Here is a 72,089-nt window from a genome sequence, read left to right on the forward strand (position 1 = left end):
TTTTCGTGATTTAGAAGTTGTTTATTCTGAAAGGATTTTAATGTCTTTTTCCAAATTTCTTAAATAAATTGTTCAAACACTCTTAGGGTAGCACTACTTACATTCTTTCCCTACATAATACGTCTTGATACCAGTTTGTTCAACACATTTCTATCAGATGCTGTTTCTGAAAGACAGCTTAAAGTGTAGCATCTATTTATCATGTTTATCTATTTTGTGCATTTTCCAGTTTTATGACACATAATATCTGGCTTTGACCAAACATTCCTAGTGCAATATTTACTTACATTCCTCCTCTGAAATATTCATCAGTCTTGACACCAATCTGCTGCATTTAATACCAGATGTGACAAACACTTTACATATAAGCTGATTTAGCTGGTTTTATTGTCAAATGTTGTAATATACTGACATGCTTCGAAGCTGCATATTCAAACTGTGTATAATCGGCAAAACGGCCACAAAACTGAAATGAAGTTGCTATGGGTGTTGAGGCAAGAGATGATAGTGACAACAATGTCATCATGCAGGTCTTGAATGTATTTTGAGTCATGTTGTTACTGACCAAATCACTGCCTTTTATTCATTTTGAGTTAAAAATGATTTTGCATTTTCATTTTTTTCGAACAAACTCTTTGAATGTTCCTTCAGCCTTATTCTGTCAGGTAAAGGCATGTAAGGGGAGAGTGTGCTTGAATTTACAAAGCTTCAATAAAAACTGCATGCAGTCTTGAAAAATATGCACATCTCATTGTCACCCTAATTTCTAACTTTTTAAATATTAAGATTTTATGAATGGCATGAAAAGTATTCCACCTAGCGATTGATACTTGATGAAGTCATTGGTCTTTATTGTTCGGACCAAATCAAATCTGCACTTGGGATCTGCATGTGTATTAGAGTTACTGGTCACAGACAAGGTTACTAAAGTACTGTGGGAAATAGAAAAAAACTGTTTTTAGGTTGTTACTCTGTATCCCTAAAATTTACACAATTGCAAATAGCATATGTCGAAATAACACACATCGGCCTAACTGGGCGTTCAGTGGGATGCATAATAGGATATCCAGAAAAGCATGTTTACTTGTAAAATCGGGCAAAACTTAGAAAAAATATGAATAGCTGCTGAAAACAATTGATCAGACTATAGATGGCAATTAGGTCGCTCAGCCAGGTGTGACGACGGACCATCGACTCACCTGGCATGAAATGCACGTGCTGCCTACAGGCGCAAGGGGGCATCTAAAAAATATTTGATGCCTTTTCTTGTGTGTTGAATATGTCGCATCTATTGATTAACATCTTACGAGTATTTCTTTCATAAAGTTTATGTTCAGATATGTAAAAGAGTATGATACCCATAGAAAAGCGTAATCAGTCATCGTATTAAATGTCTCAAAATATAAGGGTGGCATGACCACCCAAAGATCGACAGGACTGGATATTATTTGTAAATTGTTATGGCATGCCGTTTACTTCCCAAGTTTAATTCCCCTGAAGGATCATCTTTTCTTAGCTGATATCTCTATACCCAGCCCGACCCCAAACCACTGTCTGCGACACCCATCCTTGTTTTGCTTTTGAGATGACCCCTCCTACCTGTTTCTGTTTATAGTGATAGTGAGACTCCATAGTAGCTACATCCTTCATAGTTTCACAATTAAAGTTATAATTTGTTTACGTCAGCTATCGTTTATAATGAAGCTAAGTCTAATTTCAACATGGGTATTTAAAAAGTGTCCTTTGTAATACAATATCATCGTCCTCTAATTTGCATAAAGTCATGGTTTGTTCCAAATAAGTCGATTTGGACTTAGAAAAAGACCGCATTGCTCATTTCTGCACTAATCTATCCTGAGTAAAGTCCATTTTTTATGTTTCCTATCTCCCTACCACTGAGACTGTAGTTAGGCCGAACTTAGTTTAACAGATATTTCACACTTTCACATATTATCTACATAAATTGTAGATGTAAATGTGAAATAACAGTTTTTTTCTATTTCCGACAGTACTTTAGCAAGTTACTTTAGTCTCTTTTTCTACAGGTCACATCTGTGTGTTCATTTGAATTATACATGTTGGCATGGATACATTAAACATTGTTTCAGATTACTCAGGCACTATGCACAGCATATGTAAAGACTTATCTTCTGTGAGAGACATGATCGTTAGGGGTACATTCATATCCTGATACAGCAGGCACACCATTTCAAGTTTTGGAAATATGGTCCATGTCGGGATTTAGGTCACAGGATATGTATATCATTATGTTAACATACTGTAACTTCTCAGCCCATGTTGTAGCAGTCTTTGCAAAGTGGAATGGTGTTGTCAAAGAGTGCTTGACTTTTGTCTCCCTTCATATATTGGATGTTTGAGTAACATGTCTCCATGATTCCCTCCTTGTATCTCTTGCCAAACAAAGGCGCATATTTTTCTGTGTGAAAGAAAGTGGGAAAACATTGTAGTAAAGGAAATGCTGGTCACAATGTAATGTCATGCCTTAGACCAAACTGGACAAAGTATGGTCGATAAATAATGGAAAGGCAGGTGCTAGAATGGTTATATAGTACAATTATGTAATGTTGTATGTGCATCAGACAAACTTCTATTTAAAGACACAGTCCTGAAAAAAACCTTTCAGACCATTTTCAGTTTTTAAATGGACTTATATTTAGTTAATACCAACTTTACTTGATTTGGGAATCAGACTAATCAAGTCACAGATTGCAGGTAACATTTTGATTTGGAAGTCATGTACCATATCTTTCACCTTTCTATATTTAACACGAAGAATTTTAAGTTAGTGCATGTGCAACATCTGATTTCTGTTAAATGCCCTGTAATAATGGGCTAAACCTTCCATGACTTGTCCTAGGTCAGTCGGTCTCCACACACATTGAAGATTTTATTCAACATTTGAACTGTCATAATGCTTATAACTCTATGTCATTTATATATATTTCTCTTTGCGATACACATTGAATGAAATAAAAGACATCAAACACATATAGAGGGTTTTCGTTTCTTATGAATATAACTTAGTAGTGTTACTGTCGAGACAGAGCCAAGATTATGTGCCAATATTTCCCTTCTATATATGAATTAGGATATACTGACACTACAGTACATGCATCAGCTACAAACCAGGGCCTAGATTTTCGAAGCTCTCTTAGCGCTAAGATAGTCCCAAGTTAATGTTAATGTATGGCACTTACGACTATCTTGGCGCTAAGAGCTTCGAAAATCTAGATCCTGGATCCATTGGCACAAAGTGATGGCAGTACTGCAATGGACATAAGCCTAAATTATGGGAGTCACAATCATAGAAGCGCTATGAATGGTTTGTACAACTGGATCCTTGAATACATGGATTAATGACATACTGACATGAAATACCTGTGAAGAATATGATGTGATGTAGGCGGCAATGACGTTAATATGGCTACCCCTGTGTCCTAAAGTCTGTGCATACAAGTTGCTCAAACATCCCCTCCTTACAACATTCATTGTTTATGACCTCAGTACAATAGAATAGATATGCCTTGTGCCTGTTTTGCAAAACCCTCTAAAGCTTTGAGCTGACCTCTGTAATCTACAAACAAGTATGCAGATTATCATGGCACTGACTTGGAAAGGATAAACAATTCAAAACATTCCAGTGCCATTAAGGAAAGGATGCCCGATATTTTGTCATGTCAGTGACCATATTGTGCTCCATAGATATGGCCCTTTTCCACAAAAATCAGCCCTAATGAGTTAGTCTATGAAAATGTATCCGTGCGGTTACAGTTACAATAGTTGCAAGGTTAGCTCACCTGAACAGTGAGCACATGGAAAATAAGAAATGTCTGCCCAAAGGATACCATGGATGTGTGCCTAGTATATTGCTTCAGGTGAGCAGGTGTGGGTGCAGCATATTGCTTTATAAGAGCAGGTGTATGCTGAGTATATTCTTCAAAGGAGCAGGTGTACCAAGTATATTCTTCAGATGAGCAGGTGTACCAAGTATATTCTTCAGATGAGCAGGTGTACCAAGTATATTCTTCCAGAGGAGCAGGTGTACCAAGTATATTCTTCAGATGAGCAGGTGTACCAAGTATATTCTTCAGATGAGCAGGTGTACCAAGTATATTCTTCAGATGAGCAGGTGTGTATATTCTTCAGATGAGCAGGTGTACCTAGTATATTCTTCAGATGAGCAGGTGTACCAAGTATATTCTTCAGATGAGCAGGTGTACCAAGTATATTCTTCAGAGGAGCAGGTGTACCAAGTATATTCTTCAGAGGAGCAGGTGTACCAAGTATATTCTTCAGAGGAGCAGGTGTACCAAGTATACCAGGTGTAAAGTATATTCTTCAGAGGAGCAGGTGTACCAAGTATATTCTTCAGATGAGCAGGTGTACCTAGTATATTCTTCAGAGGAGCAGGTGTACCTAGTATATTCTTCAGAGGAGCAGGTGTACCAAGTATTTTCTTCAGATGAGCAAGCGTACCTAGTATATTCTTCAGATGAGCAGGTATACCTAGTATATTCTTCTTGAACACAGTAAACAGTAAAGGGAGACCACAATAAGAAATATCAGTTTATTGTTCTGCTACATCCACAGAAATATGTAGATTACAGATGATACTTGACAATACGATCATCAGCTGATCAGACAGATGTGTACATCCTTCACAGTACAACACAGACAAACTCTTACCAGCTGACAATAACATACACCAAGAGCTGACCATATGCTTCACAGTAGAAATATCATCTTTGTTCCTTCTCAATGTGAACCTGTTGGACCCAGAAAATATGCAACAACATGACTCTGTTACTCAGACTGACCCACAATACACATGCCATGGTACTGGTGATAGCGTAGCCAGGGGCTTCAGCATTCATTTGCCATACTGTAGACAAAGGTACAACATATACAATGTTTGAAACAATTCTAGGTGCCCTCCATTGGAATATTGTTAACAGTGGGCTGAACCCCTATTTGCCAACTGGAATGTACTGCATGTAAACATAACATGTGACAATGTCTGGAGTGACAGTAAACACACTTCCAGTTCAGTAGAGCAACAAGTTCTCTGGGAATTCACTTGCTTTGAACAGTTTTTCACATATCACTCACATCAATAATATAATAAAGATGCAACTAACAAACATGAGTTCTGTGCTGACACAAGATGAAAATCTGGGTGAATGAATCTCATGAAGGAAGTTGATTTTCTTGGGAAGGGACACAACTCTGCACAACCAGGTCCTGTGATGAGGGCAGAGGGTGGGACAAGATGGCCCTGCACTTACTGAGGGGTGGCACAATCACTTTCGTTGACAGAGTGTGACAAGATGGCCCTGTATTTACTGAGGGGGTGGCACAATCACTTTCCTTGACAGGATGTGACAAGATAGCCCTGTATTTACTGGGGGTGTGGCACACTAAACACCTTCCCCAGCCGGATGGGAGAGTTCCTGGATGACAAGATGGAGGATCTGGTTCTGCTCCGTGTTGAGGTATGGCCACAGATCGGTCTGGAGGGCCTGAAGGCATCCCAGGTCATGTGACTGACAGGCCATCTGTAAATTAGTAATACTTATTTAGGTACATAACATTTTCAGGAAGAAATCCTGTTAGATTAGAGATTACTTGCATATGAGTCAGATAAGCTAAAACATACATCCCTGTACTGACACAAAAACTGCATGTCACCTACTTAATTTCTTAAGCAAGAGAGGTTGTTTTCATTTGACAGCCTAAAGTGAAGTTGGTTGTAGATCAGGGACTTGATGATTCCCATGAGCTCAGACTAAGGGAGACAACTCTGTACAACAATTGTGCTATTTCACCACCAAGGTTCTCCCAAATTCATAGAATCCACTGTTCCCAAAATCCCAGTGAAGCATTATCTTGCTTTTTGCAATGCAACTGACTTACCACAACCGACTGTAGAAGAAGAAACAAGTCCTCGCCCAGGTATTGCACTGAAATCATGAAAATATGTCAGTTAAACATCTATACAGAAAACAGATCCATAGCAATATTGTTGTTGAACACATAGATGGGCATTCAACTCATGACATGTCAATCTTTAACGTAAAAACTAAAGACAAAACCTATTTTACACTGTGTAGCATTTTCTGAAATTTTCCAACATTCATCCGTCCTATTCATTGCTTGCAATGGCTCAATACCTTTGGAATATGCATGGAAAGAGTATCAGTAGCAAGAAATAGGAAATTATAAATAGATACAATGCAATGATTTGATAATTCATAAGAAATTGTCAAAGTTTCACGGTACAGTATTATTTACATCACGACTGATGAGGAAAATCACGCATGAAACGATGCTTGGTAATTATCTGGATTTCTGTCTTTTTTCTCTTACTTTAGTGAAAACGATAAAACATATAACAATACACAGATAGTCAGAATCATTCTGATTACTTACATGTCATATTTATGGACAAACGATCCCTGAATCAATGGAAGGGTCCCTCAATAAAATCCTAATGTACGCCCTTGTCAGCAAAACGTCTATTTTGTAAGAAATCGGTCAGCCGTAGTGATAATCATACGTCAACATTGTTCTACATATTAGGCAATTTCTTTGAGGTGAAGGTCGGTTGAACAAGAGTAAACACAATGGCCCAATCCTTCCGATTACACTGTCAGTATTATGGTGTATATTTTTCGCGTATAGTTCAGATACTACTTTTCATGAAACTGACTTCAGTATCCACATTTAGCCTTGTTCAATATCATATCATGCGATGCGCGATAGGTTTTACTGTGTTTTATTCTTTGAAAGTTTTGATTGTTTTGAATCCTTCATATTTACATGGGAAATTGACATATTTATTGCAATACACCATTTTAAACCTTTTTACACAAGTGTTAGAAGATCAAAGCGTGAGCCATAACTGCAATTTCGCGTTAGTTCCGATGATGTACAATATTCAATGCATTTGGACTAATATTGCAGTTTCACATGAACAGGTTAATGAACGGGCGATTTAATTCAACCTTATAAGTAAAACTGATAATATTAATGAAAATGATTTATATATGGTATGAAATGTATATGCACACATATTTAAAGGAATTGTCTTGTTTTTTCGGTAATAATTTGTGTGTCAATATTAGGTTTATAGAAAACAATGATGTAAAATTGATTGGCCAGGTCGCTTTGTCGGGAAACGCTTTATGATTCACTATCATTGTTTTCGCGTAATATAATCAATTCATATTCGATTTAAAAATATTGTGATGACAGGATATCAAACTCTTAACTAGCATTTATATATCGAAAATTGTTTAAAAATATATAAACCATGTCATGTCTTAATTTGGACAAATCTTACATCCATATTCTAATATATAGTAACGTGATTTTAGTTCCATATATAAAAGCTATCTTTTGCATCTTCCATTGCATAATACTTATGAAGAGAAATAGCTACATAATCATAAACAAAGAAAATTCTTATCCTAAACAAAATATTCGGGTGTTGTGAAATGTTATTTTCATTTACGCTTTAAATTGATGCCAAACAGGTGCCTTGTGTTTCACAAAAAGATACACCCAGTCAAACTGTCTAATTGTTGATATATTCAGGACACTATTTAAATGGAAAAAATCAGTCATTTCTTTATGTTTTGTCTAAAGAGTCTTAAATTTTGACATAGAAGCCCGAGAGACCTTTCACACAATTAAAGGAAATTAGGTGAGATATGTACTAAACAGCATACCAGTGTCGCTCTTTTTCCGACGCGCGTGAAAATGCATAAAACAAGCAATGACGGTGGCAACTAAAATGGTGTATTATTTTCAGCGCAATTTCTACTACATTTGAAGATATGGCTAGTAATTTCTGGTAATAACGATGCAAATTAGTCAAAATACATCTACACAAACAGGACAATATGGGAATCTAAGAACTAACTTATATATCGATAGGGCCATCCATCGCCATGTGCGTGCTTTCACATGTATAACGTTGTCATTTTCTTGTAGAATTGTGAAACTACCAAACTGCATCCGCTCACATTGGGGAACTTTGAATTGGGATAGTTTGAAGTTAACTGCCAATTCATCAAACTGTTCCCAGTCTCTCACATTTCAGGCATTTTTCACAGTAATGTAAAGTTGCAAAATGTAAACAAACTCTCTTCCACGTTGTTTACATGAACAGGTAAGTGGTTTAGCCAAATGTTGTTTGCCTTGTTCTAGCTGTTGACATACCCAACTTGTTACCAGGTTGTCAACAAGCCTAAGTTGTGACCTACCTGTGAAATTGTCTTCTGTTGTTTCCCATGCATATTTCTCTAAAGTCTGAGCATGCTCAGGGCGGATTCTTTGGGGTGTTGGCTGAAATTAACATATACAATACATGTACAAACACATTTGCTTGGCCTAACATGCAGTCATTGCTCTGAAATGTCTCTCCCATGGTATTGAAAATTTAATATAAATTGTATATTTATATACTTATCCTATCTCACAATTTGCACTTCTCTCTCTTGTTTCGACGCTGAGTGGAACGAATGAAAACTTTTCCTGTAGGCCTCTCTTGTCCATACGCCCATGTTCCCCAGGCTGCTCTCCTTATAGGACAGGTCCCTAGTCCCCGGCTAAGCATGCAGCTCGTTCCCCTGTCTACCCACGTGACTACCTCAGAGTGATCATTCTCTTCTTGGAGCCAATGACAGTTATACGTAACCGTCGTAATCTGAGTAGAGGGGAGGCTGGGTAGGCATCCATCTCGTGAGGATAAGTATATAAATATAGAATTTATATTCAAATTTTCTAATTTTTAAACTTATCCTATCTCACGATTTGCACTTATCCCACGGTTGGACGGTGGATCACAGATTACCCTAAGTCAAAAGGAACTGACAGGATACACTGTATAGGCTAGTGACAACCGTAGATAGCAATGAACAAGGGAGGCCGGATCTGACTAGCATAGTACCTCTACTAGTGATGGGTTCTCCTGCGCTACTGACATCACATGTAAATTGATTCGGCATTGTGAAGCACATAGCTACTACTTCTGTTCAACCAGCCGAAAAAAGGGTACAAGGTGGGATAAGTAATGTGACTAAAAACATTAAGCGCCTCAAAAACCGTAAGGTAAACCGGATAAACAAATCAAATTGTCGTGCTTAGAGCTTGCCACTTCGTAATGAGGAATTCAGCGCCTCACAGATGCCCTGAAAAATAGGATCGTGTTGAAAACTAGCAGAGTTCGACAAATTTGGCCCTATCTAGATGCAAGTTCACGAACCTCGTTGAGGATGTGGAAAACCAGTGTTGACAAGTCCCGATCCTTCATGTTGAATGTAATCAATAGAACATCTGGTATCTTGCTCTAGGTAGCCGTAGGTGGTCGGCGAACCATGCGATCATGTGTGTCGAATCAACCAAAACAATTCCTGCCTCTTATAGGCGACTGGCATAGCCGAACCATGAAAACAAAGAGCGAGGTTCGATGTGGGTTAAGTGTCTTGGGAGGCATCCCAGACACATTTGGCATAGGCTCTGATAGGCTGGTAAGATGCGCCGTGTTGGAAATAACACGAGTGGTGAATCGCCCAATTCGTGAATAAACTCAATTGCTGGCAAGGTCCGAGGAACGGATTATTGACGAATGCTGACAGTTCGATGAATGCTGACAATTCAGTGATCTTGAACGGCCAGGTGAACTGGTTCGGCGATAGGAAGCGGTTCGGCCTGGTGAAACGGTACGAGTCGGGCTGGTAAATCGGTTCAGGGTGGTGAGCCGGAACGTTGATGTGATCTGAATCAGTCCGTGATCTGGATCGGCGTTGTGATCTCGATCGTGACTGTGATCTGGATAGGTTCGGTAATCTGAAACGTTTAAATAATCTCAGTTGATGGAGAGATCTAGAACGATCAGATGAACCAGTGAGGCAAGTGAAATGTTCTGGCCGAGGTTAATTGGTTCAACGATGTGAATCGTTTCGGTGAAGAGAGCCGTTACGGTGAGGCGAGCCGTTTCGGTGCTGTGAATCGAATCGATGATGTGAACCGTTTCGGCGATAAGAAACAGTCTTAATATTATGGCGAATTGAGTCGATGTCGTAATCCACATTACGCCGTGGCGAAACGGTTCGGTCTGGTGAATCCATTCGGTATGGCGAACTGATTCGGTGTGGTGAATTGGTTCGGTGATTTGTGATGTAGATCTGTGTGAGTCGTGGCAACACTGAGCAGTTTGAGAATCAGCTGGCAATAAAATCAGCCGTCCGACATGGGAATCTCGGACGACGAAGCAGTTAATACTGTGGATTGGGGTTTGTCGGGTGATCAACTGTTGAAGTGTAACGAGCTCTGTCTGCCAGCCAACGTGAGCAAGCATGTCTATATGCTCTAAAAACGTCCTTGATAAGGGAGCACATTCCTGACGTTTGCTCCAGGAACACAGGTTAATACAACCCACACATGACGAGTGGGATCTACGGAAGTAAATATTGTTACAGTGTCCAAAATTACGCTACTTAGGGTCAAGTACCCAATATATATTTCTCATGTTAATTTGTAAGGAAAGCTGAGAACTCTCACAATACGTCCACACAGTGGTGCGACAAGAAGAAGAATGATCAGTCTGAGGTAGTCACGTGGGTAGACAGGGGAACGTGCTGCACGCTTAGTCGGGGACTAGGGACAGGTTCTATAAGGAGAGCAGCCTGGGGAACACGGGCGTATGGACAAGAGAGGCCTACAGGAAAAGTTCTCATTCGTTCCACTCAGCGTCAAAGCAAGAGAGAGAAGTGCAAATCGTGAGATAGGATAAGTTTAAAAATTGTGAAATTGGATAATACTACAGGAATTTCCTTTTTGTAATTTTCTATATAATACATTTAGCCTGCTGTGAGTGAGTGAATGAGTTTGGTTTTACGCCGCTGTTAGCAATATTCCAGCAATATCACAGCGGGGGACACCAGAAATGGGCATCACACATTGTACCCATGTGGGGAATCGAACCCGGGTCTTTGGCGTGATGAGCGAATGCTTTAACCACTAGGCTACCCCACCGCCCTTAGCCTGCTGTGATAGTGTGCAATTTGACTTTAGTTTCATTATTCCCCTGGCGTCAACTGAACATGGTAGAGTCGACAGCATGAAGACATACTGGAATGCTCTGATTCCTGGAAATTGTTACTATGCTGTTATGACAGTGTGTAGATATCCCACAGCCGGCAGACCCACAACGAGCCTGGAAACCAGATCTGAAAACTTCATAACTTGCAGGGTGCGTTCATGCGTCTGTATCAATATCTTCCTGTTACACAAGAGATACAAGGTGCTTGCAAGAGAACACATTAGAATACAAGAGTCTCTGAAAGCAAGTACCTGAAGCAGCATGAGAAGCAGAACCCGAGTCACTTCACACCTGGACAGGATGTCACAATACGCTCCAATTGGCTTCCCTGTAGCAGAGGACCCTGAAACAACAGAACAGTGTACAACAGGGCATCTACTGTCAGCTCAAGTATGTCTCCGAGATGAAAAATAAAGTACATCAAAATGTATATTAAAGTAATCTCCATTAACTCAGTATAAGACCAAGCTTGTGTTGACCTGTACTTGTACATCGGCACTGTATGTGTCGGGAGCTACAGTCAGCTCCATGTACTGTATGTGTGGGGAGCTACAGTCAGCTCCATGTACTGTATGTGTGGGGAGCTACAGTCAGCTTCATGTACTGTATGTGTGGGGAGCTACAGTCAGCTCCATGTACTGTATGTGTGGGGAGCTACAGTCAGCTCCATGTACTGTATGTGTGGGGAGCTACAGTCAGCTTCATGTACTGTATGTGTGGGGAGCTACAGTCATGTACAGCTTCATGTACTGTATGTGTGTGTGTGGGAGCTACAGTCAGCTCCATGTACTGTATGTGTACAGGAGGAGCTACAGTCAGCTTCATGTACTGTATGTGGGAGCTACAGTCAGTCAGCTACAGTCACTCTGTATGTACTGTGTACTGTATGTGGGGAGCTACAGTCAGCTCCATGTACTGCTTCATGTGGGGAGCTACAGTCAGCTCCATGTACTGCATGTGTAGGGGAGCTACAGTCAGCTCATGTACATGTGGGAGCTACACTGTACTGTATGTGTGGGGAGCTACAGTCAGCTTCATGTACTGTATGTGTGGGGAGCTACAGTCAGCTCCATGTACTGTATGTGTACAGGGAGCTACAGTCAGCTCAGCTCATGTACATGTGTAGCTACAGTCCAGCTCCATGTACTGCTTCATATGTATGTGGGGGAGCTACAGTCAGTATGTCCATGTGTGGGGAGCTACAGTCAGCTTCATGTACTGTATGTGTGGGGAGCTACAGTCAGCTACATGTCAGTGTGGGAGCTACAGAGCTACTCTGTATGTGTGGGGAGCTACAGTCAGCTCCATGTACTGTATGTGTGGGGAGCTACAGTCAGCTTCCATGTACTGTATGTGTGGGGAGCTACAGTCAGCTCCATGTACTGTATGTGTGGGGAGCTACAGTCAGCTCCATGTACTGTATGTGTGGGGAGCTACAGTCAGCTTCATGCTACAGTCAGCTCCATGTACTGCATGTGTGGGGAGCTACAGTCAGCTCCATGTACTGTATGTGTGGGGAGCTACAGTCAGCTCCATGTACTGTATGTGTGGGGAGCTACAGTCAGCTCCATGTACTGTATGTGTGGGGAGCTACAGTCAGCTCCATGTACTGTATGTGTGGGGAGCTACAGTCAGCTCCATGTACTGTATGTGTGGGGAGCTACAGTCAGCTCCATGTACTGTATGTGTTGTGGGACTTTAACCTAATGATGTTTCACTGTAGTGGCATCTTGTCATGGACAGTGAGATTTGACATTGGGGTTTCACATAATCAGAGTAGGTTAGTCAAAACTTGAGCAATCAAACTTGGCAATCATTAACTGATCAATGGTAATTTGAGGATGTGGCATATTGGGGAGTGAAGTACTTAACCAAACCTTGCTGATTTTCCAGTCTCTTCCATTTCTCACTAGGGTAGTTTGGTAGTTCAACATCGCACAGTATTACAGGTATATGACGACAATCTGTCAATAATCAAGTCTGCTGCTGACAATCCAGTGATTGACATGGGCATCTATCTACGTAACTGGGATACAGTGACATGCATCAACCAAGACAGCGAGCCTGACCAGCACAGGTCATTGAAGACCAGTTGACATACAGTATAGTTTAGAACATGTAACCTACCTCCCCTCTCTTGAGCCAAGTACGCCATCTCAGTGAGTACAGCAAGGGATCCTTCATAGTCCTCTGTGGAGAACCAAGGCTTTTGTTGTACAACTATATATGTCTGAGGAACATCTAGATTTAGGCAAATACAATAGTCCCTCTCAAGACTAAGATAAAGACTCATTCTAGTAAATTATAAAATAATAATGAACATTTTTATAAAGACAGATTAGTTTATGTTACTTGTGTCAATCTTGGCAATGGCTACCATCTCCAAGGCATCCAGACAGTCCAAGGGACTCTGTAAACAATTGTAAACATCTGTAGTTGTAAAATAACATCCACTTTTGCCATTTGACTAAATACTTGGATGAGACAAAAATGTGTCTATTAATATTTTTCCAAATCATACTGTTAAAATGAATTATTTTATGTTTGGAACATTGGCTCTTACAACAACAATATTAAGGATGAATTCTGCTCAGGCTCCCTCTTGTGGTGAGTTACTGCCTGTAAGTGTAATGTACAAGTGAAGTAATGTTCAAGTAGTGACCTGTGATTGCAGCTCAGCTGCTCGTTGGAAGTGGCCCATGGCTTCTACCTGCTTGTTCAATCTCTGCAGTAAACAATTCATAGTATCAGCAAAATACATGATAAGGAGACATATCAGTCAATGTTCAGCAAACTAAATACATGTTCACAGTAGGATTATCACACCCAAATGATATGTTGAATTATGTTCTTAAGGTTTACAGACAATAGACTATGAAAATTGTAGCAAAAAACATTTTTTGTTACTGTCAATGTAATGACAAGTAAGTTCAGTTGCTAAAAAACTTTTAAAAAATTACCATAAGCACATTTCCTAGCTCCAGACACAGAGATGCTGCCAGTGCCACCTGCTTGTTTTCAATGTGCACCTGCAAACAGTTAGTGGGGCAACATGAGAGTAAAAAGTACAGATATATATTCCCAAGTAAGAAAAGGCAGCAGTATGTCATTCTCCAGGAAGAAATGACACCTAACATATACAGTTACAAAAGAGTATAGTTATCCTACTTTTATCATGCAGGTGTAAAATGTTCTTACATATATCCAAAGATGTTTGTTTATCTTCTTACCCGGATGGCGTGCCCATAGCAGTTAATAGCAGCTGTGAGATGCTCCTCAAACCCAGGATACTTGAGTGATCTGTTAAAGAGTTCGGCTTCCAGGAAGGACCGTGCTGCTTGTGTGAGAGCCTGGGCCTCTCCAGGGGCATTAGCCAATGTGTGTTCACATCTAGGTAACCATGGTAACAATATTTACAACAAAGTGAAAACATACTACATTTTCCTTTGTTGCCCTCCAAACATGATGCATACATGTAGCAAATGCTGCATAAACGTATAAGGAATAGGATACTAACATTTTTGTCATATTCTCTCTGAAACCAAATGTAACCCCCCTCATTTTTAATATATTGTACTCAAACAAAGTCAAAGAACACCCATGGTCATGACAGATTAGCAATAGTTATATGAAAAATGGGGTGTTCTTGAACACCTTTTGGGTAGTATATAATACTAATAATTTAACAGTCCAGTACCAATAACATGACTCCTCTTACCTGGCCTGAGCTAAACAACAGAAGCCTGCATACTGAGGACATTCTTGCTGCTGCAAGGACTTGGCTAGACTGGCTGCAATGTAAACATCCAATATGATTATATCAATATGAGTACGAGCTACTGGTAAGACACTGTCAACATGAGGTCCTTGACACCCTAAGAAATATAGCAAGTTTTGATATTAGTTAATATCTCTGATCAGAATACTTGTACAAGTTAACCAGGAGGAGAACAAGATTAATTTGTCATTCAAATTGCACTTTGTTGGGCTAACATATTAAACACTACATAGGTTTTACATTCAGAAATGTCCATATGTATAGACCAATATTACATCTTATAATGCCCATCACATATTGTACTAAACACTACCAAGCTGACTCATATGGTTTTTACCATTTTGACAAAACCACTGTGCAGGGACTGAACTAAAAATAGCTATCTAAAAGCCTTGCCCCAAAATCATCTGCTGTAGCTTAGCAAACATCAAATAGTCATAACCTGACTGATTACCAAAATGTCAAAATATCACTTTCTTCACTGAAGTTCAACTTCAACTTGATGCCAATCAAATTTAAACACAGAAACATTTGAATACATACAAATGCATTAACATCAACCTTTCTGTACATAGTCAATGAAAATCCTCTTTGTAGCACAAGCATTTCTGATTTTCGTGAAACACCTTGTTGCTTATCAAACTTATAACCAGAGACCATATGGTCTCTGTTATAACGTAAAAAACGTAAAAAAATCCTAATTATTGGGAACATCTTATTAGTCATTAGATAATCTGAATACAGAATTTCGGAAGCCGTCTACTCTGCCGACAGTGATTGGAAAGTTTGTGTTAGCTGATAATCGGATTCCAGTATGTTTAGATAATGAATGAGTCTGACTGATAATCGGCTTGTAGAATGTAAAAAGAAAGTGATTTATTCATTAATAAACTATGCAACTGTTGCAATAGACAAAGCTGCGAAACAAAATCCGAATATTCTACATTTACCATGTTTATCCTCTAAAGTACTGAGCAAACATCAAGCTCTGCTAGTGCTATCAATGATTTGACTTTAGAAAAAGACAAAACAACAAATATGATGTAGACTGGAAGAAAAATACATGCTTACCAAACTGCTCACTGCCCTCGGAAACGTTTGGTTTCTTGAGAAACCGCCTGCAAGAAAGTATTTCATAGATGATACATGTATGCTAAGGACCTCTATAGTGATATGTCACGAACATACAAGCTCTTCTTCAAAATCGATTCCCGATCATAAATGTATCAATGTTTACTGCCGCGTACAGCCAAAATCTTAACCATAGACCCCTGATTCAAAACGCAATCGCTGACTAAAACTGTCCTCTGTTTGTCAAACATACTTTCTCAACTTGTTGGTGACAGCGCGATATTTACTGAGAACATCGTTATCCTTGTCCATGTTGACATAAACCGGAAGCAGAACAAGGGAAGCAACTCCAAAGGACGTGACACAAAAGCCACGCCCACTTCGCGAACCATCTCATGATACTTGCAGCGATTGAGAGAGTAGTGGCGAAAGTTCATCTAAACAATCCATACTCCATGCGGGAAAGTTATTTATTGGTTGTGCATGATAATCATTAAATTTATAGACTTTGGAATTTCAGAAACAATAATCGACATTAACATTTTCGAGATCGCCAAAAATGATTTACGTATTTGCAAAACACTATTTTGTTGATCAACTCTGATTATATGTGAGTTATCAACTCGTGACAACATGACTATATATCTGAAAAATGTAACTATTGGCTGCTGGGAAAGACATCCGCCCGTATCCCCTTAAATTTCATTCTAGTCAAATCATATCACCTGAATGTATATATTCCTCATCTGATAAGGATGAGTTGTAACATGTTTCTTTAACTGTAACTGAATATACTGAAAGACATATCCAACTTCTGAAAATGCCTCTCAAAGGAATTTTTCCTCATCGTTAAAATTTAGGGGGATACGGGCGGAAGTCTTACCGGCTGCTGTAAATATGTCTCCATTCACTCCCTCAACAATGTGTACTGTAGTCTACATGGACTGCATGAAATCCGCGTTGATGTGCATTTTTGACCATGTGTACTGAAACTTGCCTTAAAAACCCCAGATACAACTATCTTATCATCTCCAAATGTGGGAAGCTGCATTACAAAACAAAGTAAAAATGACTGAGTAAATACACATTTATTCAGAAGAATCACACATTCATGAACATTCGCATCTAGATGATAACGCTGCAGTGAAATGACATAAATAGAAATCAATTCTAAATAAACAATATTCAATATTCTTCATCTGATGAACATTACTTCAAAACAGATAATCATTTAATGAAATTCATATAAATACAATTCACACACAACATTTAGATCCTCTACAGCATAAATAACATTATGCAGCAAGAAATATTGAAAAAATACATACACAAATGGCATCTCTTCTCAAAATGTTAGGTTTCAGGCTTTATTTACTATCAACAATTTAAAAGAAGCTTAATCAAAGCAAAAATGTAATAAAATAAAGCTTTTCATAAACTATACTAAAAATATATGCGACATATCTTGTAAAGTATTCATTGCAAGTTGAACATATGTGCCATGAATTTAGTGGCTAATTAATTCTTGGCAAACAGACACACAGTATTGTAACTCCCAACATTCAAACAGAAACATGTATGCATAGGCCCTTCACTGATTCTAAGCTTGAGAAAGATTGTTGTTTTTTAGAGTTAGCTGTCATAAAGATGACAAACACTTAGAAATAAACAGGTTAATTTTCAAAATTGTGTACATCTCCGTAAATGAGTTTTCAAACCTATAATTCTGAATTATACCTTACAGGTAATTATATGCCACAATAAGAGACAAATTGTTATCCATTTATCCATACAGAAGAATTATTTCGTCCATCAGTATTAGAAGTGTGTTCAGACAAAATGTTCTTAATAATAACTGATCTTTAGTCTTGCAAATTAAATCTTTGTATAAGTTTTAAGGCTGCAGACCCACACTGAAACAATGTTTACTCCAAGTCCAATTTCACAACATAAAAAGGGTTTGGCAGAATCTGCACTCTGTTCTAAACGTAAATGACTCAAACCATGGATAAACTGGATTACATCCTTTTAACTTGATTGCTTTTATTTTAAACTGTAAACATAACAAGTGAAATCCTCTTGTTTTGAACTATGAGTGTGGGGTACATATATGGCCGAAATGAGGATAAAGCACTTGGAAGTTTTTATACTTTGAAGAATATTTTTGTGAATACAGGTATATAAATGTTCCCAGAGTGACATAAATCATATTATTATCCTCAGTGTGAACCAATAGACTACGAATTATGTTTGAGTAAAAACAGACCACAACAGTCTGCAGATCACCTTCATTATGAACAAAAAAAATAATGTTTAACATTGGATCAGAATTCTGTGAAGTTAAGATTAGAGACACGATATCTGGCATCATAGGCCTAGTAGAGATGCTAAAATACCAGAACACTAGAAATATGAGGGTATGTGAAGGTAAGAAAAAAATCATATTACATGTTATACTGCATATTATGCACTTCTTCCCTATCAGATTTCATAATGATACATGTAGAAATGGCTGAGCAAAACTGACATTTTCAATATGGTCATCATGGCATCAATGTTCCGTGCACAGTTGGGGCAGAGCCATACAGCATTAGGTGGTCTGACCCTGTATTCTGTATGATCATAAGGCCAGACCAATTTTATTTCTTGTTTCACAGATCTGCTGCTCATACTTTTCAAGAATAATAAAAATAAATAAATTAATTTTCCTCGCTCAAAAAATAAAATCCTAATGTTTATTGGCCAAAAATGTAAACTTCCAAAAACAAAATTGGGTTAGATTGTTGTTGTTTTTGCCTTATACACACTTCATAAATTGGCAAAAGTAAAATACTTTTAGTATTTAAAAGGAATATTACTTTGGTGATTTTTTTGTCACATTCTGCCTTAAGGTTTTCTGAAGACAAAAATCCATAAAACAAGAAATACAATTGGTCTGGCCTAACATTAATTTTGCAAGAGGGAAATTGCTGTGATGTTGATGGAGAGCTGTCTGGTTCCTCTGTATTTAATACACGTTCAAGCCCAGAACAGCAACTTTATACATTATTAAACTCTTAATTGGTATTGTTGATTAAAGAGAATTACACTTTCATGTTTAATTAGTCAATCACTCAATCAAACTCTCTCAATATTGGCATAAATCATCTCATATAATACACTCGGTGTTCATATATATATATATATACATCTGTAAATAAATATATAACAATGATAAAATATAGGCACGATTGTATTCACAGTGGTCCGCAATGGATGGATGTTGGCAATATAGCATCATAAGAGGAAAATACATCTGTTAGAATGTCTCTAGGCTTCCAAATAGCAATCATATCAACACGGACACGCTGTAGTTTCACTGTGATAGTGAAGCAAACATTACTTGGATGTAATGCTGCTTTAAACATACTAGATGATATTTCAATAGCTTACAAGAAGTTAAAGAACAGCCAATTGTTTCATATCATTATAATTAATCTGTAATTCGATAAGAGACTAACATTTATGATATGAAAGAATGGTATTTTGTAACTTTTATAAGTACATCAATAGTGGACAATCGATAGTGGGCAATCAATAGTGGACATCAAGGCGTGTCAGAACCTAACTATTGGTGTAGATGTTTGTCAACAAGAACCAAGGTGGGTGATTGTCGTAACTCCCTCCTACCACAGAATGATCATGTTTGCAGGTCAATGACTGCATGTTGGTGTCTCAGTGTCAGCTGTACTACAGTCCTGCATACACCGGTACTTCATGTAGTTTCACATGAGAATAGAAATATGAAAACAGGTGATCATGGGTATCTCGAATCCACAACAGCTTGTGTACCAAGATATCTCATACTGTTGTACAGTTCATGTATTCAACAGCAAATAAAGCAAATTGAAAAAACCCCAGAAATATGAAAACAGTACTTTTCTTTCAAGTAACAAGTGAAATAAGTTCAGCACAGTTCAACTCTGGAAGGGTGGAAACCCTTTAATTTGCCATGAAAACCAAACCCTTTTTCTATTCTATCATTACTTGAACCAACTTACAATTTGTTTATGGGATTACTTGAAAAAATATTGTCTTTATCATATTTCTATCACTGGCCCTGGTTCAGGGAAGAGTGAGTGAGTATGATGTTATTCTGCTTTTAGCAATATTCTAGCAATATCACGGTAGGGAACAACAGAGTTGGGTTTCACTCATTGTACCCATGTTGGGAGTCGAACCCAGGTCATCGACATGGTGAGCAAACACTTTACCTGCTATACTATCCCTTACTCCCTTTAGGGAAGGAAAATTCTTCCTAAAAACATCACTGAATCAGACTTCAATTACATTCACTTTGTGAATGCAGCAAAACAAACCATCTGTAGCTTTCAAGAACTATTATCAGTCAGAGTGGAAAACCCCTTCAAAGTTGAGGGGTACATTAATAAAACATGACAACTAGTTTGACCTTTTGCTACTTTCAGAACAAAATTAATACTTGTCATTTGTTGATGTAATGTACACAGTGTGGTATGCAGTTTACCACTGTGGGCAGGGAACATTCAATGTGACATGTCCAGACATAATAAACACTCAATGATTGATACATGTATATACTAAACAGCAGTACAGTCAAACCAATATAGACCCTGTTAAGGCATGTGAAATGATGAAAACAGAAGGCAATATCACTCACGCCTGTAACAGTCACAAATAACCATGGGCATATAATCATGAAGATCTACAAATTGTCTACGTATATAATGAATAAAATACAAAAACATGCATCTACTCTGCCTAATACCATCGTGTTCCTACCCACTGCACTACACAGTAACCACTGAACACATTGTTAGCCCTCAGGCTCAGTAGCTCACCTGAATGTCTAAATCTTTACAAAAGTTAACTTATTCAGATTAAATATTAAAGAATAAAATACTATGTTTCTACACATCAATAGTTTTAACCTGTTCCCCTAAAACAAACTATCAGACTACACACTGATACTTGAACAAGTGGTAGAGCTATGTACAAAAAGTATGTGTTCAAATGTGTTAAACCCCAAACAGAATACCAAGCAGTTATCTGTAATCACGACAATATGAATTTCTTTCAGCCATCTTTAATAAACTTCTTCTGAGATCATACAACTTCACAAACTAAGATGAAATGTGGAAGTGAAGTCCAGTTCTGAGGCAGTTCTGGATTTCATAGCATAGATACGCCTCACACTTATGGTCTCAAATGGTCAATACCAAAATGACAGCTTCAGTCTGGCTGACTAAAACCAAATTAGATTCTGTGACAATATCCATGAAAGTGTATATGTGGTTTCTGTGGAGAAGTAAAACAACTGGAAGTGAACAATGGATGGACAATGGATGACACCATGACATACACAAACAGGAATCAATGTGTCATGTGAGCTACAAACAAGTCATGTTTTACAATACACAATGGTTATATTGTAAAACCCTGTACCAACTCAACTTAACTCTCGTAAATTCTGTGCCTCTGCATGGAGAAAAGCAATTGACAAATGTACTTTTACTCTTAAAATTATTATAATACATTTCTTCAAAACAACAAAAGAAATATTGAATCAAAATAATTTATATATTTGTACACACAGTTATTTGCTGATCAGGTTCGATATACAAACAAATGCAGAGAAATTGGTGAAAAAAAACCAAATTCACATTAGATACACAGCTCTTGCATCTCATGGGAAATAGAACAGATCAACCAATAAAAATGTTTAAAATATTATGAAAATAAACAACAAAACTAATTCTACAAGAAACTGATGGTGTAATAAACATTTCTGAAAACATTCAACATTTGACATTAATTCATAACCCATTTCATCAGCATAGCAAACTTTGGCTCTTTATTGATTGGTCAACAGTATCCTATAGAAGTACAAAACACTTATATTATGCCTCAAAGCCGTTTACACCACATTCATTACACACAGACAGGCTGGATGCTGCTGACAAATCTCCCATAGTTTCAAATAATGTCATGAATACTTTGATTGTTATGTCATGTACTTAACATGCCTGAATATGTATATTAATCATACTCACAGCTATTATGATGAAAACTCTCTGGGCACTTGCTACAACTCTTAGATTTTAATGATCACTGACTTAAATATAGGATAACATTCAGAAATAATCAAATCACAATGACAAGGCTTTTGAAATAGCATTATAAATGATAATAATCCTATGGATCTTCATATGACTAAAACAAACATAAAACCATCATGTACAATACATGTTATTGTTCACCTGCCCCTCCTTGACATACCAACCATATGCATTGGATATCGTGACATCACTTGGTAGAAACCTATAATGGTGATTGGGTCCCTGGTATTTATCGTAACAGAATGGAAACTTAATACACCGAATAATCAAAGATTGAGGTAGCTTCTACAAACTGTGCAATAATTTAAGACAAGAAGCCATCTTGTTTCAGTGGAACCATTGGATACGGTTTTTTAATAAATATGCTGGCTCCTATTCTGATTGAAATGTTTAAACTGAAACTAACACCAACCTTTTTGATGACAACACAGAAATATAATTTAATTTATCTCTCACTAACTATTGACCCCAATAAACTGATATGTGTTTCTAACTGAACAGAGAATGATCCATAAGAGCATTAGGACAATCAGCCAGTACTAAACACAATCATTAATGGAGAGATGGATCCTGAAAATATTAAAATGACCAGAATAATTTAAAACGGAAATAAATCTCCAAAAATCAAATTGGAATATTACAATGTGTATTTGTCTCCCTTGTTTCAGGTGTTTCACAACAGTGTCATGTCTCATTGGTCAGCTAAGACAGCACATGTGATATCTTTGTTCATCATATCCAAGGTTCTTTAAAAACAATCCATCTATTTAGACAACCATGTGCAGTCAACCTATGAAACCATGTACAGTCAGTCAACCTATGAAACCATGTGCAGTCAACCTATGAAACCATGTACAGTCTCTCAACCTATGAACCCATGTGCAGTCAGTCAACCGATGAAACCATGTGCAGTCTGTCAACCGATGAAACCATGTGCAGTCAGTCAACCTATGAAACCATGTGCAGTCAGTCAACCTATGAAACCATGTACAGTCTGTCAACCTATGAAACCATGTAGTCAGTCAACCTATGAAACCATGCACAGTCTGTCAACCGATGAAACCATGTAGTCTGTCAACCGATGAAACCATGTAGTCAATCAACCTATGAAACCATGTACAGTCTGTCAACCGATGAAACCATGTGCAGTCTGTCAACCGATGAAACCATGTACAGTCTGTCAACCGATGAAACCATGTAGTCAGTCAACCTATGAAACCATATACAGTCTGTCAACCGATGAAACCATGTACAGTCTGTCAATCGATGAAACCATGTAGTCTGTCAACCGATGAAACCATGTACAGTCTGTCAACCGATGAAACCATGTACAGTTAGTCAACCTATGAAACCATGTGCAGTCTGTCAACCTATGAAACCATGTACAGTCAGTCAACCTATGAAACCATGCAGTCTGTCAACCTATGAAACCATGTACAGTCAGTCAACCTATGAAACCATGTACAGTTAGTCAACCTATGAAACCATGTAGTCAGTCAACCTGTGAAACCATGTACAGTTTGTCAACCTATGAAACCATGTGCAGTCAGTCAACCTATGAAACCATGTACAGTTAGTCAACCTATGAAACCATGTACAGTCAGTCAACCTATGAAACCATGTACAGTCTGTCAACCTATGAAACCATGTCCAGTCAGTCAACCTATGAAACCATGTACAGTTAGTCAACCTATGAAACCATGTACAGTCAGTCAACCCCCATGCTTCTATGTGCTCATTGCTATAACTACTGCCTTCCCTTGTTCAGTCCTCACCCCCATGCTTCTATGTGCTCATTGCTATAACTACTGCCTTCCCTTGTTCAGTCCTCACCTCCATGCTTCTATGTGCTCATTGCTATAACTACTGCCTTCCCTTGTTCAGTCCTCACCCCCATGCTTCTATGTGCTCATTGCTATAACTACTGCCCTCCCTTGTTCAGTCCTCACCATTGTCAACTATTCACTGTTGTTTCACGTGTACTTTTCTGCTTCCTTGTTTTCTTCACCTGATAAAGGTGTAAGAATATATCCAGAAGCATTTTGTCCCTCTTATTAGACAAATTGACATTTATATAATTTCATCTTTTAATCAACCTATTATTGGCTCATCCTTTGAATAAAACATCTTGTTTTTACACGGGCACCTAGTTGTGGATCAGGTAATCAATCGATGGATTATACATTAATCCTTTAAATGTGAATGTATTATATAACATGTAATACATTCACGAGATCAAACCCTTTTATAATCAAACTTAGAATGAATACATGTATATACGCCGGAGATTCAGTATGCAAACTGCAACCCACTGATTGCTACATATCCTGGACACCCTGAGAGGGGGGTGCACCTGTCTAGTTGTGTTGCATAGTCAATGTAATCTGAGTGCTGCCACCACGAAGTAATACTCATTAACTGAGCATCAAGTGAATGACAACGAACATACAAGTGTAGGGCATATACAACTAAATTCAATTAAACATATTCCTAAAATTCTCAATAATTTCTGGTCATACTGTACATGAAGTTTCAAAGGGAAAGGTTTTGGTGAGCCAAATCTGATCAACTATATGTGGGTTAAATAAGATGGCACCAGCTAGGCGAGGGAGGGTTGGAGTTTTGTTTCCCTTTAAATACAAGGAAATAGAATAATAACATACTGTGTGAAAGGTGAAGCTGCTTTAGGTGTTGAGGGGCATATCATGGCCCCAATCTAGGACACAAGTAGTCAAATGGTTTGCAGCATAATGAACCTGCAAGGGAACAACACACAACAGACACACTTCTGTACTTGAATCTTGCATACATCTCAACTAAAACTACCGTATGGAGGCCAGTCATTCCTCAGTCACTCAAGGTTAGCTGCATTCTCATTGGTGCCATACTAACCAACAGCTGTGTATTATATAACATACTCCATCTAACAAACTATATATCTTATAAACACAACAAAAGTATTAACTAATGGCTGTGTTATTGTGGGTTTCCAGCTGAGGAATGTTTACATTTGAAATTTTATCACCAATACATCAACCAAACGCTACGACCATAAACTGATGCATTGATTAATGATACCATGGACAGTGTTTGAAAGTATACAATACATTTTAGGAACGAATTGTTTAAATTGTCAATTATTATTCACAAGATAAGCTGTCATCCTTGTTTATCACATTTCCTGGTTTTATCTGACTTTACATATCAGGGTGATGTTTAGTTCATTTGTTTCAAGGTGAAATCACAATAATATTTCTCTTAATGGTATTGTCATTCAATATTTCATACTCAGTGACAGCCTTATGAATCAGTCATATTCAACAATAAAGTAATGCGGTTCTGAGACGACAAAACATCAGAGGTAAAACCTAGAAGATTCCTTCTTGTGGCAATACACTTGCATCTATATATTCTATGTTATTTGGCTTACAGCATAGGGGAAACCAGATATCTCCAATACGGTTGTGCTTTAAGGCATTCTGATTCCAGTGTTTACATCTACTTGCTAACACCAGTTCTTGTTCATACTGCTTTCTTGTCATTCATATTATTGTCTATGAGTTCCTTTGCACCTCGTCGTGGAAACCATCCTCGAACTCTCTTGGAGGCTGCAAAAGAAACAGAACATACATGTCAACATCTCACTGAATGGCATCACAAGATCCAATGATTAGTACAAGGTCAGAATCGCTTGTTTTAGACAGCCCCGTAGTTGCTGAGTGTACCAGTCCAACAATGAAACACATGTAAATGCAGTTGACAACTACAAAGGTACACATTGTGAAACAACTACCTATCTTCATGTAAAGCATTAAATGCATCTGAAATGAATCAAAGAGTAAACTGGCTCTTAATCTTGTATCTGAAATGCCTGACTAATCTACTCTTTGGGCTGATGGCCGTCTTTTGTCAGTGATTACTATAGAAGTTCAATAGACGACATCTATGTGATATGACATTCACTAAGATCATGTTATACAGGACGTGTTGCAACATAACTTGATCATGTTGATATTCCAAGGATAAAAGCAACTTACCCACTTTATTCTTGCCCCCATTTTCCAGCACCTTTGTCCCGTACAGCCAGTGCCTGCGAATGATAACGGTGTTGTGACCAGAAAGAAATATATTCTGTACAAAATATTTAGGGTCTACCAATTGCAAAACTCACGTTGTGAAACCATAACAATACTCATCATCAAAACAACTCTAAATTCTGACCAGGAAATTGTGAAGAGGTTGTTTATTTAGACGATGTTGAACCAGTTATCATAAAGAGGTTAATGCCAATGTAATATACAACAAGTGTCTGCCACTGATATGGCAATGTCCCCCACCGCTAAAGAATGGAATATCTATATTTACTACTTTTTAATTTTTGGTCACATAAAAGATGCCTGAAATGACTGGTGTCTGCATAATCACCCAATGTAGGCTGTCAACATAATTAAAAACATTGGGTGCAATGTTTTATGAGATATCGCGTTTAAATAAGTTTGAAAAGCGGTCAAAGTGTCGTGGTGACCTTGAAGGTAAGGTCAAGGTCACCCAAATCAACTGGTGTCTGTGTAATCCCCAAATGTAGGCTATCACCAAATTTGAAGACATGGGTACTACAGTCCATGAGATATCGCGTTAACAAGAGTTTGAAAAGTGGTCAAAGTGTCGTGGTGACCTTGAAAATAAGGTCAAGGTCACCCAAATCGACTGGTGTCTGCATAATCCCCCAATGTAGGCTGTCACCAAATTTGAAGACATTGGGTACAACAGTCCATGAGATATCACATTAACAAGAGTTGAAAAGTGGTCAAAATGTCATGGTGACCTCAAAAATAAGGTCAAGGTCACCCAAATCGACTGGTGTCTGTGTAATCCCCCAATGTAGGCTGTCACCAAATTTGAAGACATTGGATACAACAGTTCATGAGATATCACATTAACAAGAGTTTGAAAAGTGGTCAAAGTGTCGTGGTGACCTCGAAAATAAGGTCATGGTCACCCAAATCGACTGGTGTCTGGGTAATCCCCTAATGTAGGCTGTCACCAAATTTGAAGACATTGGGTACAGCAGTTCATGATATAGCGCGTTAACAAGAGTTTGAAAAGTGGTCAAAGTGTTGTGGTGACCTTGAAAATAAGGTCAAGGTCACCCAAATCAACTGGTGTCTGCGTAATCCCCCAATGTAGGCTGTCACCAAATTTGAAGACATTGGGTACAACAGTTCATGAGATATCGCGTTGACAAGAATCAGGACGTACGGACGGACAACTACAGGTCATATGTGTAAATACAAAAATATGATAAAAACTATTACAAGGAAGACTTTATTTTTTTAAATCTATTCAATCAATATGTCATTTCAAACTGCCTAATGTTCATATCACGTCAGAATCCTTAATTTCAAACCACAGGTTCAATGACACACAGTCAGACTTTGCTCAAACAGAATGATGTCTATTTCGTTGAGCTCCTTGACAATCATAAGTACATGTACTTAGGGCCTACCTACTCTCACTTGAGGCACCCTCAGGCTTCTACAGTATCCATGATAACAGGATATGAAACATTCCATATTTACAACTGATGACTTACTTTTTCCACCGTGTGACCATCACTCGGTCGTTTTCCAGGACGGAGATTCGAGGTTCATCAGTACACGGCACGAAGCAGAGAACACGACATCCTTTAGTGATAGGAAACATGGCCCCAGAGTAGGGCTCTGTTATCACATACAGCAGAGTGCGCTCTCGCTTCTGAGCTTTTTGTTTAATTTGCTCAACCTGCAAGATGAAATACAGTTATATAGCAGCTGACATTGACAAGATCATGCTAAATAGCCATTCTTTCATTCATGACAAAAAGGATATTTTAGTTCATCACTTCTCACTCTATCAACAACCTTAGCTGCAGCTCCTGTTAAGCAGAGCCAACATGTGTACAGAGCACTTACAATGAAAGTATTTGAACACTTGAACAGTGTATAAGCACCTACACTAATATTGACTCTCACTCAGTGAAAGTGCAATGAGCACTTACAGTAAGAGTGTACTGAGCACTTACAGTGAGTGTACAGTGTACTTACAGTGAGAGTGTACAGTGTACTTACAGTGAAAGTGTACTGAGCACTTACAGTGAGAGTGTACAGTGTACTTACAGTGAGAGTGTACTGAGCACTTACAGTGAGAGTGTACAGTGTACTTACAGTGAGAGTGTACAGTGTACTTACAGTGAGAGTGTACTGAGCACTTACAGTGAGAGTGTACAGTGTACTTACAGTGAGAGTGTACTGAGCACTTACAGTGAGTGTACAGTACTTACAGTGAGAGTGTACAGTGTACTTACAGTGAGAGTGTACTGAGCACTTACAGTGAGAGTGTACAGTGTACTTACAGTGAGAGTGTACTGAGCACTTACAGTGAGAGTGTACAGTGTACTTACAGTGAGAGTGTACAGTGTACTTACAGTGAGAGTGTACTGAGCACTTACAGTGAGAGTGTACAGTGTACTTACAGTGAGAGTGTACAGTGTACTTACAGTGAGAGTGTACAGTGTACTTACAGAGTGTGTGTACAGTGTACTTACAGGAAGAGTTACTGAGCACTTACAGTGATAGTATATAGTGTACTTACAGATAGAGTGTACAGTGTACTTACAGTGAGAGTGTGCACTTACATGAGTGAGAGTGTACAGTGTACTTACAGTGAGAGTGTACAGTGTACTTACAGTGAGAGTGTACAGCACACTTACAGTGAGAGTGTACTGAGCACTTATAGGAAGAGTGTACAGTGTACTTACAGTGAAGAGTGTACAGCATACTTACAGTGAGAGTGTACTGAGCACTTACAGTGAGAGTGTACAGTGTACTTACAGGAGAGTGTACAGTGTACTTACAGTGAGAGTGTACAGTGTACTTACAGTGAGAGTGTACTGAGCACTTACAGTAGAGAGTGTACAGTGTACTTACAGTGAGAGTGTACAGTGTACTTACAGAGAGAGTGTACAGTGTACTTACAGAAAAGAGAGTGTACAGCATACTTACTTACAGTGAGAGTGTACAGTACTTACAGTGAGAGTGTACAGTGTACTTACAGTGAGAGTGTACAGAGTACTTACAGTGAGAGTGTACAGTGTACTTACAGGGAGAGTGTACAGCATACTTACAGTGAGAGTGTACTGAGCACTTACAGTGAGAGTGTACAGTGTACTTACAGTGAGAGTGTACTGAGTACTTACAGTGAGAGTGTACTGAGCACTTACAGAGAGAGTGTACTGAGCACTTACAGTGAGAGTGTACAGTGTACTTACAGTGAGAGTGTACTGAGCACTTACAGTGAGAGTGTACAGTGTACTTACAGTGAGAGTGTACTGAGCACTTACAGTGAGAGTGTACAGAGTACTTACAGTGAGAGTGTACAGTGTACTTACAGAGTGTGTGTACAGTGTACTTACAGGAAGAGTTACTGAGCACTTACAGTGATAGTATATAGTGTACTTACAGATAGAGTGTACTGAGCACTTACAGGAAGAGTGTACAGTGTACTTACAGGGAGAGTGTACAGCGTACTTACAGTGAGAGTGTGTACTTACAGAGAGTGTACTTACAGGAGAGTGTACTGTGTACTTACAGTGAGAGTGTGTAGCTACTTACAGTGAGTGTAGAGTGCACTTACAGTGAGAGTGTACAGTGCACTTACAGGAAGAGTGTACAGTGTACTTACAGTGAGAGTGTACAGTGTACTGAGCACTTACAGTGAGAGTGTACAGTGAGAGTGTACAGTGTACTTACAGTGAGAGAGAGTACAGTGTACTTACAGTGAGAGTGTACTGACAGTGAGAGTGTACAGTATACTTACAGAGAGAGTGTACACATACTTACAGTGAGAGTGTACTGAGTACTTACAGTGAGAGTGTACTACAGTGAGAGTGAGCACTTACAGTGAGAGTGTACTGAGCACTTACAGTGAGAGTGAGGTGTACAGTGTACTTACAGTGAGAGTGTACAGAGCACTTACAGTGAGAGTGTACAGTGTACAGTGTACTTACAGAGAGTGTAATGAGCACTTACAGTGAGACTTACAGTGCACTTTACAGTGAGAGTGTACTGAGCACTTACTGAGTAAAGTGTACTTACAGTGAGTGTACAGTGTACTTACAGAGAGTGTGTAAAGTGTACTTACAGTGAGAGTGTACAGTGTACTTACAGAGTGTGTGTACTTACAGGAGAGTGTACAGTGTACTTACAGGTGAATCAGAGGTTACAGGAACAGTGTGACAGAGAGAGAGCACTGTAGCACTTACAGTATACAGTGTACTTACAGAGAGAGTGTACTTACTGAGAGTGCACTTACAGGAAGAGTGTACACATACTTACAGTGAAAGTGTACTGAGCACTTACAGGAAGAGTGTACAGTGTACTTACAGGGAGAGTGTACAGTGTACTTACAGTGAGACCGTACTGAGCACTTACAATGAGAGTGTACAGTGTACTTACAGGGTGAGGTGGTGAGTTGAAATTGGGTTTTACGTCGTGCTTGAGAATATTTCGCTCATATGATGATGTGCACGCGTATGTATGTGTATGTGCGGCTGCTTGTACTAGCCCAGACTTAAGCTGGTTTTTATAGTGCTAGCCCACTGAGATACCATGCCGCAGTGAAGCATGAATACCCCACTGAGACACAGTATACTGACTCCGAGCTGACCAGTCCTTGTTGTACCCATTAATGCCGAGCGCCAGGCAGGGACCAACAAGTACCATATTTTAGCGTCTTTTGGTATGGCGCGGTCGGGGATCTAACCCGCAACCTTCCGCTCTCCGGGCGGACGCTCTAACCACTACACCACTGAGGCAGTCGTACTTACAGGGTGAGTGTACAGTGTACTTACAGTGAGGGTGTACTGAGCACTTACAGTGAGAGGGTACAGTGTACTTACAGGGAGAGTGTACAGTGTACTTACAGTAATAATGTATTTAGAAGTTAAATGACAGTGTCCTGAGCACTTACAGTGAGAGTGTACTGGTCACATCCCTCCACCACATCCCACGTTATTCCATCAGAGACTGGCTTGCCAGTGAATGTGAACACCTGTTTGAGGTTTCCCCTACCCCCAAGATCATACGGATATATGAAGTCCTCGCCCTCATCCTCATCACGCTCTCGATCTTCAGCCTGACATGGGAAACATGCAAGTATGTCAGAAACACTACGTACATAGCATTTTTCATAATAAGAAACCATGTGCCTTACATCTGTTGTTGTATTTCAACCATACTTAATAACATGAATTAGTGAAACCATCTTTCATTCTTGAAAAGTGGCAAAGTACTATTTTATCACATCAAATGAAAACAGATGTGTTGATTTAGGAGAAATGATCACAAGAAGACATTAAAGAAGGAGACAACAAGACAGGGATAACTATCATGGAGGTTACAGAATCGTCTTTCCATAACATCACAGAAATCTGGAAAGTACTTTAAATAATATTTTATTCCTACTCACAGATCCAAGATTACATACTGGCCTCATCTTGAGAATATAAGAAAAACATGCATTTTAAAACAGTCAGTACCTTATCTATAATCCAGGATTCAATACCAGTCTCATTTCTCCATATGCTTTTCATCTGAAAAACAAGTAGACAAAAGCTGTTCATGTTTGTAGAATTAGAAGTGTTTGATTCAAAGTCAGACAGTGTTCAAACATACTGAATGTTGAGCATGCTTAACATGTATAAAAACACTGAACTTATACAAAAACAAATGCTTTCCCTTTCTGGTGTTTTCTCACCTGTACATAAAACAGCATTCCTACTGCAATGACGACACCTATAGCTAGTCCAACTCCAAACATTGTGAGAATAAAAGCCACAACAGACAGATGTATCAAAGGTTCATCTTTCCCATAGTAGTAATAGTAACTCTGAAAAACACAAGCAACACGATACATTTGCAGCATTTGCTGACATTGGTCTAAAAATTATGATTAATGAGAAATTACTTATAGCTCTAAACAAAGTGAACATGTAATTGTACTTTCTGATCTTGTACACCTGTTACAATATATCTCCCCACAAGTACATCACAGACAATATTTATGTGAATTAATGAGTAGTCTTGCAAATCTTCAACATGTTGGACATTCCTCTGCCATGGAAATATGAGGACAAATGAAACCTTATTCCACTTAGTCCTCAGAGGTTGTACCTAGTCCTACTTGAACAAGACAAAAAGGTACACTATTTTAACATTTTTGTCTGTTATATTCATATCCAATTTGAAGCATAATTGAACACTGATTACTACTTGTCCTTAGCACAATTTAGTAGTCAAGGGCCAGGTGATTAGTGTGGATTTCAAAGGCTGCCCTAACCTTGTTAACTTACATAATTTAAAGCTCTGTATATAGATGGTATAAGTATAATGACTGCATGGACACATCCACACGGTGCAAAGAACAGAAACCACACAAAGTTGCAGTGGTTAAAATGACCACAGCAAGTATTGATCCATGGACAGTGGTGATCCATCTTCATCACACATCTGAAACAAATAGTGGTAAAACGATTTGTGCAAGTTCGAACATGGGGGGACAGGACAAGGTGACTCCCCCCAAACATAGTGCCATGGTGTGTATACTGAAAATCAGACTTCAAACTCTTGGATTATGGATAAACAGATTAACTTTAGTAACATCAAAGAATTGAGTGGACATTAACTTATTTTGTGTTGGCTAAATTACCTGGTAGCATTGATACCTTGAATTTCATTTTCATGTGATCTTAAAATCTGATGACAAACAGTGTTACCTATTGCACTTCCTGCAGTGATGAGATCGAGGGGCCTTGAAACCCTCACAGAAATCACAATACTGTAAGAAGTTGGCATCATTCTTGTTCTCCTGAAAATACCAAAGAAAATTATAACTGCACTTGTTGTTAATAGAATTTCATTTGGGATCATTTGGAACTGCTCCCTTGTGGCATAGGCACATTGGAAATAACAGGGGTCTTTATGGTGTGTATTATTACTTAATCGCAAATAGAATAACAGTTAACATCCGGGCTTTCATAAAAAATAATTATATTTATGTTGATATAACCTTATTTAGCAAAACAGTGCAGTGGTAAAAGACAAATTGCTAATCTATGAAGACCCATGACAATGGCTCAAACAGACTTTGTCTGAGGGAGTAAAAGATTATAAAATATATAAGCATTGATAAGGCAATCTCCATTTCTTCAGAGTTGATGATAGTTCAAACCTTGCATACTGCATGTTACAATGAAACATTAGCTTTAGGTTTGGGGATTGATTACATATTCCTGGTACCAGTTTGGCTTACCGGAGACCAGCTAAGAGGCACAAATCCAGGTCCCTTCCAGGCTGCATTGAGGTAGTTGTAAAGTGTTAGAAACACCCAAATCAAGAACACAACGACATTGATAGCACCTCCAACCGTCGTTATTGGCCACCACATCAACGTACAGTTCAGTGCAACTCCAGCAATAGTGAATATAACTGACAGTGCCAAAATGGGACCCCAGTGGAACAACTGTAGCCAGGTGCCGGTTCTGTTGAAAGCCATTTGTCCTCCTTCGCACCACAGTTGATTACGTGTCAATGATTAACCAATTACAGTCTTAGTTGTCTCCCTCAGATTACGGACCTTAATCCAGGACACGTTGGACAAATATTACTTTGTACTTATTTAACTTCTAATATTGACTATCAGCATCAATCATTCATTCAGCTCTCTCGTACCAATAATTTCGTGCAAAAGATTACTTCATGACACAATTACGCATTTGGCCAAAGTATGAATATAAGTGTCCACTGCCATGTAATTGTGGTATACCTCGTGGCAAGCACGACACCATCCGTACGTTTATGGTTGCATTAAAACAGGAACTGTATTGACTGGACGTAAAGACTTAGCTGTGATTCCGGATTTTGACCTTCCCCTTCGATAGATTACCTCCCCATGGCCTATTTTCTTAGCGACATATAATAGCTAAACACGCACGTTCTGTTCCGGTTCTGTCCATCGATTTTTACCGGAGGGTGCTTAAAGCGTGATAATTTCCTATATAATCCAGATGTTGGTTAATCGTACGATAGTTCCGATTTAAAGGGCCAGTGGGCATCAAGGGTTTGTCACTGTTCGATCACAGTTCCAAATGAATATCTATCGACTGAGAATACCTTTTCAGTCAAAAACACTTTAAACACTTATAACTCAATATAATGACAAGTACTATCAGTTCAAGGATGTTCTTTGCATGTATTATGGTTGTCTTTGGTGGGTTACAGCAGGGATAATCTACAACAGGGATAGGTCACTCGCTTGCTTTATTTACCATTTGTACTAAATTAGCGTGTGCCTCGTCATGCTCCAACGCACACAGTGACTTGGTTCGTTCCCAGCGCAACTTAGGCTGCGTTTAACAGTACCTCAGCCAGTTTATTGTATCAGTCGGTATTTTACAATGAATGAATGAATAAATGAATTATAGCAAGAATTAAGAGCAAGAATTATATGTGAATGAAGGAAATAAAGAAAAGAAAAAGAAATACATATGTAGTGAATGAAAGAATGAATGAAAGAATAAATGATACACCATGGCCATCCCTCCCCAAACATATTAAAGAACGCAAAACTATCGCTAGAACACTTGTGCTAACATCAGCTGTCCTTTTAAGAACGCAAAAAAAATCAATTTTGAGACATTTTTACATTAGTAATTAATTCAGATATCTTATTGCATGTGTGGAATGGCATGGACATTGACAAAATGTTAACTGACACTGTCACACACCCTCAAAAAAAGAAAGTTTAAAACTATCACAAACGTTGTAAACACTTTTCCAGTTTTGTCAAATACTAAAATCAACAAGAAAGAAAGAAGTTTTAGAACTATAACGCTCAAACATTACAAGCGTCAATGGCGGATCAGAACAGGTCAGCGATATGTCATATTTTTCACACACAACAAATACACCCTAAATTTTTTTCTTAAATTAATAACCTATCACTATTACTCGCAAACACCTTTCACCTGATGGTATATTCCCCTTATAAAAATTAAAGGTGTATGTGAAAGAAGCTTTTAAAACAATAACTAAAAATACTCAAACATCGCTGTGTAGTATTTCAATGGCGGATCATATCAGATCGGCGATATGTCATATTTTTCACACACATCAATTACACCCTTACAATTTTTAAGAAATTATAAAACTATCACTATTACTTGCAAACACCTTTCACTTGATGGTATGTTCCCCTCGTAAAAATTAAAGGTGTATGTGAAAGAAGTTCTTAGAACAATAACTAGAAACACTCAAACATTGCCCTGTAGTATTTCAATGACGGATCAGAACAGATCGGCGATATGTCACATTTTTTCACACACCTCAAATACACCCTAACAATTTTTATAAAGTTATAAAACCATCACTATTACTTGCAAATACCTTTCAACTAAAGGTATATTTTTCCCTTCTAAAAATAAACGAATATGTGAAAGAGGTTTTTAGCGATAGAATTTAGTCTTTCTTCGCTGTGTACCGGTTAAAATGGAAACAAGATCGACTCAACCGTAAATGGTCCAATATTGTAAGTAACATACTACTTTCAGCAATCAACCTGTATAAGAAATTCCTTATAAAACTGATAAAGAAAACGAAAAAAACCCAAAGCAGTTGGTCCTTGTTGAGCTACCGTACAAGGAAGGTTAATCATTCAACCATTTGACTAAATGTGCTTGGGTGGATTGGTTAGAGTCGTTCGTATCAACCTGAGTTCTGTTATCTGTGACGACCTTTGTGAGACCTCGGGTGTTCTTGTAACTGTGGGGACCCGTGAAGATCCGGGGTAGAATAGGTCTTCAGCAACCCATGTGCTTGCCATAAAAAGGCGACTATCTTGTCGTAAGAGGCGACTAACGGGATCGGGTGGTCAGTTTCGCTGACTTGGTTGACACATGTCATCGGTTCCCAATTGCGCAGATCGATGCTCATGCTGTTGATCACTGGATTGTCTGGTCCAGACTCGATTATTTACAGACCGCCGCCATATAGCTGGAATATTGCTGAGTGCGGCATAAAACTAAACTCACTCATTCACTTACTTGTAACTGTGGGACATTTTGCCCCAAGGGCGGATTAATGAATCGCTGCAGTGAAAATTTCAGACATTTTACCCACTGACTGTAAGCCTGACACAAGATGTGCCAGTTGATGAGAAATGTACAGATGAATTCATTACTTTGCGCTCCTAAACAAGTGACTTCGTTATCGTTCAATACATTCCCCTAACAACTCCATGACCATGAACACGAAGCAGTATTTCATCTTTGTAGAAGACATGCGATCTTACACAATCAGATGTTGACCGTTGGCGCACAGATTGTTAAATAGTCGTGATTTATGTGATATCATCAGGGTACGCACGGGAACATATACAATAACAAGGGCACTCAAGCAGTCCTGAGAAATTGTCAGAGATCGGTGACCCTTTAAAGACGATAACACAGTAAGTACACTCCTATATTATAGGGCTAACTATTTACCTTTCATATACGAGGGGCGATCCAAAAGTAGGTAGCCTCACCAAGAAAATGACACAATGCAGCTGTTTTTATGTTATATATTTCTGCATAGTATCTGTCAACCTGAAGCAAATTGGTTTTGCTATGTTCCAGCCTCACGATCCCCATTTTGTTTGACTTTCTATCTTGGTACCCCCAAAAACGCAAAATCTGCAATAAATGCAATTAGTGCATAAAAAAGCAATTTGAAACTACAATCGCTTGTTAAAGTTTTGGAGACACTACTCACCCTCTTTCTGAAGAACATAACTTATTTTAATGTTTTCGCTTATCCATACATGATGCCAAGGGTTCAGTATTAATGCTGAATTATCATACGAAATCACACCCCATACCCCCACCCCCACCCCACACACGCAGCGCATCTTTGCACGCACGCACGCACACACACACACACACACTAAATCCAGCAATCGAAATCTTTGATTGACTGTTTATTAAGACGGGAAGTCATCCACTACTATACTGAACATATGAACATATAGTTTATTTGATATTATCTGAGAACATACCGTTATCCATGAGGTATCAAATGAGATATCGTTTTTCATTTTCTGCATTTTTTAAGAAATATTTTAAACCTCAATGTGTTGTGATGACTTATATCTCGTTAACTACATTACCCATATATGTGAAATTTTGGATATGGCTTTGCTAATGGATCCTTCAAAATAAAATGGAAGCTTTTCAAATATTGGACATCGAGAATATAGTTAGGCTACCTACTTTTTTATCTCCCCTCATAGTGTGTACCTCTTGGATATTATGAATAAACTGTCAGTTTACAATTATACTGATATTACCACGGATTCCGACTTAAAACTGCCATGAAACTGTATTCTCTTGAAGTTAAATTACGAAAATATAGTAGAAAATATATATAGAAAAATAATCCACAACACAGAGATTCTACACAATGGAAGCGGTCGTTATTTCAGGAAAACAGTCTAACACCTCTTGTCAAAGGGTATGTTAAACAGGAAGGAAGAATTTTACGATGTTGTGTTGATGTGTTTGAGACATGGTTTAATGTGCATGGTGTGAATTGATGTGTGTCTATTGAATAAACGGCATATAATGTATACATTATGAATAAAATTATTGCATATGTAGCCTATACTTAAGCTGGTTCCCGGCTCCCTTTGCGAGACGGGGCCCAGCTTAGTCTATACTATCCTCTCGGTTCCAACATGAAGTTACTGGAAAGGCTTAAACGCTTTTGTTGCATGGTGTTTAGCATGTTGTGTTAATGTTATTTAGAATGGGTATACTCTCCTGAGGTTGAACTGTACGCGAGCTTAGACTGGGACCCACGAACCGTCTCCACAATAATGAGTATGGTACTAGTTGTAGCGAAAATAGTATGGTCGATAGGCAGCACGGGTTACGTCCCTTAGTATTTTTTAGTGTAGACGTTTTGCGAAGATTTCGTGTGGACAGTCATAATATTGCTACCTTTTCTTGGTCATAGCGATATTATGTCCAAAATGTTTGATGACGAGGTTCGAAAGGCACTATTTCAATCGCCTGGAGTGCCCGAAAATGCTAGGAATAACTCAAACGGTCAGTTTTACAGATTGATGTTTTAAAACAATTTGGTACATCTTGACAGTTTAACACTTATTAAACCCACAAATTGTTAGGTTTTAGGATCCATCTTATATCTCTACGCTTCATTCTGAGGAATTAATTAAGGCATATATCTTCTTTCAATAATCTTAAGCTGCAGTCAAAGTGGTAAAAATGATTGTTCGGTAGTTATATGTCCAATAGTGCTATTGATAAAGTTGTCTACTTTCATCAATATCATTTTGTTGTTGCAGATTTCAAGGTACTTCTGAATAAGCTCCAGATAGACCATGACATAGAGACGATGCACACCAATCTACAAAAAGGTACAAAAGTCGTGACATTTATTTCTACATATATGACAAAGTGCCAGTATATTTAGGACAACAATAGGGATAAAGGATAAAATATTCAATATGGAGGATTATCCAGGCAACATAGTGTGTGAGTATTGTTCTACACCACTTTCTGATTATTACAGTAAGGCTCGCTAGAAGATGGTTTCACACATTGTTGCCATGAAGGGAGTTAAAGCTGAGCCTTGAGCATGACAAGCAAATGCTTTAATCACTCTCTAACACTTTCTGCCAGCTGTATCTCTTGCTTCACTGGTCCCGCTGCTTCTTTCCAAAAGTTGATGCGGGGAATCAGTTAATGATGGTTATGTCAATATAAAGTTGTTTTATTTTGTTATATTATCATATTGTACTCTGGATAATCAAAGAATGTCCCATTACTTTATCTCCCATAGATTGATTAAATGGTATGGAGTGTGGTTTGATGGCTGGCCATAGTGCAAGGTCATAGTCATGTCCAGTATTTTAATTCATTTACTATTTTAATAAATGATACCTTGTTTATGGTTAAAAGTGAGAGTATGTATAATATTGGGTCAAACGCTGTATCCCACTATCACGTGATTAGTCAAGGATATACGTTTTTGCTTGCTCTTTTTTCAGACCTCCATGAACAGAGAATGAAGCAGTTACGACAGTTACTGAAGAGCCTCAGTGATGATGACTGGAAGTACCCTCCCATTGATAAGATGATAGGTCTCCAATGATCAGTGGTTTATGCCATCAGACAGTTAGAGCATGTGGAATCTCCAGACACTATTCAGTGACATATTTTTCAGTTTCAGAGAGAGTTTGGATGTTGTCATTACGTTGATCACTATACTCATATGAAAGCATGGGTGAAGATTTTGTCAAGTGAATCTTGCTTTCCCCTAGTGTTCTTACAGAGATGAATGATGTCACTATTGACTAAATTTATCAAAGTACTTTCACAAATTTGTTTGGATCTAAATAGATTACTCAAGCTTTAGTTTTGATTTGAAACGGATCCATATGTATTATGGAATGAAATATTGCTAATGATTTTCCAGATATTTTAAAGCTATTTTACTGAGCATGTACCTTTCATTTCCTAAGGTAATTTTATGAGTGCAAAGTTTAAGGCCTGAAAGCTGTGAATATGCAGGATCTACCAGCTGTATGTTCGAATCCCAGGTTTGTCCTGCTGGTTATGGTCCTTAGGTTGTCAGCATCTATGCTCCAGGTTTTTACCAAAGTTTTAGGTCAGTAAGTGTGTGCATCTGGCTTTCATCATGCTGATATACCCTTATATAACTGAAACACAGTGCAAAGCTGCCGAGAGTGGGGTAACCAAACCCGCTCCTTATGAATATTAGGGATTGTGTCAATTGATAAACTGTTGATATCTGGCACATTCTTGAGGAGGTGTTTGTGAGGTTAAGTACTGCTGCCAAAACATCTCTGGACTTGTTCTCATTATAACATTGTTTAAGGTGCACTTTGTGATATTTTGTAATAAAATGTGCAATTTTTTCAGTTCTGTTACACTTCATTGTTTTGAGCAAGCCACATTGTGTTGCATTTGGTCCATGATATAACCCATCTGCTAAAGCTTGTTTCATCTTGTCAGTGACGGGTAGTGTATTGTGAATGTTTGGACATTGAGGGGAAATAACTCTTGATGGACTACTATCATAGAACATTAGAGAGGTGCCACGGGTGTGCAGAAATAGTTCTGATGACACCGTCCAGGATTATCTCCCTTACACTTTTGCCCGGAAGATATTTAAGCCATACCTTTGTTACTATCAATTGTACTTGATGAATATTCCAGTTCTAACATTCATTGTGTAGAGAGCTGAATCTGTGATTGCAGGGTGTATTACAATTGTCCACAGTGCATGTGGCTTTGAATCAGTAATCACCGTAGTTAAATCTGTTTGAAGATATTAAAATCGATTTCCCCAGATAAGCAGTTAATGGATTGTCCATGACAATTGTAAATATATAGCCAAAGTTTGCATACAAATCTGGACTGTGGAACTCGCCATAGATTTCATACCCCGTATAAGTGTTAGTGGGGTGCATAAGCATTTTTGCAATGCTCAAACATCACGATTCAAGAAAGTCACTCACTTAAACAACTTTCAATCACGACAATAACTTTATAGATACCAGACAAATGCCCACAGAAATAACTTGTGGATGTCGTTTAATTCACCAATGTACCATTTATCACAATCCTGCCCTCCACATGACGAATCTGAAGCATACAGGCCAGTGATTGATGGTATAAGCAACCTTCGATCAACCAGATCGTGCACAATTTGTATCAACTGTCCCGCAGCGGAAACATCAACATGCACTGTGATTTGCCTTATCCTATGTTTCTATTGAAATTGCTGATGATAGTAGCTGCGGATCATCACACAGTAACGATGTTGAATTTTATTCATCGCCAATATGCCCCAAACGAAGTATACAGTACGCCCGTCCTTTATGTTATGTTCTGAGCATTGACTTGTTGATGGTTCCACATGAAACGTGGCCCACACTTCAGGTTTGCTGTCTTTCGTTATACAGCAAGTTTCTAGTTTGTATGTGTCTCCGGGGGCAGGAAGGTAATCTTAGGTACAGAAGAGTGTCGGGTTTGTTTCCGGAACTGAAGCCATTAACTGTGTGTGGGTATGGTATCCATGTTGAACTGAGGCATCAGATCTCAGTAGGTTAATGCGCTCCAATGGCCCAATACTTCGTCTTCAGGGAGCGGACAGGCTAAATGGCTATAATGTGTTAGGTATATGTTTGGATGGTGACCTCTCAAGCAGACCAGTTATGCCTATGGCAAGTCGAAGTTATTAGTGATTGGAGGTGCGATCGGTTTGGCACCAAAATAGCATTGTGGAACTTGACCTAGACTAACTGTATTGACAAGCGGCCCTACCTCCCCCAGCTGATACGAGTATTGCCCAGTTGACACAGACCCTCGCCGATTTGTCTGGTCCTGGTTCGAGCTTGTCCTCTTGAGCTTTGGTCATCGAATCCCAGTTAGATTGATGTTGATGACTCTGATCACTTGATTGTCTGATCCAAACAGGATTATTCACAGACCGCCGCCATATAGCTGGAATACTGCTGAATGCGGCGTTAAACAACAAACAAACAAACCAGTATCTTGAGCTTTATGTGTGATTGTTTCATTGATAAGGGTGGAATTACAAACTTGGCATTAATGACTGTTTGATTGGCATTTTAGAAGTTGGTGAGTTAAAAATGAAACATACAATCTTATGGATCACAACGTCTGGTTTATTGCATAGAGCGACGTTTCGATGTTGTAAGAATCTACTTCGAAATTTTAGCTTGATAATGGTGTAAGAATCTACATAGAATCTACATTTCATGCCAATAATGACGACATCCATGACACTATACCACGAGAGCATAGTCCAAGTCGCATTGTAATATAACGGAATGACAGTCCGGTTACAGTGGGCATCTTTGTATTGGAATAGTTTGGTTCACCGTGAACAAAGCATCACGACAATATAGTGTCCGTATCCACAGCAAATACTGTCCAAGGGATCGGGGTTACGATGACCTAGTGTTACGCATAGTGGAGTTATGCCCCTTTACGTGCAGGACCTCTCCGACGTCATAGAGGAAAATCATTTTTTTAAGTTGAGTGTCTGACATTATATATAAGCACAGAAACCCATTTCATCCATACTTATTGTCATTCAAATATCAGGCTGTATTTTCTTTTCTCACACTTTCCCTAAAGATGCCAAGTTAACACACACAAAAAAACACGTCGCACAGTGCTTTTATCGGTGCACGATAAAAAGCGGAGAAATGCACTGGTTTTAATGCATAACAAAATTTCGGACAACATTTAACAGTGTCAATTTTTCAAACCACCGAAGTACTTGCACTTGGGTTTACTCCATCGTGTAGGGTATTTAATATTCTACATTTCTGTCATCCTCGATGATCTCCAGGGTATACGTTCGAATCCCAGGTTTGTGGTCCTTAGGTTCATATATTTCTTTCAAGTTTCAGATCTGTCAATTTGTCAGTATGATTACCCCCAAAATCTGAGTGGCGCTGCGAACAAACCTTCGCGACTGCGACCGCTATCTTTGTTGACACTGGCAAGCTCGGATGTAACAGCGGCTTAGCTGATTGGCTACTGTGAGAATGCGGAGCCAGCAAAGGGAAGTAATATAATTATCGGGCCAAGCCGTGGATGCATCCAGGGTATAGTGGAGAGTCTGGTGGAGGACCTGGTGGTGTTTTATGAATAAACGGTACTTTACAAGGTGAAGATGTTGTGTAAGGACATTGTGAGTATTACTATCCCGGGTTTATTTATTTAATATTGAAATTATTTTGCATTTTATTTTTATTCATTTTGCCAGTGATAACACATCAACAATAGAGTTTTGATCACATGAATGCAAACCGGGTAAAATTCTGCAGTCAAGTGACCACGCCTTGTAGTGTACACACATCACCGCACAAACAACTAATTTCGTTAGTTAATCTTCACGACATTTCTTGATTCTGTTTCAAGTGTCGAGGACCACAGCTCGTGTTTGTCTTGCATTAAATATTATGTTGAGAAAAGTAATAGAAAACATCACTTAAAAATATGAAAATATTTTTTGTATTCATATAGATCATCGTTCATTTCGTAAGGAAATAGTGACTGTACCTGAGCTTTTCAACATATTTAGCTATGTCTGAAATGTGTACCTGTAATCATTTCGGTCTGCCATTCCCAGCTCAAAGTTTAAAACACGTCAATTTTGTTGCAAGATATGCTTGCGAAACAATGCCTCGAGACGTCAGCCTACCATCAGGATTGCCCGGGCTTATCGAAGATCGAAGATGCAAAAGTTCCTTCCGGCGAACTGTCCTCGATGCTAAGAGTTTTCAATATTTGTTTCGACATCACATTTTCTCATAGATCGAGACAATTTATCTCGAATGAATGTGAAGATAACTGCGCCGGAGTGTGTTGGGCTTACACAACAGGAAGTGCCCTTTTCTTAAATGACGTCACAAAGTGTTGACGTAACAATAGTGTGGCGTCATAGAAGAGCGCCCACTTTCACGTGGGTAATTCCGTGTGTTGCACTTGCAACACACTTGCAGTTTAATATGACATTTTGCTGTTTTCGACAAGAGCCTTGGGTTTCAGGTAAATACGACGGAATGCTACTGGAAGATTCCATTTGACTGTTTTGACTGTATCGCTTTATCCATTTCTTTGTTCAGTTCAGTTTATTTCCGTAATTAAGCTGCTGTGGTAAGTGATTTTCACAAATATATCTAGGTAATATTTAAGGTCTTAAACTATCATAAAAAGAACATTCAAACATGAAGTGATACTCGTTTTCCTGTCTTGGTACAAATACATACACGACACAACCTTTTCAATGCTGAAATATTTTGTTTTCAACCTTCTCCAATCTTTAACCCATGATTGCTACATCTGAACCGACAAAATTCAATTCTATACACTTTTACCTTTATAAGTGAGAAAATACAGCTCGGATGACATAGATAGTTTGACATTCTGATAAAATCTTACCTTAATATTTGTGTAAATTCTCTATCCACATTTGACTAATAATGCCAACACATCTTGTCACTGGTTTATCGCTGCACCAATTGTCTGTTACTGGAATATACACGTCATTTGCCCCGATTGTCTGTTACTGGAATATACACCTCACTTGCCCCGATTGTCTGTTACTGGAATATACACCTCACTTGCCCCGATTGTCTGTTACTGGAATATACACCTCACTTGCCCCGATTGTCTGTTACTGGAATATACACCTCACTTGCTCCGATTGTCTGTTACTGGAATATACACGTCACTTGCCCCGATTGTCTGTTACTGGAATATACACGTCACTTGCCCCGATTGTCTGTTACTGGAATATACACGTCACTTGCCCCGATTGTCTGTTACTGGAATATACACGTCACTTGCCCCGATTGTCTGTTACTGGAATATACACCTCTCTTGCCCCGATTGTCTGTTACTGGAATATACACGTCACTTGCCCCGATTGTCTGTTACTGGAATATACACGTCACTTGCCCCGATTGTCTGTTACTGGAATATACACGTCACTTGCCCCGATTGTCTGTTACTGGAATATACACCTCTCTTGCCCCGATTGTCTGTTACTGGAATATACACGTCACTTGCCCCGATTGTCTGTTACAGGAATATACACGTCACTTGCCCCGATTGTCTGTTACTGGAATATACACTTCACTTGCCTCGATTGTCTGTTACTGGAATATACACGTCACTTGCCCCGATTGTCTGTTACTGGAATATACACGTCTCACTTGCCCCGATTGTCTGTTATTGGAATATACACGTCACTTGCCCCGATTGTCTGTTACTTGAATATACACGTCACTTGCCCCGATTGTCTGTTACTGAAATATACACGTCACTTGCCCCGATTGTCTGTTACTGGAATATACACCTCTCTTGCCCCGATTGTCTGTTACTGGAATATACACCTCTCTTGCCCCGATTGTCTGTTACTGGAATATACACCTCTCTTGCCCCGATTGTCTGTCACTGGAATATACACGTCACTTGCCCCGATTGTCTGTTACTGGAATATACACGTCACTTGCCCCGATTGTCTGTTACTGGAATATACACCTCACGATTGTCTGTTACTGCCCTTTGCCCCGATTGTCTGTTACTGGAATATACACCTCACTTGCCCCGATTGTCTGTTACTGGAATATACACCTCACTTGCCCCGATTGTCTGTTATTGAAATATACACGTCACTTGCCCCGATTGGCTGTTACTGGAATATACACGTCACTTGCCCCGATCAATTTTGTACACATGTTTATAGGGGAGATCAGCAATTTTGTACATATTGTTATTTAAAAATTATGCTTAAAAATGTTGCAAGAGAGAGGGGGGTCATTGATTTTGTACATCACATGCAGGGGTGGGGTGGGGTGTCACTTACTTTGTACATAAATTTTAGGGGGGTCATTCACATTGTACATGCTTCTCTATCAAAATCATCATCATCACACACACTCGCATCTGAGACAGGAACGTAGCTAAAGTTCCAATCTTTCATATTGTTTGTGCGCGGACAAAATTTGAACACAATTAAACTAAAAAATCATCCACAGTGTTCGTTTGCGGACATTGTTTAAAAACATGAAGTATGTGGTGTGAACCTGTTAAAAACATGAAGTATCTGGTGTGAACCTGTTAAAAACATGAAGTATCTGGTGTTAAAAACATGAAGTATCTGGTGTGAACCTGTTAAAAACATGAAGTATCTGGTGTGAACCTGTTAAGAACAAGAAGTATCTGGTGTGAACCTGTAAGTTACACGTCTGTTCCCACCAGTCCCGGGTTCTACACACGTATTGTGTTGCAGTTGCAGAACTGCCATGGTCGGTAGAGCTTCGCGAGGAGTTCAGAGCTATCAGACAGTGGCTTCATGTTATCAGAGAGGTTTGCATGGAACAGAACAGGGTAAGCATTACCGATTGTAAGTCTGGGTCCCTACTAACGACAATAATCATATGGGAAATCATGACTATATCAACGAGAACATTGACGGGTCATGTGAAGGGACATCTAGGTTAACATGTCATGCTGGAATATTGCTGAGTGTGGTGTTTAGCAACAAGAAAAGCAAGCAAAAACAATCCCGTGGTGGTACAAGAAGTCAAATTGGTAAAGAAAACGACCCCTCTTTCAGGTAGAAATGTAAGATGTAGCCTAATGATGACGTAACTCCGGGTGGTTAGACTTGGTACCCAGCAACCCATGCTTGACCCTCGAGACGACGTATTGGATTAGGTCGTCAGACTCAGTGACATTGTTGGTTGAGTCGTTCATAATATCAACCACTGGAGTTATGCTCCAGACTCCAAGTTTCCAGTCTGTAGTTTATTTTGCCATGCATAAATAACTTGTCGATAACATGTGCTTGACACAAGAGGCGAATTATTGGACCGAGTGGTAGGGCTCGCTAACGGCGTGCACGCAGCTCAGAATATCGATCATTGGATTGTCTGGGGTAGACTCGATTATAGCTGCCTGAAGTCAAGAGCAAACAAAGAACACACACACACACACACACACACACACAGAGAGAGAGAGAGAGTATCTGTATGTGTGTGTGTGCGTGCGTGTGTGTATTCTATTAAGAGCCAACTATCCATATGTATGGAACACGGTCCTGAAGTATGATAAGTTGTGTCTACTGAGTAAGTGAGTGTTGTTTATATTCCACTGCCAGCGTGTAAATGGTAGGGTCTGGACCTGTCAAACCATTGGTTGATAGCGTGAACAATGAAACAGAGATGCATTGATGCTCAACCAGCCAAATCGCTCACTGATATAACCGATTCTCTATATGGTCCACTCCAATATCATAAACACGATACAGTGACTGCCTTTTCTTCCACAGAGCCCCTACATGTTTTAATTGGTGACTGAAATCGTTTACGGTGGCTGACAGTAATCTACCTTCTTCCAGTTGATGTTCAAGAACGGTGGTCTGAGAATAGTCAGCAGACGAGTCTGGCAGGTACACAGCGCAGTCAACGAAGGAGGAGCTGAAGTCACCAGGCAGTTCCTCTGCTGTGACCCTAATGATCCCAACGTCCACCAAGCCCTCGTCAACGTCCAAAACAACGTCATCGCGACTGCAAATCGCTACAAACTCCCCGGAATTCTTCCGCCTCCAGTCTTTGCCAACGGGGTGATGGTTCGTCCCCGAATCACCTCGGAGCCAGGACGCTTCCAGAAGTTCATCAGTGATGTCCGCAGTCGATTCACATTTGTCACGCCCAAACCTAATGACCAAACAGCCTGTAAGAGAGAAGGCTCTCCGTCCTCACACAGCAAAGTGAAGTCGAATGAAGACAAAACGTCATCGTTGAGGCGATTTCTGCAGAGAGTGAGAAACTTTCGTCGTACGGGATCTACTTCCATTCGGTAGATTCCCCAAACACATGTGAACCGTTAAATGTCCATAAACAGTATGGTACAGCCATTTTTGTATGTTAAACCGATTTGTATGCACAGTTTTAATTTTGTTTCATTGTTTGTCGATCCACCTCATCTAGTTTTCGATTATATGCACCTCTGACAAAGCCCGATTTGCGGTTGTATTTTGATGTTTTGCTTTGCCAAAGCTGAACGTGAATGTCGAGCCTCTAGATGCGGCCTGACAAGAAAACAATTACCATTGTAACCTTCTTCGAATTAAGTCTGAAATAAAGACCTACCGTGGGAAATGCTATTGTGTTGTGTTATTTATTATTTTGTACATATATAGTTCAAAAGTTTGACGTTGATAGTCGCAGAGACAGAGAGTCAGAACGTCGCCGCATCACATATGTGTGTGTATGTCTCCTTTGTTTAACATGTCGTAGACGTTTACCATGTGGCTGCGGTGGTGAGATAAGGCAGTCGGGGAAGTATGGGGATCAGCGTCCAGGAATGAGTGAGTTTCGTTTAACTTCACTTTTTCCGGGAAACCTCAAGTGATGAATACCTTTACGTTTATGAAGACGCGAGCACAGAAGTAGCATGGTTTCGGATCAAGAAACATGATCAGGACGAATCCGGGATTCGAACCCACGATTGCCTTTCGGGTTTCTGGCATATCCAAGGGTCGCAACTCGTTAATGCATCGCCTTAGACGAAGGACCTGTGTCCCCAGTTGTATGAGGAAGGCTTGAACCAAGTCTTGAACGCGTACGACATCGGCGAAACTCCTGACCACATGATCACAGTCTAGGCGAATATTCGACTACCTACGGCCATTTGATTCTAGTTCGACAGGGGAACGCAGCTCTTTGCAATGTATTGCCGCGCACTGGATGACTAGTGGCTAAAGTGTGGGAGCCTTATTTACTAAATGACCATTAGCCCATGACCACTCGTGGAATACAACTCCCATGGACGTTAACCTTGATGGACTGTAACTATACTAAGCAGCAAAAAAACGTCAGTTTGGAATTTTCCTTCGCAGAAACGGATAGCTGTGAACTCATTTAATGTTTTGATTGTATATTTTGACAACATCTCCAACTTTACCTGAGCAAAGACATTCCTTCCCAAACTCAGAATGGAACCCAGGAAATGGTCTCAAAAGCGCAACCTGACCTCGGAGATGGTACGGTGTTCTCCATGTTTTTCATGCAACTCATATTGCACGTGCTGTTCACAAGGACCAGCCCTATAAAATGCAACCCCAAACCTGGTTAAAACATTCACATTACAACGTCAGCAGGATGCCGCGACTCACGACATCTCAGAGGAACCAGGCGCTAGGAAGATTTGAAGCTGGCCACACTGTACAAGCCGTTGCCAATCACTTCCAGGTCAACGTTCAAAGCATCTACAGGCTGCAGCAACGTTTCCGGGCCAGCAACACCACAAATGATCGCCCCCGTACTGGCAGACCAAGGCTGACCACAAGACGACAAGACCACCATGTTGTGCGACAGCATGTACAGAATCCCTTCATGCAGGCATCCGAAACAGCACGTCAGACAGTGGGAACACACGGAAGACCAATCAGTACTGATACGCTACGCCGACGTCTTAACAGCGGGAACCTCCATTGCCGTAGACCTTACCGTGGACCTATCCCCACCCCTCGTCATCGGCGTGAACGTCTACAGTTTGCCCTACAACACCAAAACTGGCGATACAGGCAATGGAGTACTGTTCTGTTCACAGATGAGAGTCGGTACTGCGTATCAACTGCAGATGGCAGAACAAGAATATGGCGACGACGTGGCCAACATTACTCAGACCAATGTGTTATGGAAAGAGACTCATGGGTAGGTGCAAGCATCATGTTATGGGGTGGAATAGGCCTGAACCAGAGAGTGGGTTCTGTAGTTTTCCAGAACCTTGGTCCAGGGACAGGAGGTGGCATCACAGCGATGCGCTACATCGACCAAGCTCTCAGACCCCACTACGTCATACCACATTTCGCACGTCACCGGAACAACATTTTCCAGCATGAGAACGCCCGGGCCCATACTGCCAGGGCTACACGGGACTTCCAACAGCAGAACGGTGTCAACATTATGCAGTGGCCAGCCCTTAGTCCTGATTTAAACCCAGTTGAACATCTTTGGGATGAAATTCAGAGGAGACTGAATAATGTCATACCAAGGCCGAAAACAGCCGATTTATTGCACCAGGCCTTTCTCAGAGTGTGGTTCCAGGTGCCAATGGCCTTCATCAATCGATTGGTGTACTCCATGCATAGACGCTGTGCTGCAGTTATTGCCGCTCGTGGTGGTCACACTAGATACTGAAGTCAAGAGTCTGAATGGACTGCAAACGTTCACGTAACGTCTTGAAATTATGCTGAGTTATTCATTGATGTGTCAAGATATTGTATACAAAAAATGTTTTTGATCCGCTTAATATGTCCATTTCTGTAATGATTTGATTACAGTGCCTATCTGATTTTGAATTCGTACTGACGTTTTTTTGCTGCTGAGTGTATATTTGCCCAGGAGGAGAGACGGGTGAGGATAGGCGGCCATGAATAAAAATTGGGGAGGAAGGGGAATGAAATAATGTTACTTAAATGGGTTCAGAAAAATATGTTACTGTTTTAAATAAGACCAATCTTATCCCAATTACTCCCAGTCCTTATATTAACTGACCGGTCGCTTAAATCGGTGTTTTTTCAGTGCAGTTAACTGTTTTATGTTTCGATGTCTAATGCCAGAGACCAAATACCGGTATATGGCCTGTGCTAATAGTGATAGGTGCGACTGGTGACCACCAAGTTGATGCCACACACATTCATCTACCCCTATAAGCCGTTACGATTGGTTATCTACAGTGTATACAGGTGTAATGTAATAAATCGACTCGGCCTTCACCTTGGTATGAAGGAGGAGGATGTTGCTTGACGTCATATTGGGCTTGCAGAGACGCGAGCGTTCCAAACATGCTGGGAATTCTCTCACTTGTAGATGAACAAAACTGTTTACACAGGCTATGCCTGGATGGAATGATTTACTGCCAAAAGCAAATAAACGTAATTCCTAAAAGTCTAAAACATGTACACGGGCGTTATTGAGAAGAGTACTGATTTGTTTAAGTGAACCAAATATTAGGTGTGTACATGTAAGTTGAGTTACATAACCTTATTGATAAGATCAGAAGTAGAACAGTTGCTCTGTGTTTCTGAGAACAGTGCAGTGCACCCACTGAGGGGGACATTATGTATTGTTCTTAGGGTGAGGGGAGTAAAATGTAAAATGTAATAAAAACCGGGGAAAATGTTTTTTGTTCCATAATTGCCAAATAATAGACGTGAAATTGATTGTTGTCCAAACATTCATTGTCTGGGGCGAAAAAAATCGAAACATGTACATATATATGATGTTGGAAAAAGGGTATAGGTTTGAAACGGCCTGTTCCACAGCTTCACCAATAAGGTATAGTCTGTCTCACAGTCCCTGAACCACATTATTGTCCCTACTGCCTTGCCCTCCTTGCAATGCTAAAGCCCTCAATGAAGCAAGTCTAGATATTCCTCAGGTTCTGAATTTCCCATCTCACTGGGGCTCCTTTTCAATTTAAATGGGTTTGTTACTATCGAAATTATATATATTTAGAGACTAAGCGTTAGTCTACAATGAGGTACTGTGGACATGGCTATATATGATGTGTCTGTTAGTCAATGGCGCAGGAGGCATAGTCTCAATGTATTGCATGGGCAGAGCAGCTTCATCGCCGGAGATTTCTCTTACATTCAGCTGACAATGCAATTTATCTGCCATAATATTTCAAAGTGGTCTAAACACCCCATTCACAGAAACACATGCAGGGAGAAATGTCACACATCCATGCTCACACTCAAGATCAGGGCCTGTGTTGTAATGAAAGGTTTCGCTTCTCAGACTGGCTGGATTGACGCACTCACATATAGATAACGCTTAGTGGCAGGACTGGACCCTCGGACGGCAGCTTGGCAGGTTGGGTCTGATAGATTAACGCCTAGTCTGTGAATATGTGTCATTTTGATGGAAACAAATAATTCCTGTCAAACTGAACAGGAGCCCAAGTGAGATGAGAGAACCTGAGGATATCTAGATTTACTTTAACACTGCTTTAACATTGCAGACAGGACTGTTGCGGAAGGGAAAATAATGCGGTTCAGGGACTGAGAGACAGACTAACCCACACACCACACACTACTGCCTCATGTTCAGAGGATGCGCCAAGTACAATGATACTCACGGAGGGCATGCATCGAAATATCTCCTCTTGGCGCATGGTGGTGAAACTTACACTGATACCACTTGTAACAAGTGTGTGTGCGCGTCTCTCTCTCTCTCTCTCAGGGAGTGACTGCATCATGCCGGGGTTTTATCACATCGTTGCCTCGTTTCTTACTGTAACATATGTTATATTTGGGATTACAGTCAGTAAAGTACAGATTCTAGTACTTTTATTGGGTTGAGTCCCATCCGGGATTCGAACCCACACCCTCAGAGTCAGGCACCTAATCGTCAACACACAAAGTCAGCCGCCTAGCCCGCTCAGCCACCGCGACTTGGAGGTGACAAATGTTACATTTGACCACTTTCTAAATGACCCGTGAAGATCCGGGTTAGAACTGACCTTCAGTAACCCATGCTTATCGTAAAAGGCGACTAACAAGATCGGATGGTCAGGCTCGCTGACTTGGTTGACACATGTCATCGTATCCAAATTGCGCAGATCGATGCTAATGCTGTTGATCACTGGATTATCTGGTCCAGACTCGATTATTTAGAGACCGCCGCCATACAACTGAGTGCGGAGTAAAACTAAACTCACTCACTCTCTCGGTGTGTGTAGGACGGCGATGACAGAAGACCAATCCTGTGAGCATTCTAATTTTGAGAGTGTAACCTAAATAACCTCTAACCTTGTCCATACGGGCATTCCACTGTTTGCGGACATCAGTAAGGGACATCGGGTGTACAGTTTGCATGAAAACTTCATAATAATGATTACGTACTATTTTATGGAATATGATCTTTAAAAATCGAAATACGATTCACTTGTGGGAACATGTAGCAACATTCAAAGCTATCTGAAATGTGTGACTTCATTGAGGACTCGGTTGTTGGGTTTATTTGTTACAATTTAAAACGTTGTGAGCAGTGAGCCTTTGGTAGGCTTTGTCCACGTGCAGGTTCCCGAGATCACCTAATGTGGTTCAGGGCGCTGTAATTCTACATATATGAACTAAAATCGAGATGGCTTCGATTTCAATTTGTTTAATATTATGGACATTTTCTGTCTGAATGAAGAGAAATTGAGGGAAACAACTGAGATTAATCGTCAGTGTCAACTAGCTGACACTGGATGCTCTTAAATGTTTGAATATAGGAGCGGCAGTGTTAGAGAATGGCTGTTCGGGACTGGCACCAAGAGTTCCTTGCTAAAGGTAAAGTTAATAATAGATTTAGGTACAGTATTCGCAAATGGCATAGGTGAAAAGGCCAAACCCAGTAAAATGTCTTGCAGCTAATACACTTTACACAAACGTCGAGGCGATATGATAGCTCAGTGGAGGGGCGCTGTCTATCGCCGGGTTCTGCTACCCAACTTGGTACAGATTCTGAAGCATGTTCTTCCTGCCCTCTGCCAGGATACTTCCATACCTCGTTAGATCCCATTAAACAGTACATAAGTTACAAGTACACCTCTTGTCAACATCTGATCGCGAAACAATAGCAACAGATATTGGAGTACAAGTCCTAACGCTGTATTTTCAAGCAGCTGCTTATGATGAAGACATTCTATAATGCGATAAGTATGTACGAGGGTAGCCTCCTTGTTGAGGGCAGTTGGCGCACGGAGGTATGATTCATCACAAGTACCCTGTCAGGAGCTCGCACAACCCAGCGGGACTTGTAGGCAGCTGCGATAAGAGGAATATTTGGAGCTTAATGATGGAGTTCTAGGGTTTTAGATGAAGGATAATTACATAACCCACCTGAGTAAGAGAGTACAGCTGAGTGGGGATTTGGCGTCGGTGGTGCAAACTGGGTGAGGCTACATTTCACGCGGAAGACGAAGGATGGATTAGCAGCCAGAGACAGAGTGCATCACATTCGATCATCCACATAATATGCCATTCCTTACGTATCTTAACAGAATACTAGTACATATGTGCGACACTGTACACTGGGCAATCGAAGGTGGTTGGAAAGATCATGACATCTGTCCACACCATTTGAGATGTTACGGCTCGACCAGTCACGGTGCCACAGCCTCACCACTAGACTAAGGCTTAGTCTCTGAATATATATAATTTTGATAGTAACAAACAAGCCCATTTATATTGAAAAGGGAGCCCTAGGTGGACCAGAGATTCAGAACCTGAGGAAATCTAGACTTGCTTTATTGAGGGCTTTAGCACTGCAGATAGGGCTTGGCAGTAGGGAAATTAATGTGGTTCAGGGACTGTGAGACAGACTATCTCACCAACCGCTGTCCTTTCGGACCTTGTCTCACAGGCTAAGGCTTGTTACTCTTACAGCCAAGTCTTGCATCCATAAGGGAAGAACCCGGCAGCAGTGCCTACAATAACTATATTCTATATATACACATAAAACACTTTCTGTTCCTCAGAAACTACAAATATTAACAATATTGCTTAAAGGTAGAATACCACATGAGCGGATCCAGGAATTTCGAAGGGGTGGGGGGGGGGGGTGGGGTTTCCATTGGCTCCCGCCGACGCAAAAAAAAATCTTCTAAAAATGTGGTCTTAAGTCATTTTTAAAGGGGGGTCGAACCCTCTGGACACCACCACCCACCCACCAATGCTACTTGCGATTACTTGTATGATAGTCGCTTTGTGGACTGTCCTTATTGCAAGGTAACCAAAAGGGGCGTATCATGATCATGTCAACAGTTGTTAAAACATCATTTGACAATCTATCATTGTCCCTGAATATAGTTGTATTTATCACTAAATGTATTAAAGACCTCGTATAAATATAAAAATTCAGTCGTGTATACTTTTCATCCTACTATATTTGATAAATCTACCATTTATACGGCAGTTCTGGATTATGAGGAACAGGTGGCGTGAACGCGCGCCGTGCAGCTGTGCAGGAACGTGTCTGCCATCTGGTCACATGACTACCACCGCCACACGGGAAAACTGCACGCGACCAGCGAGGTTCTTGTCAAGTCGTGCCACGTGGTTCTGTTTATTGGTACGTTCTGCACCCGGTGACCCTCCCAGGACGTCTCGTGTGTCAATGGCATACCAGGATTCCAGAACAAAACAAGCGAGTAATAACTTGATGGTTGAGGCTGTCACTATGATGCCTGTTTCACACACTTGTAAATCAAGTGTAGCATACCAATGTTGTTTTCTTGTTGTGTTGTGACTAAGCGTCTGATAACGGAAAAACACCTCTAAGCGCGTGGCAGTCTGTCAAAGGATAATGTTTGTTGTTGCTTGTCTGGGAAAACAGAATCTATGTTCAGAGTGAGGTTAACAAGAAAACGTATAAGCACAGAAGATTACAGTGAGGTGATGTGAAAAGGGTTTAACACCGCGTTTGAGATTCACTCGTTCAGAGAAGTGCATGGATGTTAGACCAACTCTTAGTCTCTGGAAATATTTGCCTGAGACATAGAAATAACTCCGTTTTAACTGAAAATAAGCCCAAGTGAGTTTCAAGGTTCCAGCATGAGAAAATCTTGACTGCTTCATTTAGCCCGTTTGCTTTACAGACTGTGTTGGGCCGAAGGTAAAGTGAGGTGAGGTGAAATTGGGTTTAACGTCGTGCTTGAGAATATTCGAGTATGTGCGGCTGCTTGTACTAGCCCAGACTTAAGCTGGTTTTATAGTGCTAGCCCACTGAGATACCATGCCGCAGTGAAGCATAAATACCCCACTCAGACACATTATTCTGACTCCGAGCCGACCAGTCCTTGTTGTACCCATTAATGCCGAGCGCCAGGCAGGGACCAACAAGTACCATATTTTAACGTCTTTTGGTATGACGCGGTCGGGGATCGAACCCGCGACCTTCCGCTCTCCGGGCGGACGCTCTAACCACTACACCACGGAGGCGGTCCCGAAGGTAAAAAGTAGTATGGTGTATACTGTGAGACAGACAACACACATGTGGGTGCTCGTGATTGTATTATGTTGCTTTCCTAAGGCTAGCATATTGAGATACCACGCAGCAGTTTAACATGAATATAGACTCTGAAGTAGAAAATCCGGTGAGCAACGTCATGAGCATTAATCCGCGGAATTGGGATGCTTGTTTTGCATTAACCACGTCAGAAAGCTCAATACCCGATCTCGCGATGAGTTACTGAAGACCAGTTCTACCCTGATCTGCCTTGTTTTGTCGTTGATCAAGAAAACAAGAAATGTGTTACCGTGTTGCAACAGGTTTACACTTGGTGTACACTAAACATTATAAACATGTTCATACGTGAAACTCCAAGGATCCGTAATCTTCACACTAGATCTTGCGGCGTCGGCGATGTCGTAGCGTCCTCCTAGATACAACGTCAAATCTGATTGTGTGTCTTTGTAAACGTGGTCAGTCTTACCCGCACTCGCCATCTAGTATATGCCTCATTTTGAGATGGTGTGGAATACAAAGGATAATATACTAAGCAGCAAAAGAAACGTCAGTTTGAAATTTTCCTTCGCAGAAACGGATAACCCTAAACTCATTTAATGTTTTGATTGTATATTTTTGACAACATTTTCAACTTTACCTGAGCAAAGACATTCCTTCCCAAACTCAGAATGGAACCCAAGAAAAGGTCTTAAAAGCGCAACCTGATCTCGGAGATGGTATGGTGTTCTCCACGTTTTTCATGCAACTCATGCTGCACATGCTGTTCACAAGGACCAGCCCTATAAACTGCACCCCCAAACCTGGTTGAAACATTCACATTACAACGTCAGCAGGATGCCCCTTCTCGCGACAGCTCAGATGAACCAGGCGCTAGGAAGACTTGAAGCTGGCCACACTGCAAACGCCGTTGTCAACGTTCGGACCATCTACAGGCTGCAGCAACGTTCCCGGGCCAGTAACACCACAAATGATCGCCCCCGTACTGGCAGACCAAGGCTGACCACAAGACGACAAGATCGCCATGTGCGACAGCATGTACAGAATCCCCTTTATGCAGGCATCCGAAACAGCACGCCAGACAGTGGGGAACACACAGAAGACCCATTAGTACTGATACAGTACGCCGACGTCTTAACAGCGGGAACCTCCATTGCCGTAGACCTTACCGTGGACCTATCCTGATCACCCCTCGTCATCGGCGTGAACGTCTACAGTTTGCCCTACAACACCAAAACTGACGATACAGGCAATGGAGAACTGTTCTGTTAACAGATGAGAGTCGGTACTGCATATCAACTGCAGATGGCAGAACAAGAATATGGCGACGACGTGGCCAGCGTTACTCAGACCAATGTGTTATGGAAAGAGACTCATGGGGAGGTGCAAGCATCATGTTATGGGGTAGAATAGGCCTGAACCAGAGAGTGGGTCTTGTGGTGTTCCAGAGCCTTGTTCCAGGGAGAGGCGGCAGCATCACAGCGGTGCGCTACATCGACCAAGCTCTCAGACCCCACGTCATACCACATTTCGCACGTCACCGGAACAACATTTTCCAGCATGACAACGCCCGGGCCCATACTGCCAGAGCTACACGGGACTTCCTACAGGAGAACGGTGTCAACATTATGCAGTGGCCAGCCCTTAGTCCTGATTTAAACCCACATCTTTGGGATGAAATCCAGAGGAGACTGATTAATGTCTTACCAAGGCCGAACACAGCCGATTTATTGCACCAGGCCTTTCTCAGAGTGTGGTTCCAGGTGCCAATGGCCTTCATCAATCGTTTGGTGCAGTCCATGCATAGACGCCGTTCTGCAGTTATTGCCGCTCGTGGTGGTCACACTAGATACTGAAGTCAAGAGTCTGAATGGACTGCAAACGTTCACGTAATGTCTTGGAATTGTGCTGAGTTATTCTTTGATGTGTCAAAATATTGTACACAAAAAATGTTTTTGATCCGCTTATTATGTCCATTTCTGTAATGATTTGATTACAGTGCCTATCTGATTTTGAATTCGTACTGACGTTTGTTTTGCTGCTGAATATAGTTTTGAAAAAGGGTTGGGGTTGTCAAGTCATCATTCATTGCTGTAGTTGAAATGTCGTTTGATGTATGCATTGCATATATGTTTCTTGCTTTCATCAAATCATATAATTACATTCTATAAGAAAACAACCTAACGCATAAGTGCAACAGTTATGAAAGGACTCTTTACATCGTGGAGTGGCAGCCTAGTCACAATGGAACATCCGGGTTCGATCCCCCACTCAATAGCAAGTCTATTCGTATTGTCCTCCAATGATGTTGGAGTCAACATAATCTACGTGTACAAGCTACAGGCACAAATACCATGTTAAAAAGCCGTATAAGTGAGTGAGTGAGTTAAGTTTTACGCCGCTTTTAGCAATATTCCAGCTATATCACGGCGGGGGACACCAGAAACGGGCTTCACACATATTTTTGATGAAATATGTACCGAACCCCTTATATATAATGTAACTATAGCACTAAAATCTGTTAATGACAACCCCAATTCTTTCATATTTTATCAGTCAAGGCAGATAACATGGTTGTGAACATTTAATAATAATATATGATGATTATGATAGAAGTATAGTGAGTGCTGGTGAAACACGGCGTTAAGTAGGCTGCCAAGTCAGAACTGACTATAACAATGATCCCCCATTTTTGACAAGATCAATTGACGAGGTTCTTTGCGTCTTCCGCGTTCCTGACAATATCTGTAACAGAAGGCATTCTTGCAACTAATAGCCCCCTGATCTGTTGATGAAGCACGCGACATGTTTTGTCTATTGGCTGTACGTGTTTGTGATAAGTAATTGCATCTATAGCTGCAATGTGTGTTTAATTATGACAAAATGATATATAAACTACTGCATTCTGCAGCTGGTGCAGTCGTTCTGAGGGGATGCAGCTTGATTAGTCTGCCATCTGTACAGTAACATTCCCTGTAGTGCCAGACCAACCTTTGATGTGCGACTGGTGGGAGATACAACACCCAGTGCTCACGACTTGCTACTGTTTGCCGAAGAAACTGAAATTATGTTGTGAAAGCTGTTTGAAACAGAACGCTCAGCATACTGGTCAATGCTAGAATCGTTATCTTATTGTGACATATGAGTCTGGCAGAGTAGTTCCCCAGGTAAAATAATGATCTGGGCCCCGTTTCACAAAGCTATCGTATCGCTACGACTGTCATACCTCCTATACTGTAACATAGGCTTACGGCAGTCGTAGCGATACGATAGTTTTGAGAAACGGAGCCCAGGTCACTACTCTGAGTGACTGTGTCGATGGGGATTGTACTATTGCTCATACCATCAACCACCGGTTTTCCTGGACCACATTCTACAATTGTCATATATAATAGAGGACTAAAACAGTGCTCGTTTATTAAGCAGGAATGGACCCCTCTGTCATTGGTGTATAACTGTGGCGAAAAACTGACTCATATATCTCCCAATGTCGCCGTGCTATAATATTGATAACACCGTACCCACTGACGCATGTACCCTAACGTCGCTGTGATATATAGTTGTGGCGCAAAACAATATACACTCAAGCATCTCTTTGTCGGCTTGGTATAGCAGTGACGCAAAACCATATTCACTCACTCGAGCTTCTCTTTGTCGGCTTGGTACAGTCGTGACGCAAAACAATATTCACTCAGCATCTCTTTGTCGGCTTGGTATATCTGTGACGCAAAACAATAAGGGTTAACGTCAGCTAATATTTACACCTGTACTCACAGTGAGATAACATGAGTGCTTCTCAAGACTGACCAAGGTCGATATGTCTTTATGCCTTTACATAATCACGTAACCAGCTCTCTGTTCAAACCGAGTCAGTCATATGTTACATGCTTAAAAGTTGGTTTCGTTGGCTTCATACACTCGGGGGTTGGTAGACTAACGCTTAGTCTCTGAATAAATATCATTTTGATAGTAACAAACAAGCCAATTTAGATTGAATAGGAGTCCAAGGGAGACCAGAGATTCAGAACCTGACGAAATCTAGACTTGCTTTATTTAGTGTTTTAGCACTGCAGATAGGGCTTGGCAGTAGGGAAAATAATGTGGTTCAGGGACTGTGAGACAGACTAGGGGGATGGCTGAGACCTTTATAGCGCCAACAAAGGCTAATCTCCAAGCGAGTCGGGCCTGCTCGACCTATTCGGGTTATCTAACCATATCAATTTCGCCCTGGTCCCATCTCTATTCCCGGCCCCATCTCACAACCTTCCTGTACGTCACTTGGCAGGGGGGATAACTCGGGAAATGTCAGTCCTTCGGTATGGCGTCAAATATCCCTAGGTGTTGCTCATGTCTAGGTTATTTGTGCTACAATGACCTTAGATTACTGCGATACTGTTACAGTGCCGAGGAGCTTGCTTAAACGTGATCACAGTACTGAAGAAAGGGAAAGAAAGCCGAGGCCTCGAGTCGGAGTAAAGCACTACTGATTTCTTATAGTATCCAATAGGTATACCTCTGCGTCCCCAAACTATGGCCTTAACACTACACTGTAAATACAAGTCTGGGCCAGATGAACCAATAGTTGACACCACGAGCATCGACCCACAGACACTGGCCCACACGGAATCAACCACATGCATAATATCTGACTCTCGTGGTGATCGGCTAATAAAAACGACAGACCCGAGTGATATGTTCTTACATCGAATTCCAACGGTATTTGAAAATATATTTGGCAAATTCAACATCCAGACAGTACATCCCGATGTAGCCTTCATTGTTTTGTTGCTCGGTTGTATTTTTATACACAACTGCCTTCATATACAATGTCAGGTATTGCTTCCCCTACACACCTACACGCCAACGTCAGTGTTGTTTGCTGGAACTTGATAAGGGACATCTTGCTAATATTATGATGAAATTCCTCCGCTATCAGAGTTTGGCATGATTATCTCCCCTTCCCGCTGCGCGGCCGATAACGGAGTTCCACTAGCCCACGTCGTAACATCCTATTATATGTCAAATTAAACTATCATGTACACAATTGGAGCAAAATTCCACCCAAAGTGTAATTATCTTGAGCGTAATTTGAAATCAGTTGTGGTATTATCGTCTGCCTCTAGAAATAACTTAGTATTGCTTAAAGTATCATCCACTATCTTCTACAGGGATGACGTAGAAAAGGTTGGCTGTGAATCCGGGGTTGTCTGAAGAGCCGACGTCGGCAGCGAGGAACATCAGCAGCATTAGTGTCGGCACATCCTGGTATCTGAACTGCAGCGACCCTGAATTGCGAACCTGAATAATACTTGTTTACAGTTTGCACTCTCTATGTACGAACATCATAAATGATTTCAGAAAATTATGCGTTATACAATGCGTTATGGTTTATGATCAGTTGTTCAAATGTGGGACATTGTCTGTCTTCAAGTAGAACAAGATAGTGTGAACTGGGTAAGATTTAGTCAATAAAATAGTGATAAACATATATCCTGCAGAACTAACATACTGGACGCTCGGAAGTTTTGAAGATTACCTTCCCCACCACCGGGCTCAGACCAAGTAAGTCTATGGGACTTATAACGGTCAGTTGCGACGATCTTGTATAAATGAGTCTGGTTATTTTCCCTATTGACTGTACACAACATCCGGCCACTTAACAAGGTCCTCTCACTATACATACACTTGGACCCTTTGTTTCTTCTAAGCCAGTACTGACGGAGGTAAGGTAACATATTCTCATATATTTTCTAGGTATATTTCCTAATTGTCATTTACCTCGAAGACAGTCTTTCTTTGATCTCCAACGATCCCCCAAGTAGTCTTAAGGAGCCTCTTCTGGTGGGCAGTGTTCGCTAATGGGGCCAAGATTTGTGTTGGTAAGAAACTAATTGAAACAAATCCTTGCGAATGCTTCCTGTTTGGCTCATTGCCAGAGAAACCGATTTAATAATCGCCCTGTTGATCAGTCCCTTTACACATGCGAGTCAGAATGTAATCTCCGGCAAAATCGAAAGATGAGAATTTGGTCAAGAAGTTTAACTTCATCTTCAGGTATGTTGACGATCTGATTTCGTTCAATATTGGTCAAATAGATTCCCTTCTATTAAATCACCAACCTGGACCAGAACGACAAGCAACCAGTAACACTATCCCATCTGTTACATACACCTATGCATTGAGATTCAGGGTGACGAAGGACCAGCCACATGACTGTATGGCTAGAGGGGCGACTTCAACTTTACCGTTATGGAATCAATATGCAACATTCCAACACCTCCTCCACCCTTTGTATGGTATCTAGATTTCACAACTTTTGAGGTGCAATGAAATATGCTCTCTCTCAATGATTTCAGCTTTCGTCCTTACTGAAGAGTTGTTGAAGGTTACAAAGTTCAAAGCCTTTGCAACGATTTTACATTCCTTATTTGAAGGTGTCATTTCCAAATTCGAAGCATTAGTGAACAAAATAATGTTCGATGTAATTCCACTATTTTCATCTGTACCACATAACAACCTTTACCTTTGTATGCGTTTGTCAGGTTCCACCGGTAGGCCAGGAAACGCTCACCTGTTCGCGAACACCTGGTATTGCTATTTGATAGTGATTCCTAAACACATGCTTATGATAAAGTGGTTTCTTGTGGGCAGGGTTATGTCGCTTTTCATGATAACCTCTGTTGCTTGTATGTGGTACTAGTACTGGTATCCGGTAGCAGGAATGGTATATGATGCATATCAATAGTGACGGAAATAGGATTTAGACTTCCTATTGTTGACAATGGCATTGGATTTAGACGTGTAATGAATATTGATGATTTGTTAATTTCAAAAGTTTGCAAGTAAGCATCGGCGCAATTATCTTTTGTTTACCTGTGCAATAAAGAAGTATATAGGATCTATGTTGTGCTCCTGTGTAAAACTCAATGTGTACCACATATACAATAAATCCGAACGTGGCAGAATTTTAAAGTACAAGGTATGTCTTGAAGTGATCCAGTGTATGTGCTGCCAATGTCACCCTTATCTCACCCCCTGCCGTGTGATGGCAGTGGTAGCGATGGGCCCTGGTAGGCTGGCTAGACATATCTATACCTATATCCCCTTATCACACCCTGCTGGTATCTCCATGTTGCAACGTTAGGCCTGTTGCTCTGTTACACGTCGGCTAATGTTACGGATGTTTGTACAAGACAATGACATTTGTCTTGCTCGTGGTGATTTAAATGCATATTCCGAAGAAATAGAGAATCATGAGAATGTTGTTGCCCAAACGTGTGATATCTGATATGTCAGGGACTCTGCTGCAGTGTGTACAGGGTTGGCTCCTGACGTCGAAACACTAGCTTGATTGACTACTTTTGTAGAGTTTGATCCTTTCCTGCGTCCATTATGTGTAGAAACTGAATTTCTGAATGCAGACAGTGCAGACGTCTGGGTCTGAATGTGTCCGAAACATGGAACGAAATGTCATACGACCCATGCTAGTAAAATGGCCAGACAAACGCTTAGACATGGCAAGAACATGTGATGATCATACTTGGTGTGATCGTACTGTTTGTGATTTAATGATGAAATGGACGCATTGTGTGAACATACCCATAATGTGAAATTTCTTCAAAAAGACAATAACGAAGACACCTTATTAGCTTGTAATTAATAATAATAATATGACGTTAAGCCCGTTTAATGCACATATGCTATGTCCAATCAAAGCCTAGAGAATGACTAGTTGTTTGCAAGGCCTCAGTAATAGCGGGTCAGGAAATAGTTGCCAACAATAAACATAAGTTGGAAAGATGTCCCGTAATGTCTAAACGTAGCTTTGCAATTCAGTTCCTGTTATCTACATTTGAAACGTTTGACATGTTTTGAAATAGTATACCTGAATAATCCTCATCTCAAATAAAACAAACCAAACCAAGAAAAGGCCCCAAATATCCAAAATAATCTCACAGGTAAGTTATATCTTGTTTTGTCTGAGATTGGCATCAAGTATGAAAAGGGGACATAATTTGAAAACATCTGCTTGACTGTAAACATTTCTCCCCAGCAACACGGTACATGGCTGGCACATCAACGGGCTCTTTAACCGGAAGCAGTCAGGGAACAGTTGTGATGTAACGCATATGAGTAAATATGAATGATGGTTCAAGATGATTTATTTTATATTATTTCACCAAGCTTGTTTGTTTGTGTTGACGTGAAATGATCTCTTCTTGTTTGATTGATCCAATATTCTTCTGTACCAGGCTGATGTCAATATTCCATGTTTTAACACACAAGACTCCCTATTTTATTTAATGAGCTGTACCTTGATGCCAAACGTATTTGCCAAAGGAAATGAGAAAATAGTTTATTTATATTTTACTTCAAACAATTTGTTTATTGAAAAGTTTCAAGAACAGCTATAAACATTAACGACTCTGCTTCACCTGGTGGTACCTGACACGAGATTTCCAGTATTTCATCAATAGCATGTTAAACTGTACTGGAAACTGCAGTCGAGCGATTTTTATAATTGAAAATAATTTTTTAAAGTTCTATTTCATTATTCCTTTCCCGTAACTCCCCATAGGTCAAAGTAAAGGGAATCGTTATCATTCAACTTGTCTTCACTGCCATAAGTAGCAATGTGGGTCAAGTAATCTAACACCATTAACCCTCCTACACAAACATTCCATATCATTAACATAATAATTCTGTTATCTAAGTTTAAATATCGTTTAATAAACCGTTAACCGTTCCTGACCTATCTGTTTAACAAATTTACCACCTCATACCTTCAAGATTACCGCTCGACCTTGAATAATGCCTAGTCAGCAATCCTCGTGTGTTGCGGTCTAATTTGATGCCCTTCCCCTACCCCGCCAGCACCCACTGTCGGCACAGACACATTCCGCTGATAGACAGTTATAACCGGCACTCAGGTGATCCAGCAGCTCCATGTGTTACAGTCAGACCCCGTTTATACGGATGGTAGTGTTCCACGTGCAGTCGTCCGGATTAACAAGGTCATAGCTGATCAACAATGTTCGGGTCCAGACTTCCCTGTATCCCACCAATAAACCACGCCATCTTATATGGGATATTTGAATCATTGTAAAACATAAAGACGAAATGTAAAATTACAGATAAAGAAGATGTTTAATTTAGTTATGCAACACAGGTCCTCTATATACCTCTGTTATGTAATATCGTACTACTAGTTCTACAATGCTAAAGATGAAAATTTAAATGCATTCAAATTCGTATGTACCAATCTAATGACTTAATGGTTTACCTTGGGTCAACCATAATGGTTAGTATAAGCTAGGGCATAACATTCGCGTTGGTGACCCGATTTTTATCGCGCTGAAAGACCGGAAATACCTTAATTTTGATGTACCAGATGCACACTTCGCCAAAATCCAAGGTAGTTCCTACCGATTCCATACCGTGAAGGAGGCCTATTACAGTGTCAATGGCCAGGAGAATGGATACGGCATCAAGTATTACTAGCTATTGTTAGAATAAGGACATTGACCAGAGTAGGTAGCTTTATTAAGTGCTGATTCAGGGCCACTGCAGATATATCGGCAGCAAAATGAGTCATGTCTGAGACCCGCCATGTACACAACTCCTTCACAGGTGAAAGCACTGCTCCAGAGGCCGCAGATTCCAGATAGACTGGTCTCCTGTCCACCACTTTATCAATAAATGCCAGTGTGTGCATCGTCCTGGCGGCCGCGCAGTCCGACAGGAAGACCAGCCCAGTCCTCCGCCGAACAAACCCCACTAACAGATGTCCCAAGGAGGAACGAGATGGTTATCTTACTGTACCTGACACCGGCTCTTTGAGCTGGGGCTATCGCTTGAAGGCTGCCACTTCGTTCGCTTGGCGGAATTGCATAACAAGTTTGAAGCAATTTGGTCTAAGATTAAAAGGAAACAGTGTGCGGGTTATGTGCTGGTGTAGATAATACAATCAACATTATCAGGATGCTGAATATCTCTGACGTCCAGTCTCAGACATTAAAGAAAGACCATTATATTTTCTCTTTGATAGTATTTGTCGGTATTCTTAACCCATAAGTTAGTAGATTAAGCAGAGACCATATAATAGATTAGTATATGGTCTCTGGATTAAGTTAGTAGAACAATGAACCTATTCATGCTGGTATGTCTAAAAGATAAATAAGAACCGCGTTAAGAAGATGCTCTGTATTCTTTAGACCCGTGAAGATCAGGGTTAGAATTGCTCTTCAGTAACCCATGCTTGTCGTAAGAGTCGACTAACGGGATCGGGAGGTCACGCTCGCTGGGTTGACACATGTCATTTGTATCCCGATTACGTAGATCGATGCTCATGCTGTTGATCACTGGATTGTCTGGTCCAGACTGGAATATTTACAGACCGCCGCCATATAGCTTGAATATTGCTGAGTGCGGCGTTAAACAACAAACCAACCAACTGTATTCTTTGTCTATGTATGGCACGTTAGCTGCCAGTGACAGCACCACTGTCACACCTTGCTATACGGGAAAGGTAGTCATATATATTGTATCGTAAATCACAATACGTGTACTTCTTTCATGACAAAGAGGATCTTGTACACTAATTTCATTCATTTTAGCTTTTCTTTTTGATCCCTTTTACACTTTTAAAGAATTCATGAGCGACTTCAAATGCACATGGGTGCTATATGATCGCCGTCTGTACGGGTAATCGAGTCTGGGCCAGTAATTCCAGCATAGAGCATTGATCTAAGCATATGGGATGCGGATTACATACATCAACCAAGACAGCGTGCCTGACCACCCGATCCCGCTTTGCGCATCTTAAGAAAAGCATGGGGCGCTGAGGACCAATCCTAACTCTGATCTGTACGGGTGTATTTGCGGTCTTAATCTGTTTTGTGGTTTTATCTATATTTATACTGAAGAATGATGTATAAAGTTTCCATCCTGGACCTGTAGTCAAAACCAGTGCTAGAGGTCGAAGAATACCCAAGAATACAATTGTCAGATAGATGTATTGGCATCTGTTACCAGGACGGACACACCGCGGGTGCTTGTTTCCCGCACTCCTCGCTATATGGCGTATGCTCCACAAAGGGCAGACTGATGTATGCCTATCGTATATCTGGTAGGTGTGTATATGTGCAACATGTAGAAAATACCTTCCCCATCAAGACGACGGCTCCCAGCTGCTGGCTGTGACCTTTACTGACCTTCTTCGTTTCAGTTGTAGTAGCTCTTGGAGAAATGTTCAAACCTGTTTACTTCAAATTATCTTTCTTCTTATGTACAGAAAAAAACAACATTGTCCAGAATAGCAATTCACCTCTAGACGAAGCGATACATGTGTTATAACACAGCAAGGTTTTGGCAAATCATTACCGACAGGTGCTTGACAGGCATTTAAAGATGTGTGATTAGGAAATGTAAACTCTTTTGAATGAATTACATGTACTGTACAACCAGTTTGTCTCAAAGTGTGAGCATGGTATCGACGCGGTACCAAAGTCGTCAACGAGATAGCGTGAACATGGTAGTCACGTGGACTAACGCTTAGTCTCTGAGTATACAATGTATATAATTTTGATTGTAACAAATAAACCCATTTAAATTGAAAAGGAGACCCAGGGTGAACAGAGATTTAGAACCCGAGCCTGGAGAAATCTAGACTTGCTTCATTTAGGGCTTTAGCATTGCAGGGAGGGCTAGGCTGTAGGGAAGATCATATGGTTCAGGGACTGTGAGACAGACTACCGGTCACGAGATGTTCTTCAGCAAGCAGCAGTCCCACGTCTACGGTTGTGACTAGCAACAATTCCGACGACGATGGTTGTGACACGAGCGAGTCAGATTGCGGCTCACATTATCATGAGACGACCCCTCTTATGCTGCTAGTCCCTGCGCCGTTGTGTTGCTAGTCTGTCTCACAGTCCCTGAACCACAACTACTGCCTAGCCCTATCTGCAGTGCTAAAGCCTTCAATAAAGCAAGTCTAGATTTCCTCAGGATCAGGATCTCTGAATCTCTGGTCTCCCTGGGGCTCCTTTTCAATTTAAATGGGCTTGTTTGTTACTATCAAAATTATATATATTCAGAGACTAAGCGTTAGTCTATTGTGTTGCCTGTTCCTCCTACCGTTGTCTCCCCACCGTTGTAACATATTACGACATGATACATAGGCGGATCAAGAGGCGTGTGTGTGCGTGCGTGCGTGCGTGCGTGCGTGTGTGGCGTGACGAGTGTTCTTCCATTTTGTGGTCTGTCTATAGTCTTGCCGCTCACCCTGTCACGGCGAATCAACCTGGTTGACTCATTGAGTTCATTATTATCACGACGTATGGCGTAACTAGCCCCTTACCAATCACTCTCACTGGGTTTGGTCAGTAGCTAGCCTCCAATGTCCTCCGATGTTTTACTGTTGACTGGTCACTCTATCTAGCCATGACACCCATTTCAAACCCTGCTGTGCACGGGTGTCAAGCTTCGCGTGCATAAAGTAATTTTACACGAGCAGCACCAAAAGTAGCTATTTGCGACTATTTGTAATTACATATAGGCTACTCATGCCAATAATGGTTGTCCCCCCCTTCAATTTTTTTAATTGGAGAGGGTGTGTGTGGGGTTGGGGTGGGGAAGGGGGTGACAACCATTATTGGCATGAGTATATATATAAAAGGAAAGTAACTTTCATGATCGTTTTTTTCATGTTCGAAATGGAAGCAGCAAGACCCTAACCATAATCATAAGACCATCTTTGTAAAGCAGAGTGTTGTACGATTGGTGCCATGTAGGCATGTGTTTGTGAATCACTATCAAATAGGGCTGGTGCCAGATATTCGCTAAAAGGTGAGCGTGCCCCACCGTTAGAACAATGTTTAACATTTGGTGTTTTACAGGTGTTGTGTTCTCATTCAGGCTAATTTAGTTGATTGTGATTGATCTTCTCTCCGTAAATACTTACGGTAAACTGCGTCAACAAGTTTAAAATATCAAATGTGATTGGATTGAACCGGTGCCAGGCAGACCATGCTGGTGCGTTATGGCCGCAATGGTATTTGGCAACAGACAGAAAAAATGCTGACATCTCAGGTTCAAACTGCATATTTACGTCTTCGTTACTGCGCTGTTAAATCCCTGTCGGATTCTGTAACATGGAGGGTTCTCCATGAGTTTCAAATATGGGATAATGAGTCTTAGTTGATCGAATAACAGGACCAGGTTGATATTTCCATATGAAAAAATACGAGTGACGAATTCTATTTGTCATTTTTCACATTACAGTTTCTGTTTCAAGAAAATATGCATTCAGATTAACATCAGGAACTTTTCGATTCTTACGTATTTATCGTGAACCAAAATAACCACTCCTTTTGGCATATTCATTCGCCAGGGAAATAAGATCCTTGGATTATTTAAGATAAAGTACATAAACAGAGGTTTGCAGAATAATTGCTTCTCTAATGACGGTAACAACAACGATTCTATGCATCTATGGTGCAATTTCACTGATGTTTATCTTTCGAATCCAAACCGTGCTCTCACATAAAAACAATCCCACTTTATCAAATTGGCATATCTAATTTGCATACTTATGTCATTGGGGTACGATGCTGTCTTTGGTTTGATGGTTATAACGACGCATCACTGTTTAAGAAAATCTCAGTTGTTGAAAACACACATCTGTTAGATAATCCACTGAACACAGCTGCGCCCCCAGCGTTGACAGGTCGGTTTACAATGTGAATCAATGGTGGTGTGTATCACAGCGTCCATGTTATCACCACAGACATCATCACCACGTCGGACAAGACGACGCTGCATCCCAATCAACTTCTACAAAACTTGGAAGTTTCTCATGAACCAGGTCGCTACACGTGGTGTTACATAACGCCGGACATGTGTACCAAGTGGCAGGTTTCCGCTCATTAGCTAAGTACTCAGAGTAATTATAGTAAAATCTCTCAAGCTTGTCATCTAAGATAAAGAGGACTGTTTCCGGACGAAGAAATAACGTTGTTTGTGTGCAAGACAGCAAATCACATTCTACTTCACGGGAGATAAGAATTGTAATTACTTGTGTCGCCGCTATTTACTGTAACGTAGGGCATTGACGATGCATTCGAACATATTGGACATCTTGGAGAAGGTATTGGACTCACTTTGGAAGAGGAATTCGATTAGAGAAGACATCATGGATCTTTTAAATCAGGCACTCGTAGCATTTTGGATGAGACATTTTGAAACCCATTTGAAATATTGGAGACACTGGATTACGCATCTGCCAGATTTCAACGACACATCAAGGGCAATTTGATCTTGGACACTTTGGTGGACGAATTTAGAACATACTGATAGACAGACTCAAATTGCTAACACTTAGAGTTTTTTTCGTTTGTTCCGCTAGATCTTTACACATGTGCTAGGCGGCACACTTGATGAACGTGTTATATTTGAAAGTTTTTCTGACACGACATTTATGAAATTGTACGCGATATGTACACAGTACCGATTGTTTTTTCCATCCTTATCGTCCAAATAAAGATGACAACAAATAAAGCGTCATTCGCGTAAGTACCTCCCTGGCACCAACAACTCGAGTGGGAGGTACCGCAGATTATGACTGACTGACTGAGTTTTGGTTTTACGCCGCTTTTAGCAATATTCCAGCGATATCACGGCGGGGGACACCAGAAATGGGCTTAACACATTGTGCCCATGTGGGGAATCGAACCCGGGTCTTCGGCGTGACGAGCCAACGCTTTAACCACTAGGCTACCCCCACCGCCCCTCACAGATTATGCAGAACATGCATGTTACAGAAGCCCTAACACCTTACAATAGTACTTTCTGTCTTTATGGATCATACTTTGTGGCTTCCATCAAATATATGGTTTGCATAGTTTCCTTCTCACATTAATTACCTGGAAATATAGAATAATCAGCGTCTTTGAAGGGCACTTAGAAGCGATATATATAAAGGCGAGAATCCACCTGATGGAGGAGTAAGAATAAAACATTCATTAATTCTGGCCTTTATCTGAATAATCAGATTGTGATTCTACATGTATACTGTATACACTACATCCCACTGTTGATTAAAAAAGATGCACTTTTGAGTAAGCACGTCTCGTTGCCATGGTGAAATATAGCTTACCTCAGATAATTATATACATGAACCAGAGAACATCCTAAAAACTGCATCGTTTTAGTGTAGAAGTTAAGGTTTCAGATTTCAAACATGCTCCTGCCAAATGTGTTTTGCTTCAACGATTTTCTAACATACACGCCAATGTGTTGTAACACATGCTGAAAACAGCAACAGCACAACGCGCTGATGACGTGGCGCGATACAAAGTCTGTCAGAGAGAGCTGAGAGTAAGACAACACTAATTGCCTCATTCTCTTTATAGAATAGTACATGAAAGGGCCGGAGCTGTTTGTAAAGGGGGACCCCTCTGATGGTGTGTTTGGAGATGTTTACTTACATGCACTAATGCCTGTTGAACCAGATGTCTGTGAATTGCTCATGTTCCTGTTCAAGGCGCCGTATGCTAATCTAACCATGATGGACACTGTTTAGTTCGATAATACGATGGAAGGCTCATACACAGGTTCTGGATAACATACATCTTTTGCAACCAAGACAGAACAGTTGCATAGGAAACCAAACTTTGTTATTTTAGAGACTTTGTTGAACTAAGAGGTGTCTTTGTTAAAGAATGAGAGCTGTACGATCAGTGTCTGATCTTTGTCAATATTGACATAATGACAATACTTATTACTCTTTAAAATACATAAGTATCATAATGACAATGGATTATATGTCCCGAGCCTGAACGAGAAAATGCAGAAAAACACATGATCTAACCATACAGATAGATTTCACCGCAGGCTTATTGTTCAGATGACGTCAAGAGCAAATAGATGACGTCATATCGTATTCTTCTTAACAATTAATCACTGTGAGTTATTATTTCAATTGTCCACTCAGCATTGAGAATCGCTACATGCACAGGTTCAAATATCGGAAAGTTATATTATATGCGATCATCTTACCCTTATTGGTAATATATCCAAAAAATGATAAATTCGAAACAATTCAATCTTCACCGCAAGGGAATAAAACGTATCGATTACCTGCTAAACAGATTCCAACGGGCGTGAATGGAAAGAATGAGTCAGTTTCATTAGTTTAGAGCTTATATCTGAACGGTGTTAATGGTTGTTGACGATATATAGAGACTCTTTGAAGCCATACTATGAATGAAGTATTACATTAGTTCAC

General features: G+C 40.2%; 4 protein-coding genes across 6 annotated transcripts; 2 read left to right on the plus strand and 2 right to left on the minus strand.

Moving 5' to 3' along the window:
- Nucleotides 1–4,574: 4,574 nt before the first annotated feature.
- On the minus strand, nt 4,575–16,315 carry LOC124280931 (40-kDa huntingtin-associated protein-like). Its single transcript, XM_046716925.1, has 12 exons — nt 16,231–16,315; nt 15,978–16,024; nt 14,847–14,919; nt 14,359–14,518; nt 14,089–14,157; nt 13,791–13,853; nt 13,481–13,538; nt 13,256–13,318; nt 11,380–11,471; nt 8,289–8,370; nt 5,935–5,981; nt 4,575–5,576 (listed from the first exon to the last, which is right to left on the minus strand). Exons 1-12 carry the CDS (start codon nt 16,287–16,289, stop codon nt 5,439–5,441), a joined length of 951 nt encoding a protein of 316 aa, XP_046572881.1. The 5' UTR covers nt 16,290–16,315; the 3' UTR covers nt 4,575–5,438.
- Nucleotides 16,316–17,050: 735 nt separating this feature from the next.
- LOC124280930 (palmitoyltransferase ZDHHC6-like) lies at nt 17,051–34,068 on the minus strand. Of its 3 annotated transcripts, XM_046716922.1 has the most exons (11): nt 33,461–34,068; nt 32,925–33,016; nt 32,502–32,658; nt 31,907–32,038; nt 31,689–31,742; nt 31,121–31,285; nt 27,708–27,895; nt 26,152–26,204; nt 23,219–25,722; nt 22,955–23,116; nt 17,051–22,904 (listed from the first exon to the last, which is right to left on the minus strand). In XM_046716922.1, exons 1-9 carry the CDS (start codon nt 33,701–33,703, stop codon nt 25,637–25,639), a joined length of 1,170 nt encoding a protein of 389 aa, XP_046572878.1. In that variant the 5' UTR covers nt 33,704–34,068; the 3' UTR covers nt 17,051–22,904; nt 22,955–23,116; nt 23,219–25,636. The 3 variants fall into 3 exon arrangements, with proteins under 3 accessions (XP_046572878.1, XP_046572880.1, XP_046572877.1); XM_046716924.1 differs by lacking the exon at nt 22,955–23,116 and having other exon boundaries at nt 17,051–22,931; XM_046716921.1 differs by having other exon boundaries at nt 17,051–23,116.
- Nucleotides 34,069–38,105: 4,037 nt separating this feature from the next.
- On the plus strand, nt 38,106–40,145 carry LOC124280932. Its single transcript, XM_046716926.1, has 3 exons — nt 38,106–38,291; nt 38,552–38,623; nt 39,257–40,145. The coding sequence occupies exons 1-3, from the start codon at nt 38,207–38,209 to the stop codon at nt 39,358–39,360; spliced, it is 261 nt and encodes an 86-aa protein (XP_046572882.1). The 5' UTR covers nt 38,106–38,206; the 3' UTR covers nt 39,361–40,145.
- Nucleotides 40,146–43,706: 3,561 nt separating this feature from the next.
- On the plus strand, nt 43,707–47,933 carry LOC124280944. The gene is made up of 3 exons (XM_046716949.1): nt 43,707–43,820; nt 46,069–46,166; nt 47,179–47,933. The coding sequence occupies exons 1-3, from the start codon at nt 43,781–43,783 to the stop codon at nt 47,641–47,643; spliced, it is 603 nt and encodes a 200-aa protein (XP_046572905.1). The 5' UTR covers nt 43,707–43,780; the 3' UTR covers nt 47,644–47,933.
- The last annotated feature ends 24,156 nt before the right edge of the window (nt 47,934–72,089 follow it).

Source organism: Haliotis rubra, unplaced genomic scaffold (genome assembly GCF_003918875.1).
Source record: "Haliotis rubra isolate DU_JTF1 unplaced genomic scaffold, ASM391887v1 Scf276, whole genome shotgun sequence".
Classification (NCBI taxonomy): Eukaryota; Metazoa; Mollusca; class Gastropoda; order Lepetellida; family Haliotidae; genus Haliotis; species Haliotis rubra.

Bases quoted from the DNA above. Each gene is read 5' to 3' on its own strand.
- LOC124280931 (XM_046716925.1), bottom strand. From the start codon at position 16,289: ATGGACAAGGATAACGATGTTCTCAGTAAATATCGCGCTGTCACCAAC. The intron at 16,025-16,230 runs GTATGTTTGACA...ACTTTCTTGCAG, and splicing joins GTCACCAACAAGTTGAGAAA to GCGGTTTCTCAAGAAACCAA. The intron at 11,472-13,255 runs GTAGGTTACATG...CTGTTGTTTCAG, and splicing joins CTTGGCTCAAGAGAGGGGAG to GGTCCTCTGCTACAGGGAAG.
- LOC124280930 (XM_046716924.1), bottom strand. From the start codon at position 33,703: ATGGCTTTCAACAGAACCGGCACCTGGCTACAGTTGTTCCACTGGGGT. The intron at 31,286-31,688 runs GTACTGACTGTT...TTCCCATGTCAG, and splicing joins AATCCTGGATTATAGATAAG to GCTGAAGATCGAGAGCGTGA. The intron at 27,896-31,120 runs GTAAGTGCTCAG...TTCATCTTGCAG, and splicing joins GTGACCAGTACACTCTCACT to GTTGAGCAAATTAAACAAAA.
- LOC124280932 (XM_046716926.1), top strand. From the start codon at position 38,207: ATGTCCAAAATGTTTGATGACGAGGTTCGAAAGGCACTATTTCAATCG. The intron at 38,292-38,551 runs GTCAGTTTTACA...TTGTTGTTGCAG, and splicing joins TGCTAGGAATAACTCAAACG to ATTTCAAGGTACTTCTGAAT. The intron at 38,624-39,256 runs GTACAAAAGTCG...CTCTTTTTTCAG, and splicing joins GCACACCAATCTACAAAAAG to ACCTCCATGAACAGAGAATG.
- LOC124280944 (XM_046716949.1), top strand. From the start codon at position 43,781: ATGACATTTTGCTGTTTTCGACAAGAGCCTTGGGTTTCAG. The intron at 43,821-46,068 runs GTAAATACGACG...ATTGTGTTGCAG, and splicing joins ACAAGAGCCTTGGGTTTCAG to TTGCAGAACTGCCATGGTCG. The intron at 46,167-47,178 runs GTAAGCATTACC...ACCTTCTTCCAG, and splicing joins TTTGCATGGAACAGAACAGG to TTGATGTTCAAGAACGGTGG.